The sequence below is a fragment of the Amborella trichopoda genome, chromosome 13 (assembly GCF_054954075.1).
Source record: "Amborella trichopoda isolate Santa Cruz 75 chromosome 13, AtrichopodaSantaCruz75HAP2 v2.0, whole genome shotgun sequence".
Taxonomy (NCBI): Eukaryota; Viridiplantae; Streptophyta; class Magnoliopsida; order Amborellales; family Amborellaceae; genus Amborella; species Amborella trichopoda.
In genome coordinates, this window is record NC_142348.1 from 14,768,586 (window position 1) to 14,840,674 (window position 72,089).

General features: G+C 38.1%; 1 protein-coding gene across 3 annotated transcripts; it reads left to right on the forward strand.

Moving 5' to 3' along the window:
* The first annotated feature begins 6,192 nt into the window (after positions 1 to 6,192).
* LOC18428087 (MAP3K epsilon protein kinase 1) lies at positions 6,193 to 59,778 on the forward strand. Of its 3 annotated transcripts, XM_011622838.3 has the most exons (25): positions 6,193 to 6,387; positions 6,533 to 6,678; positions 6,876 to 7,010; positions 18,965 to 18,985; positions 20,043 to 20,116; positions 20,248 to 20,338; positions 20,418 to 20,501; positions 23,937 to 24,038; positions 31,310 to 31,441; positions 31,767 to 31,838; positions 31,925 to 32,031; positions 36,554 to 36,659; positions 36,852 to 37,319; positions 40,956 to 41,288; positions 41,433 to 41,477; positions 42,556 to 42,735; positions 42,986 to 43,069; positions 43,182 to 43,273; positions 43,385 to 43,468; positions 43,569 to 44,473; positions 54,160 to 54,557; positions 54,661 to 54,795; positions 58,260 to 58,666; positions 58,773 to 58,887; positions 59,261 to 59,778. In XM_011622838.3, exons 2-25 carry the CDS (start codon positions 6,619 to 6,621, stop codon positions 59,435 to 59,437), a joined length of 4,407 nt encoding a protein of 1,468 aa, XP_011621140.1. In that variant the 5' UTR covers positions 6,193 to 6,387; positions 6,533 to 6,618; the 3' UTR covers positions 59,438 to 59,778. The 3 variants fall into 3 exon arrangements, with proteins under 3 accessions (XP_011621140.1, XP_088711604.1, XP_020519194.1); XM_088855478.1 differs by lacking the exon at positions 54,661 to 54,795; XM_020663535.2 differs by lacking the exons at positions 6,193 to 6,387; positions 6,533 to 6,678; positions 6,876 to 7,010; ... (2 more) ...; positions 20,248 to 20,338; positions 20,418 to 20,501 and having other exon boundaries at positions 23,938 to 24,038; positions 31,300 to 31,441.
* Positions 59,779 to 72,089: the final 12,311 nt, after the last annotated feature.

Below are 72,089 nucleotides of genomic sequence, written 5' to 3' on the forward strand. Positions count from 1 at the left end.
TATAAATAAAATTCAAATTCGAATACACAATGCAATTGTGATCATTAGATCGGCCCAGATTTAATCTGGGCTATTGGGCACTTATAGTAGTTGTTAAACAGTGAGCGGACCTTAGATTCTCTCTCGCTCACTATATATATATATATATATAAGTCACTATTGTACGCCCATATGCGAATGGCCCAGATTGAATCTGGGTCACTCTATGGGCGATCTGACGCTCATGGATGTCAGATAATGTTTGAATTTTAATTTTTTTCTACAAATCCAAATTGCTTGAAATTTTAAACGTGTTTTCTTCTAATCAAGGCGAACTTAATAAAAATAATTTGCTAAAACATATTGATCAAAATACCCCCTGAATCTTTTTGGGGGTATTTTGGTCAATTTATTTTATTTAAATTTTTTTTATATATTTTTAGTAGATTCGAATATTTTTGATGAATACACACTTTAAATTTCAACTGATTTGAATTTATAGAAAGAAAAATTAAAATTCAAACACTATCAGACATCTGTGATCGTCTGATCCCCAAATTTAATCTAGGCCATGGGCATTTATTATAGCAGTATACACAACAACTTTTCCTTATATATATATATATATATATATATAAATAATGACCTTGTGAGACCCTCTCACATCCATGTGTGTAGAACTCCCAAGGATCACCATCAAATTTGTCACATATCTCTAGAAAAGTCAAATCTCACACCCATGTGATAACTTTTCTAGATATCTGTGCCAAATTTGATGGTGATATTTTGGGGTCCTACACATATGGGTGTGGGAGGGTCTCATAGGATCATTATATAAGAAGTACAAATTGGTGGGAAATATGTAGTTTTCCCTAACAAACAAAAAAAAGGGGAAAGCTTGGGTATAAAGAGAGAACTTTGTAGGACAAAAGCTTTGTGAGAGAATGAGTTTATCTCTGGTTCTCTTGGGTAAAAATCGTCTGGTAACTCCATTTCCATTTATTTGTGAAAAACCATCTATTGTTTTCACCCATGGATGCAATTATATATGTGACAAACTACATAAAACCATGATGTCTTTTTTGTGTTACTTCCTTTTTCTTTTTTCTTGCCTCTTGTTGGTTTTATTTTTCTCACTGTTTACTTTGCTAAAAACCAACATGTCGGGTTTTTGAGGTTCCATACACAACAAGTGGTATCAAAATACATGATTTAGTACAAAGCTAGTGTTTGTGTGTTTAGTAAAAGAAAATCACATGGCAAAATATGCGAGTATTTCATTTGAGATTGACAAATATGATGGTAAATACAATATTTTTTAGCAAGAATAACCAAGGGGTTTGTTTGGCAAAAAGGGAATAATCTATAAAGCTTTCTTATGGATGTTGGAATGGTAAGCAAGTGATTTTGGTATCAAGGGGGAGACTATTTGATATGATGATATCCAAAACCATCCCCATAACATGAAATTAACATTGATATTGATGGATTTCCTAATTTAGTTGGGATATCCATTAAAGTCCAACAAGATATATGACCAGCGGCTATATTTTATGTTTGAGATTTATGTGACATGTATGAGATTCTTATTTATTATGTGATTCATAACCTTGTATGTAAGAAATGAGAGAGAATAGGTCACTATATGGGAAATGTGGCTTCCTCTAGAGAGAGGCATGGGACTCCTCTACATAAGAGATAAGGCCTCTACACAGAGAGACGTGAGATTCCTATGGTGAGAAATATTGTGATGGTGCGTCTTATAGAGAGAGGTTGGTTTCTTTTAAAAAAGCAGTTCTGATATATATTTTGGGTAGTTCTCCTTTTAGTGAGAGAGTATCGATTGCTTTTAAGGTAATTTTCTCAAATATTAGTTGTGGAATAAAGATAAGATATCAATGAGTGATGTTGACCAGGAGAGTGGTCTAAAAGGATTACTCGACTAGGTTTTGTCGAGAGTCAAAGAGGTAACTATGCATCCCAATTTTGTGTCACTATATAATGGGTTTCAATTTGCCATGCATGTTGATCTATTATTTAGATAAACCACTTAAATCTTTATGTTATCGTGGTGTGTGTGCTTTATGCTTTATTTCTCATATTATGGTTTCTATTATCTATTATTTATTTATAGCTGGTTAAGTATACAAATCCCTATGGGATCCAACTTCTAGGGTTCCTGTTTCTGTGTCTAAGAGCATTTTTAAATCTGAACATTTTTATTTGATAAATTTTCTTTTATTATTTGGTTTATTTTCACTATATTACTTACAAAATTAGAACTTTGGAGGGATACTCTAGAATTCAAAGGTTTTAAAATTAGTCAAACTAAGACATAGTATATTGAGTGCAAGTTTAGTAATAATAGGAATATAGACGAGGAAGTAGTTAAAATTGATGGCCAGGAAGTACAAAAAAGATCACACTTTCGATATCTCTAGAATAATGGAGAAGATAAAAAAAAGATATCACACACATAATTAGATCTAGTTGGACGAAGTGGAGATGTACAATTGGAATTTTATGTAATGAACGCATAGTAATGAAGTTGAAGGGAAAGCTCTATAGGATAGTGGTGAGACTATCTTTGCTCTATGGGGTGAAATGTTGGGGGACAAAGAACAATATAATCATAGAATGAGTATAGCGGATATGAGGATGTTGAGATGGATGAGTGGAAAGACAATAATGGATGAAATTTGAAATGAATATATTCAAAAGAATTTAAGCGTAGCCCCAATGGACATAAAATAAGAGAGAGTATACTTATGTGGGCTGGCTATATATGGCGTCGACCAAGTTATGAGGTGCGAGCTAATTCAAGTAGAAGGACTAAACAGAGCAAGGGGTAGACCCAAAAGAATGTGGTTGGAAGTAGTCCAAAAAGATATGGGGACTTGTGGCCTCACTGATGATATGACATTTTAATAGAATGGAATGGATAACCAGAATTCTTGTAGCTAACCCCATTTAATTGGAAAAATGATATAATGATGATGAAGATGATGATTACTTACAATTGTGTGTGGGTGAGAATATTGATAACCAAGTTTTTAGCATATGAAAGTGAAAAAATGAAATACTTGACATGCTTTCAAGATTGAAATACTAAAACTTTAGAAGCTCCATGTTTATTTTCATTGTCCTCTCGAATATCAAACAAGTTAATATTTTACAAATCCAAATACAAAATCTTTTAGCTACTAAACTTCAAAAATTTTAAACTTCCAATTGTGAAATACACCCTAAATATAAACATGTAGTGAGCTTATAGAAATACAGGCTAAAATTATAACATTGATATACATATATATATATATATATATATATATATATATATATATATATATATATATATATATATATATATATATATATATATATATATATATATATATATATATATATGATAGATGTTAAATATTAAAACATATCTTTACTATTAGGTTATTATATCCCAAAGTTACCTACCTTCTCAATAATACATTTGAAATTGTCTTAAATTTTATGTTTCTCCTTAAAACGATCATTATAAAATGTAGCATCTAGATTTCTCTATTTCGTAAACTTCACTGAGCGCATCGCTTGGCAAATTAATAGAACTTTGTTCGCAAGTGGATCATTTGTATGAAGGTTGATGTTTTGATTTCACAAATATAATGTCTGTGGTGGCAACAGATGTTGTTTTAGTACCTAAAATCTTTATAATAGTCTGGAAATTTATTTTTATTTATGATTATAAAATTTTAAAGCTTGAAAAATAGTCTAGATCAAGTAAATCTACAAACACTTGAAAATCTTGAAGAGGGCGATGTAGATAATGCATTACAATATGCACTATTCTCAAGACTAGAAGTCCAATTTTTTTTATATCCATGTATCTCAAGGTCGAGATGATCGGATTAGAAGATTTTTTAGCATCGAAACAACTTTTTCTAGCAAATTTTTGAGATGCATCTTAGTTTGACAATTTAGGGTCTTAACCTTATATAAACTTTTTTTCATACATTAACGTGTCTCTTTCAATTCCAAATTTTGTTTAAAAAAAGTATATCTATTTAATACTTAATTTAGTTCAATTCCAAATATTAAGGTGTTTTATTGTTTGAATTTTGCTATCATATTTATTCTTTTTGATTTTTTGATTTTTGATTTTGTCAAAAAAAAATTCAGAAAGAAGACACATGATAGAAAAATTCAAACAATAAAAACCTTAATATTTAGAAAATAATTATATATATAAAAAAGATAAAATATTCCTAATAAAAAATTATATATATTTTCTCATATATATTATATAAAAAGTTAGAGTTTTGTCAAAATTCATGAAAAATCAAATAACAATAAATAAATGGAATTTTCAAAATAAGTAATATTACGCTCACTTTTCATTTACTAATAATTAGATTCATCTAGTTTCTTAACTATAACATTTTGGTCATGCGAATGCATTTTATTATGTAAGAATAAATATAGGAAAAACAACTTACTCTAGGTAAAAAGGATCACAATCATTATTGACAATTGATTTTAAATTGACAGGCTGGGTTGGTGGTGTAAATAACTATTCCCAAAATTTTAAAAATAATATTTAAGAATTTAATAATAATCCCAAAGGCAAATGATATTATGATATTAGAGCGCATATACTATGCTCTTCTAGGAGCATATATCATCCATCAACTCCTTTGGCTAGAAAAACCACTTGGACAATTTTTTATTTTTTATTTAATTTAGAATCTCGGAACCACTTAAGAACCACAAGATTATTTTTAAATCAGAAAATTTGGATTTTAAGTTTTCTAACACTTAGGTCTCACCATACCAAATTTTCTAATGCTTAGGTCTCACCATAAAAACTTGAACGGTCTTGGTACAATAATGAGACATCATTATTTTCTTCAAGTGCATAGAGAACGTAGTTCAAAATTTTCTTTTGTTGACGTTAAATTGAAACCTCATGTTTTTGTTTATTTTTATATTTGAAAATTCACATTTTATTTTAAAAATATTTTTAATAAATTTGCCCCGCTAACTACAACGTGCAACATACCTTTGAGGCAATATTTATACCTTTGAGGCAATATTTAGTAAAAGTGTAGGCCTTAAATAATTTGTAGAGCTTCATACTCATGCAACTGGCTGATATGGTACAATTCTCCCACTTTTTATTTTATGAATACCCTGTAACTATCCAAAATCCAAGGGGACTTCAAGTATCTTTCTCTTTTCTCTCCTTCTCCCTCTCCTTGACATCCATTGCTTATATTTTTAGACCTTAACCAAATCTTAAACCTTGACTAAGTCTCTTCTCCCTTTCAACACTAGTGAAACACAATTTTTAAAACCTTGATCAAATCTTATATTGAATTTATTAATTTATTCACATTACAAATTATATAGTGTATTTTTTTTTGTTATAGTTGTAAATTGGATTTTTTAAGTTAGATGATATTATAAGATAAATTTCGAAGTTATTTGCATAGAATGATTATAAAATACAAGCTAATAATTCTAATTTTAATGTCTATTATTATAGTTAGTTAAATTATGATAATTTTTGACGAGTAAAGAGAATTAATAAATGTTTGCTGTTATGCTAATTTCAATGAAAGTGTTTTTAATATTTTAAAATTATTTTGATATAATACTATATTATAATTAATAATTATACAAGGATTTAAATAAGGACGCATTGTCTCAATATTCACATATTTTGCAAATAATGGAACTATATAATATAAACCCTTTTTTAAAAAAAACTAAACAAATCTTGTTTTTACAGATTTTTTGAGCCAAAACTTGTCGATTCGATCGATTATCGAATCCGACATACTAATCTCCTGAACGGACACAATTTTTGGGATGGCCAATCCAGACCACCGATCCGATTTTTAAGCCTTGAGCAACAATAGGTTTCGGATCCATTGGCCGGAAACGTACTGGTGCACCTATCAAGGTCACAAATATTTTAGGCCAACCAACAAAAATGAAAAAAGAAAATGATTTCAAAAGTTGTTTAGACTGGTCAAGTAAGAAGAGAATGGATATCAATGGTATTTCAGTAAATGACCAGGGCTTCCTTCGTCAACATCCGAACAAATCTTTTGGCGGGTCCGGTCAGCATAGCGCTTTGGAGTCCAGCTCATCTCCTTCGCTCTCTGGACCCAGCCAATTGCTTATTCCTGCGACAGTTGTCCTCCCCTATAGATTACCCCTCTCGTCGCTCCTCCAATCTTTTCAAGCGACCTGGAGTTCGATTTCCAGCCAGAGAAGGGTCTCCTATCCTTTTAACTGAAGGCCATAACCCTAATTCATGGCTCACTCTCTCTAGGCACAACAACCGCTAGTCTCTGATGACCTAGGGCGCACAAGTGTAATGCGTGGTTCAATGGAGGTTCATTTCTGGTATGCTTTGTAAATGCGGTTCTCCTTTGCTAGAATGAATTGCATTTCTTCACTTCCGTTTGCAGTTGTTGGATTTTCCTTGTGAATTATTGTTCTTATTTCCAATTTCCTGAATTTTGAATGGAATTTGATGCTTTGGTCCTAGGGCTTGGAGCACAGTTCAAGAATGAAGGATCTGATTTCTGGTTTGCGTGGTTTGGGTTTGGGCTTTGAGTTGGGGCTGACTCCACAATGTCGAGGCACGCAGCTTCGTCACACTTTCACAAGTCGAAGACGCTGAATGACAAATATGTGAGGAGTTTATTCCGTTTGTTTGGTTTTTGGGTTCACATTTTGAATGCTTGGTTTGGTAGTATTTTAAATGTAAAGTTTGCGATGTCGGGTTGTTTATGTTGCTATGTAGGAAATTTTTTGGTTTTTTTTAGTATATAAGAAAATAAGGATTAAAGTGATTTGAATTGGTTACGATTTGTTGTATATGGAGACAGATGCTTGGAGATGAGATAGGGAAGGGAGCTTATGGCCGCGTGTACAAGGGTCTTGACCTGGAAAATGGTGATTTTGTTGCCATTAAACAAGTTTCATTGGAGAATATAGCTCAGGAGGATCTTAACATTATCATGGTCAGTATCCTGTTGATCTTTTACATGGATAAAGATGTTTTTTGTTTAGGATGCCATTTCTTAAGATGCAATGACATTGTGTTCCTGTATGTTTTTTCCTAAGTATTTTATTTTCTTAGCCAGATAGTTTATGTTCTGATCAAGCCTTTTATATTCATATATGTACAAGAATGATGATGTTAGTCCTCCCGCATGTTCAAAAGTTTAACCATTCAGCCAATGCAAGCATCATGATGCTAGAAATTTGTTAATCAAACTGACAGAAACTTCTATTGGTTGAAACCGCCAAATAGTATTTGTTGAAGCTAAGAGTTACAAATTCAATACGGAATCCATTATTTTTAGCACATTGTTAAGGGGAAACTGAAAATTGCAAGGAGTCATTGGTTGTAATTGTAAAGCCACTTTGTTCGCCACTAGAAGTTGAAAGTGGACGGTGTGATCTCGCAGAATATGTATAGTTTAAAATTTTTCATTCTTTCTTTTGCAATACCGGTTAGATCACTTACATATGTCAAAAAATGCAACATTAGTTTACAAAAATAAAACCTAATACAACCTAGGATCTTCTCTTGCATACCATTTGCAATTTTATACAATCAAACAAAAATACCATGCATGAAGAAACGTAGAGCTTTAGAATTACCGTATAACTTGCCTCAGGTACCCAAGGACTTTGTACACCCCACACCGGATCTCCTCCATTGATGGCGCAATGGGATCAAGGTCTTTCTTGAATCTCAACAAATGGGAAGTAATACCAAACCCTTTACTCAATTTCATAGAGCATGAACACAAATATAGGTTTTTCCCTTCTACTCATCTATGTGGGGCGTGCCTCCCCCTTTCTCTATGTTCTAAAACCCTAAGAGTGTAGCTCCATTTTTCTTTTCTTTTCTATGAGAGAGAGAGAGAGAGAGAGAGAAGAGTTGAGGTAGAGAGAGAGAGAGGGTGGCATGCCACCTTGAGGGGGAGAGAGAGAGCTCAAGTCTTAGGGTTGTGTTTTGAAGACCCCCCCAAAAGATGCTTATATAGAACTGAGGCTAGGTTAGGGTTTCTTTAGGGTTTGGCATCCTTACGTGATTCCATCCAGACCATTGGTCAAAGGTGACTTGTGGGGTGAGAGATCTTAGCCATACAATCAATAGATCAGCCATCATGATCTAATAGAAGGTGCTAGAACCTTATCCCTCAGCTTCCTTAACCAAATCGTATCAAATATTATGCATAGAGAAATTATGTCAACTCTTTCCTTTATTTTCAAACAATCTTATTCATTTTTGAAATCAACTAGCCCGTTTTTACAAAACCTTCCTATTTGCTTTCCAAATCAATTTGGTTGGCTTATTACACAAGCCTCAACATTTAGAAGGTGATAGATGGTGGGATGTACCACTTATGGTAGTATAGTGGGCCCCACACCAATATTAAGATGGGCCTCAAATGGTGGGCCCTCATGTATTATGGGCCCCCATAATAATTAAAATATTTTAAGAATCATAAAATGAATTTTAGAAAACAATTAATATTTTTATTTTCTCTCTGAATAATTAAATACCTGAAAATGTAGTTTAAGCTTATTTAAAAATCAATTTCGATGAAATAAAATGTCCAGGGACTGGTAAAAATTTATTTTAATGTTCATTTAATACACAATTAATTATTTATAAATTAATTTGATGGGAATCAGATCTAACTTTTTTAAGAAAAATGCGAAAATACTAAGGCATTCCATCTCTATTGGTGACTATGTCCCACACTCACCTTCTCAAACTGACCCAGTAGTTTTCATGAACACCCACTGTCTATTATAGGGGTTCATGATTGGACTACCAAAGCCAGCCAATAGGTGATGAGAACACTATCCCAGTCTTTGGGCTACCGGTTCTCCTTAGGGACAAGCCTAGGTCACACAAACCTGTGTACACTCATCACAATTGATGCATGGGGGCTATCTTTAGCACATGTACATGTAACACCCTCAATGGTGTCTATTGTTTTAACCCCGAAATGTTAAGTCGCAGACACGAATGATTCTTATTTGTGAAAACAAGGATCCAAAAGCATTATATACAAATCATGACAGAAAGAGCTTAAGTACAAGTTTGAGTTACATAATGACTAAAATATCCCTTACCCTGCTTTTAAGCCTTGGATAATATCAATTCTTACTAATGAAATGAGGATTGAACCTCTTATGCGACTTGCATAAGGGCTAAAATTCATTTTAGCATAATATACATTAGTGAGAGATTATATATAAGGTCTTAACAGTCCTCTGAAATCAGAAATCCACATATATGGGTGCCATTTGTTACAAAGTGGTTCTGTCTATCTTGAATTCATGACTTTGTGAATAAACTGCAGCTTGTATTTTGAAGTTGCTGTAGGTGAGAGCTGGACTGGCATCAGTCTTTCTCAAAATTGTGGCAACCTACATTAATGTATCTGGTCTTGTCATGGGATACATGTTTGGTTGATTTTTTTGGGGCATCCATATTACCTTTGTGGCCAACTGTACATCTTGCTACTTAAATTCTTATATATACTGATAGAGGTTAAAGCCATATGATCTCAATGAACGTCCTTGACATTGCTTTATGTCGAGTCTTTGCACTGGACTGAGACACCCTGTCTCGTTTGTTGCTATGCCCAGAAACAAGTAAATCTTCTGTACAGATGTGGTACTCAGTAATGGTCATGTATTCAGATGCTAACCTTGTTAGAATTTGTATAGCCAACTAGTTGAAGATGTCTAAGCTAGCATAATAAATGAATCTCCTCATTTATTTATGCTGCAGAATTTTTATTTTGAGAAAGTATGACAAGTGCCCTCTATCCGTCATTTGGGACTGTTGTTGCAAAGAACCATTAATGTGCAATGTGGTTGGGGTGCTGTTAACATCAATAAAATCATCTAGAAATTTGGAGACTTGAGCACTACAACGTATCTCAAAGAGCAATGTTAGCTATGAGGAAGGTCCTTAAGTGTCAAGGAAGCTTTTCCTTTTATGCCCCTTTCGGTCTCTAGTGGCAAGATTTAATGGAGCAACACCTTGAATTCCCACCTTTGGTCCTCCCCTCCTCATTGACACAAGATTAACTTAAAAAACTCAACTTCCTTGAGGTCCTAGTTGCCTTGTTTCTTCTTCCTATAAATTCTAGAGGTATGTGATTCACCTCATTTTGATGGTATTTGATTTTATCACGATTTACTATATGTGCATGGTTTAACTGTCTGCCAAATTGTCTAGAGTTTAGGCGTGCATTGGTCTTCATGGCACTGCGGTGTGATTCTTTACTCAAGAGTTTCAACCTATGTGATGGACATCCTATCAAAGTTGCAAGTGTCTTCAATGTAGTGTCTCCAGTTCCAAGGAACTTTAATATAAAGTATTAGTCTTTCCTTTTCCTTTTTTTTTTTGGAAAATTTCGTATAAAACCTAATTCCTCATATTATTTCATAGTAGGCTCTCCTTCCGTTTTTCTTTCAAGTGGCATAAGGAAACCCTCAAGGATTCACCGTACCCCCTCATCTCTTATCTCCCTCTTTTATTGACTTTTGACTATAAAAATTGGTCCCAACAAATCTTTTAATACCATTTCAATCCAAAAACTTTTTAAACTCTCTTTTCCTCTTTTCACCCATTAAAAAAGTGTTTGGGTTGAAATGGTATAAAAAGATTTGTTGGGGCTAATTTTTATGATCAAAAGTCCATAAAAGAAGGAGATAAGAGATGAGGGGGTACGGTGAAATCTTTAGGGGTTTCCTTATGCCGCTTGAAAGGAAAACGGAAAGAGGGTCTACCATGAAATAATATGAGGAATTAGGGTTCTATATGAAATTTGCCCTTTTTATTTTTGGGTGTTTTCTTGTTAAAAGCAAGGGAGCACATTGGAAGAAAAACCAAGAATGCTAGTTGGTTTGAATGGTGCGGACATATTAATAAGTGGGATAGGGGGATGTGGGGAGGAGAATATAGATCACAGAGAGGACAAATCTGTTCTCATCAAGGGCTTCTCTTGTAGAGCCCGCAAGAGCCAGCAATTTGGTCATATAATTGGCCACTCTAAGAACATTTTGCAGCATCACTTGTCTGCCCATACTTAATTTGTAAATCTCCTCCATAACATTGGCCAAAATGCATGCTTGGACCCTTCACCTAGAACCTATTTACGTTCAATGGGTTTCATTCGGCCTTGAGAAGGAATTAAAGAAAACCTTCAACCCAGTGAGAAAACTTTGAGCTTCTGCCTCCATGGCATCCCCAAGACCAGCAGGCCTAAAATAGCAACTGGGAGACTCCAAGATGGTCCCCGATAACCCCCACCCCTGAGGGTCCAGGGTTGTATAGCAAGCTACCATCGAAGTCAACTGTTGATTTGTTTGAGTCTTGAATATTTCATTGCTTGTATTTGCTCTATTACATTTTCATATTAGAAATTTCTTGATTAGCAACCTATATTAGGTCATTCTCTCGATAAACTTATTTCCTTTGTTGGCCTGCTTGCAGCCTGTTCCTTACCTTTTTTCACTTGCAAATTGAAGCATGATATGTTCATATACTTGTCCTAGCCTTTAAAGGCACCAAGAGCTAATCTATGTGACATATGTGATAACTCAACTGTATCCCATCCACGGGAAAATTTGCATCTTATATCAAGATGAAGCCTATCCGACCCCAATTAATTGGGAAAAGACTATGATGATGATGATGATGATATCAACATGAAGCTTCCCTCTCTTCTTATGCTTAGAAACTTGCTCAGAGTGACTCAATGATACTTCACATTCTAACGTCTAACCAGTCGCCTGAAGTTCCTTGTATACTTATGTCTACCCAGTCCCTTGAAGTTCCTTTTATCTTTTTTAGGTCTTTGACTTATTGATGCGTGGACCTGAAAAAACATTCAGAAGTTGGTTGTGGTAGTTGCCAAGGTGGTCTTAACCAAACTTATCATTCTATGAGTGATATTAATTAGTCATCTCGAGAAGTGAACCTGCTGATAGCATCTCTACAACCATATCCATCTTTTATTTGCTGTGTAAATGAAGAAACAATTTATTGTGGTTGCCCAGGAATGAGGTCTTATAGTGAAATGGAATTCCCATGTTGCTTTGTCATTGGATCCATATTGTTGCTAGAGAGCTTTGTTTGATATGTAAGTCTTTCACCGACATTGCCTATAAGAGCTCAAGAAGCTTCATGCAAATGATTATCTATGTTTCTTAATGGGCTGCATCCTCTATCCTAGTCATGAACAATTTGACCTTAGAAGTGGGAATCTCCTTGTGCTGACTCTCCTTGTCCAGAATGGTGAAATGCTTTAATCAAAATTTTGTCAGTTTTATGTTCCCTCTCTTACTTTTGGTCATCTTTCTCCATGATTACAATTTTAATTTAGATGTCTGCCCTTTAAAATGGTTAATTTTGTGCCTCCACCATTAGTTCAGTGATCCATTTTGTGAAGAAGAGGTTTGATTCTCTCATTTCACATTGGGGTATTTGCGGTCCATCTATAAAACACTAAAAGACTTACCAAATTACTTACCGATGTCATTCTTTACCAAAACAGCCATTTCACGTTCATCTATGATAAATTGTATTGTCTAGCAGCATTTTGATTTGGTGCCGGACTTGTGGCTTTTCAAAGTCTTATGATTGGTTGACATGTTTTGGTCCTTCTTTTGCTGTTGAAGCATACCATCCACATGGATGCATGAACATATTTCTTGAACTTTTACATTTCATCCTGTATTTGTGAGAAGTGAAAATCTATTTGCTTGAGGTTGTAGTTGCTATCGATGTTCATAATTTTAAGTGCAGTCAAGGATGTAAAAGTTCGCTGCTTGGCCACCTAGGTGGCCACTTCGGCAGCCTGGCTGATAATCTGCCTAGTCGTAGCCTAGGTGGGGGATCTACATCTCTGCCTAAGCGCCCAAGGAACGTGGCCCCTTGACAACTCTTGGTATAGGGCAGAAATATGCCCTCAGCGGAGGGATTTGTTTTTGTCATTTTTCGACAACTCTCTAAAAACAAAAATTTTTAGATTTATCAAGAGATCGAAAAATTTTTCAACCGTTTTTAGTTCTCACGAAATCCAAAGACATTCTTCCCAATTCGTTTTGGAGCTTGGAGTGATTGCAAAAGAGGACTTTTAGCAAGCAAAAGTCACCTATTTGGGCCATTATCGGTTCCATTTTGAGAAGATTAGTGTATTACAAAATTGTAATTAGGGTTTGTATTTTTTGTTTAAAATGTATCATGATTTGTTATTCCTTCCTTTTTGGTTAATTTGTTGATATTTTAATAGTTTTTATTTGGATTAATGTCCTATATTCACTAATAACTGGTGGAAAAATGATGAACGATAAAAAACACACATAAAAGATGAGAAAAGGGTTCCAAAAATAAACAAATAAAAAACTGATTAAAGATCATTTTCTCTAAAAAGTGAGAAATAAAAAAATTTAAAATATAAAATTATAAAAAGTCTATAGAAGAGTAATTGTAAGTCAATTATTTTAAGTCGGTTATAATTGATTTAGTCAAAGCTGAAATCAATTATAGTTAATTATAAATCAATTATATGTACCCTTGAGTTTGGGGGGACTTTGACGGGTCCGAGTCAATTTGTCCCAATATGAAAACACTGGTTTGCAATCAAAACATGTAGGGCATCATGTTGCAATTAATTTAAAGGGGACACAAAATTTCATTATATATTACTCCAAGTAGAGAGAGAGAGAGAGAGAGAGAGAGAGAGAGAGAGAGAGAGAGAGAGAGAGAGTAGTCAAGAAGATGGAGGGAGGTGTCTGGAGGGATGGGTTACATAGCCTCCATGCTGCTTTCTATATTTTTTATTAACTTATGTACGAATTACAATAATCCCTTATTTCCTTTATTTATTATACTGATGTCCTTAAGTATATAAGAAAGGACAAGAATGCCTCATTGGCCAACGAACAAGGCACATAACTAAAAGAATTAATCTTCAATACTTCCCCTCAAGCTGGAGCATAAATATCATCCATGCAACTTGTAACAAATCATTTGAGTCTAGTTTCAACCTTGATTAATATATCAACCAATTAATCCTTTGACTTCACATATGAAGTAGATATCTGCTTACTTGCTACGTTCTCCCAAGTAAAATGACAATCCACTTCAATACGCTTTTTTCTCCCATGGAATACTGGGTTGCTAGCTATATGGATGGCTGCTTGACTGCCACAAAACATCTTCATTGGTTCAGTAACTGTGAATCCCATCTCCTGGATCAAGGTTTTCGGTCACAAAAACTCACTTATAGTATGTGCCATTGCTCTATATTCAGTTTCTATGTCAAACCTGGTTACCACATTCTGTTTCTTACTCTTCCGTTTCACCAAGTTTCCTCCAACAAAAGTACAATAGCCTGTATTAGACCTTCTATCTAATGGAGATCCTGCCTCATCGGCGTTAGAATAGCTCACAATGTTGAAATGGCCATTCTTTATAAATAAGCCCTCATCCTAGGACCCATTGAAGTTATCTCAAGATTCTCCTCACATCTCCCAGTGTGGTGTCTTGGGAAAATGCATGAACTGGCGCACGACACTCACTGAAAGGTTATGTCCGGCCAATCAATTGTCAGGTAGATAAGTCTACCTATGAGCCCTCTCTACCTGCCTGAATCTTCATACACCTCTCCTTGATCCACTGATAGTTTAGTACTTGGATCCATAGGTGCATCAATAAGCTTGGCACCCAGCCCCTGTTTCTATCAACAAATTTGTTACATATTTCCTTTAAGACAAACTAATACTGTACTTGGACCATGCTATTGCAATTCCAAGAAAATATCATAGTTGTCCCAGTCCTTTGTCTAAACACACTGTTGTCGCAGATATCTCTTCAACTTATTAATTCCTTCTTGATCACTTCTTGGGATGTATCATCAACATAAACCACCATGACAATTGTACCTGTGGTCTCTGAATAAATATTGAATAATCTACATAACTTCTTTGAAACCCATATTTATAACAATTTTGTTGAACTTATTAAAGCATGTATGTGGGGACATCTTACAGTCCATAAATGGCTTTCTTCGACTTGCATACCTTGACTGATTCCCCCTGAGCTACAAAGCCTAGTGTTTGCTCCATGTAGACCTCTTCTTGTAAATCACCATGAAGGAAGGTACTTTCAACATCAAATCGCCACAATGGCCACCCCATTTTGGCTGCTATAGATATGATCACTCAAACATAATGAAGTTTAGCATCAGGAACGAATCCCACAGAGTAGTCGATACCAAAAGTTTGTGTATACCCCTTTGCCACTAACCTGGCCTTTAACCACCCACAAAACCATCTGGTTGATATTTAATTGCATACGGCCATACACCAACGACGTCAAATAGGTATATTTCTTGACTTCTTGTTGGCAAAGATTTGTTCACTAATGGACTGATATTCAGTACTAAGGTCAGATAAGAATTTTGCAACTCGAAATTCTTCCCGTTGCTTCTTTCGTAGCTCTATATAATTTGATTAGGGCTGATACATGTTCAACGCTTCCCACATACCTCGAAGTGAATCACTAATCTCTTGTCACCTTGTTATAAACGGATGATATTCTCATAAGGTTGATAAAATCATTAAATGTTCTTATCAAAAGAGTATATCTCATGCAAAGCCTCCCAAACTGTTTTAGGAGTATCAAGAAACATCACATTCCATATTATTCCATAACCAGGTTATGAATTCTCCTTAAGCCATTCCTCATACCTACTATCTGATTTTTTGGGTCCATTTTCAGTTCACCAAGAAACACTTTTATCAACTGAGCCCATAGAAGGTAATTGGACCCATTTAATTTCACAGAAGCAACTGGCGTCCAATTATGTTATGGATGTTGAAAATTTCAGGCTAACTTGCACTAGTCATGACGGTAAGATGTGCATGTACAAGGAGAATATTCAACACTATAACAAGCTGGATACACTTGGAGGTCTTAAATTAATCTATTGAATCTTGTGAACCTTGAAGACAACACAAAACAAGTTACATGGAGAAGTAGTTCTCTTTTAGATGTAGACAGACATAAATCTCTCCACTAGAACTCTTACACGAACTTCCATAGGTTGTCAACTGCATCAGCCACAAACTTTTGACATATTTCAGTTTGATTCTTTATTTCCAAGGGAGGAAACAGTAAGCACAGATAATCATATTGGTTTGCGCACAAGGCAGAAAATTGAGATGTCCTTTGATAAAATCAACGTATACAGAATTAGGCTTCTTTTTTTTTTTTTTTTTGAGGGTTTTTTTTTTTAATTCTCTTTGTCTTTCTCGTTAAGGCAAAAGGAAAGAAAAGAGAAAAATTTAGATCTATGGATCTCTTTGTTTTGATACCATGTTAAAAGTATAACATCAAAGAGAGAGAGAGAGAGAGAGAGAGAGAGAGAGAGAGAGAGAGGTGTACAAGTGAGAGAAAAGTTAGAGAGAGAAAGTTGTTTAACTTATGTGACCATTTAAAGGCCCTATGAGAGCATGTACTGAAACTATGCATAGTGAAATGTGTGGTCCAGATTGGACTGTGAGACATTATTAATGCCGAGACGCATTCAAGCTTTGGCTGGCTATGGCTCAGGGTTATGTGTAAAACCTATAGCCCTGAGCATTTGTACAACACCGATAAGGGTTTTGATGTGGGGTTATCCCTTGATGAGGTCGAAGTTGTTCCCAAGGTGGTTGGCCAAGGGACTGGATGTGACCCTTGTGTGTGATGGTTGGCCAGAGAGGACAAAGGTCAAAATCCTCATCATTACCATCACACATCATGTACACTAGATAGCCATCTGGGAAGCAGCCATTTGGATGAGGCTGTGTGTTGTGTACGTGCCGAAGAGATGACACCCTGCAACACTGGACTGTGTTGGAAGGACCCCATGTAATATCGTGCTAGTATGAGGCTTGAACTTATCTCCAGGGGGGGACTTGTAATCCATAGACTTGGATCGTGACTCTTTTATTTATTGGCTAACTTTGATAGTCCAATCATGAATCTTTATGAAGGACTATGAGTCATGGGAACTATTGGGTCAGTTTGAGAAGGTGCAGTGAGATCCGGTTTTTTAGAAATGGAGTCCTCAGTATATTTGTTTATCCAGATCCAATTCCCATCAAATCTTCTTTAATATGCACAATTATGCTTTAATTATATTTTAGATAATTAAAAGGAAGTTTTAGACCTTTCTTGATATTTTATTTTATTGAAAAAGGATTTTTAAATAAGAAAAATTGTTTTTCTCGATATATTTAATTCACAGAGCAAAATAAAATATTTAATGGATTTATAAAAATATTTTTATTATTCTAAAATATAATTTAGGGTGTGGGGGCCCATTGGGACTTTGGCCCACCACAAATAAGCCCACTAGTTGGGGCATGGGGCCCACATGGCTATCCATGTGTGGGTCCCCCCACTCCCTCTTCTTTCCTTTTTTAACTTTTGTGTTAAAGCCACCTTCTTGATTGAAAAATAAAAGGAAAGTATTATGCAGAGAACTTGTGTGTTAAAGCCACACGCCCAAGCCTAGGTGCTTGTTTTTTGCGTATGTATTGATCTTAGTCAAAGCTCTATCCTATGTCATGCTTTCAAGAGGTTTTTCTTAGGCTTCCCGAGTTTTGAGATGAGGCTAGACCAAGTTTCGTGTGCCATTGGTGAGGAGACCTGGTGTGGGGTGTACGAAATCCTTAGAGGTAATCTGAAGTAAGGTATGCGGTATTGTCGTATTTCCTGTTTTCTTGAATTTATTCGAAGTGATGCAACTTTTTAAATTTATGTTTTGTATGAGTTTTTGTTTTGATAGCAAGCAAGTGAGAGGCCTTGGCATTCTTTGTGGTTTTATTGGTTTATATATTGTATTTGGACACTTGCAAGTGATCCTGGTGGTAAACTAAAGAAAGAGAGAAAATTTTTAATCGGTAGTTACTTGCTTAGGTCACAGTCCTACTTTCAAATGTAAGTTGGAGAGAGAGGCAAGAAAATGGAGAGAGGTGGCTGGAGGCAGTCCCGTTGGGGTTACATAGCCTCCACTCCTCTCTTTATATTATTTATAAACTTATGTACAATTTAAAGTAATGCCCTTATTTCACTTATTTATTACACTAATGTCCTTAAGTATATGACAAGGACAATAATGCCCTATGGGCCCACAAACAAGGCACATAACTAAAAGAACCTATCTTGAACATATATCATAACTAAATGATGTGGTATGCACTTTCTCCTACTAGGTAATCTGTTTGTGGTTTGAGTTGTTTGATGTATTGATGTATAACATACTTTGCATCTCCTCTTCTTCATAGCAAATCACATATTCTGCTAAATTACTTTGCTGGGTGGTTCCTTGATAAACAATGAACAAAATGAAATATTTATTCATTGGCACAAAATTGGCAGTGATTTTTTATGCCATTTTTATTATAGATAATTATAGGCTAGGATTTGCTATTTATTCTATGTATTAGTTTAGTTTCGGCAATTTCAAAGTTTCCAATTTGTATGAGAAATGTTATTTATGTATTTCCTCTTTTGCAGCTCCACATAGCTGAGTTGTTGGATAGCTGAATTAGTGGATAGTTCTACTAGTGGTTTGCTTTTGCTTGCTTTGAAGTTTATTCATTGGGTTGCATGTTGAGAAGACATCACAAGTTACGTTTTGATATTAGCCTGGTCATACTTGATTTTGTAGTGTTGTGATTGTTACCTATACACATGCATAGACGCGCAGGCATACACACGTGTTTGTGAGTGTGGGTGTTAAAACTGCTTATTGTCTTAGCTTTGCCATAATTCTCTTGACATCTGACGGTTGAATGACTAAAATGTGAACCTCACTACATTTTTTTTTCTTGTTGCATTACCTTTGCTTCGACAAATGGAACTTTTATGCTGCAGCAAGAAATTGATCTCCTGAAGGTACTTTGCTTCTTGTTACCTTTTGTACAAGTTGGGTTTTTTTTTTAGTTTTGCAATTTTTTTTTTCTTTCTATTTTATTTATAAATCTCATTTTCAATGTAATCAAGTTATGGTAAGATGTTGAAGGAAAACACTTATGAGACCGAGGCAATAAGCTTCATTGGCTTCAACTTTCATTTCCCCACTTACACCCATGCCAACTACCTCATTAGCGACCCTTGCAACATGTAGTTGACCGACTAAAGACACAGACTATGATATTCTCCAAGAAAATTTCTTATGCTTCCCACAGAATTGCCTTTTAGTCTTTTCAACAATTGGATGGCTTTTTCAAATCATCCACTATGATGCATGTAATTGTATTTCTATTTTGTCAAAAAATAATAGAACTATTATCAAAATAATGAGATATTCCCTCCTCATCTCCAACTCCGGTTTTTAACCCATTTGGAGTCAGTATCTCTCTCAAGCAGAGCACTTACTATCTTTCTCCTCTCTAACTCCCCAGGTTTGGTTTTCCTTTTTGAATTGTTGTCAAAATTGATAATTAAAACATCTTCTTTTGTGGCATTTTTCTTCATTTATGGTTGCGTCTTAGTGAAAATTGTAGGCTTACAAGCCATCAATTACTGTCTTTTTTATTATCCCAAGTATCGGTATCTGATGTACTACTAGTCCCTTCTAAATTGTTCCATCCAGGATACCTAAAAGGGATTCTATTACTTCTTCCCGTCCAAATTTTCTACATTATCACTGATACATATTCTTTGCAAAGCTTTTGAGCCCCTTTTGTTCCAAACGAGGTGGAACAATGTCCACGCAAACCTGTAATCAGATAGGAGCGACTGAAATTTAAATACATCTAAGTTATGAAAACTCTTCTCCTTAGTCTATTTTTTCATTTTTTCATTGGAAAATTATTTTATTTTTATTAATTGTTCTTGTACTCTAAAACCTTGAAAAAAATTGCTTGATACATGGTTGTTAGCAGGTATGATGTTTTTGTGTTGGTAAAATAGTAATTCTTTCCTATCTATTTTCATTTTTTATTGACAGAATTTGAACCACAAAAACATTGTGAAATATCTTGGATCTTTCAAGACAAAGACTCACTTGTATATCATTCTTGAGTAAGTGATCTATAAATCTAAGTATGATTTTGTTTTGAGCATGTTCTTCAGTGCAATGCTAACATGGCTTTGTAGCTTGAAAGTAGTATTTCATGTTTCCTGTTGCGATGTTATGTGTCATATTATTGCAGGTATGTTGAGAATGGCTCACTTGCGAGCATCATCAAGCCAAACAAATTTGGCCCTTTCCCTGAATCTCTCGTGGCTGTTTATATTGCCCAGGTTGGTTTCTTTGTTAGCATCTGAGTCTTTGCTGTTTTCACTTTTGATCATTTTGGTTACATTGTATCACTATAATTAGGTCTTGGAGGGTTTGGTGTATCTACATGAACAAGGTGTAATTCATCGAGACATCAAGGGTGCAAATATCTTGTCGACAAAAGAGGTTAGCTTTGTTTTTTGCATTGTCTTACAGATTGGCTTCACCTTTAATTTTGTCTTCTTTAGTTTTATTCTTATTACAATGTATTCTGCAATTTACTCTCTCTGATATCCTTTGCAGTTATTTTTGCACATTGTCTTCCTAGATAATGTTGTCCTCTGCAATTAGGTATGCATTTTTGGGAAATTTATCAACATACACCTACCTTATGAACTATTTAACACTTTATTCATTTTCAACTATTCCAACTCATGATTATGTGTATTTCGATGGGCTTTTTGAAATTAAATTAAAAGAAATGTGTAAAATGCTTTTTCTCTCAAAAAAACAAAAAGTGTAAAATGCTAAAGAATTCATCTCATAGGATCATTTGATAAATTTCAATAGATTTACTAATTACCTCATACTATTATTGACTGGCGTTGTTTGCAAATCTAGTGTCTTCATAGGTTTATAAGGTGCATGCTCCATGCCCTTATTTTTATGCCCATGTAATAGCTGTTGTTTTCATTATCATTCTAATCAGGCGAGAACAACTTCTTTTGTCTGGTTTGGTTGAATGTGATGCCAGGTTAATTACAGAGTGTCATATTGGAAATGACCACTAATTGGCTTCAGGTTGATCAGCTATTATCTGATTCGAAATTGACTGGTTCACACTGGCATACTGGAAATTTTCAGGCTTTGGTGCAGGCTATTTATTGCTTTCATAATGAATCACAGGAGGAAAGATTCTAATTTTGCATCTCATGGGTTAAAGTGCTAAGTTATATTGATGTGTCTAAGTGCCATAGCACAATCAAATGCAGCGAGGCCGGGAGAGTAAGGTGTACATGTATGGGTTAGAAGTAACATTTTTCATTGGAAAGAAGCTATTGTGAAAGACAACTGAGTTATATATCCCGAAAGTAGGTCTAGTTTTGGATGTGTGCTGAGAATTCATGCTTGTAGCATTATGCACTTCTTTTTGCACCAACCCTTTTAGGTTCTCCCCATAATTCATGTTCTACTTGAAAGTTCCATAAATTGGTAACCATCACTGTTCAAAAACTCATGTGGTGACTTATCTTGGCAACCTGGTCAGCGCCAGTGATCCATATACAACTTGGCTAACTCTCACTATCTTCTCTTAACTTTTAAAGAGGCTTGGCTAGGTCTTGCTCTGAGTTGTATGAGACTCGGCCTTGTTGACTAAGGTCCAGGGTGAACCCTGATGAAACCAGTCACGAGACTACAAAGGTCCAGAAGAAAGTAAAAGGGGAGCGGTAGTGGGGCTGACACATGATCCTCCAGATGACATCATTTACTTGTATGCGATTGAAATTTTGGATTTCTTTTGGGGTTGACTTCTCTGCAATTTTTAGTGTCTTTAGGGTTTGCTCGATGTTTTTTGGGTTTCAATGTTTTACAGATCTTTAGATTTTGGGGACTTTGCGAGTGTTTTCTTCCCCTGAGTCTATATTACCATACGTATTACGTGAAGATGGTTGAATGGTCAAATCAATTTTGGAGAGAGAAAACTCTAGGTTCAATGTGCCTTTTTGGTAGGAATGGACTCAAGGCATAGGTGTTCAGGGGCTGGGTGCCACAACTTGACATCTTGAGTTTTATTCCTGCAATAGGTAGGGGATCCTTTTCCCGCTGATCGTTCCAAAAAAAAAAAATGTACCTTGGTGGTTGAGTCTTGGTCTCTATTTTAGTTTATGATGGGTGGCACAAAGAAATGAATCTATTGTAATTGTTAAAGAAAATTCAAGAGCCACAGCTTTTTTTTTTGCTATTATGACTTGTGTTTTCTGCATTCTTTTCTTCCTGGACTTTATCTATATAGTGAATGATCTACATCCCTAATATCGTCTTTCTTTGGGAACTTTCAAATAGTGATTCGGGTATGCCATCAAGGAAGTGCTCTTGGTCTTGCAATGGCATTTACATCCCTGATATCAGTTTTTCTTTGGGATCTTTCAAATGGTGATTCGGGTATGCCACCAAGGAAGTGCTCTTGGTCTTGCAATGGCTGGAGAGATGATAAATTGCAAGAACTCGAGGGACATGTAGAGCAACTTAAACTTAGCTTGCAAAGACGAGAGAGATCTGAATCTGATAGGGTAGAACATCGGAGGATCGATCATGAGACACATTAGTGACTCCCTCCTACTCTGTTATCCATGTGAAGGGCTGATAAATTCAGGAATCGAATATGATACATTTCAAATCCTTGAAGAAAATCGTGACTTTGGAATTATGTTTGATTAGACCTGAGTTTCAAGGATGCCTTTATCAGGAGGATTGGGAAGAGCCACCATTTGAGTTTCTATACATGTATATCATGAGGCCCAATGTCCAATTTCATCTGCAAAACCGATAGAGGAAAAGTTCGTTGATTGGGAAAAAATCTAGATGAAGAAGAGATGAATACCTGATGTAGATGTAATTTTTTTTGCATTCAAAGAAGAATTCATATGCAGAAGTTTTTGAACTTCTAAAGTTCAATGGCAAGCATGAAGACCTTTCAAAAAGAATTTTCAATTGGATTGAAACTATTGTTCATGCAGGAACAGGACTTAGTTCAACCATATAAGGATACACATGATACTATGTCATGGAGATCCAATGAAGGAGAACAAAAGTGAATAGTTGGACTGCACCACTAACTACCAATGGTGGAGTCAGAAGTCCAAGAGGTATGCAAAGCATGGGTGGTGAACACCATTCTTAAGAACTAGGTTAATCGAACTCCAGGATGGAACCAGTCGCAAGATTATAGATGGCCAAAAGAAGGAAAAAAGGAAAGAAACCAGGGGGACTGACGCATGGTCTTTTGGAAAAACAACACTTTCCTGGATGTGATGGGAATTGCTGGTTTTTTTGGTCTCAAGTTTTAGGTGTCTTTAGGGTTTAATCAATGTTTTTTGGATTTTGATGTCTTGCGAATCTTCCGATTTTAGGGATTTTGCATTTCCTTTTTCCTATGAATCCAGATCACCATGTGTGAAAGTGAGAAAAGTCAAATGGTCAGTCAGTCCTGGTGCTGGGAAGAGTTAAGGTTGGATGTACTTCGGTGGTTGAGTCTCGGTGTCTCTTTAAGTGTATGAGTGACAAAGGGATGAATTGATTGTAATTATTTTCGTCAAACAAAAATTTCTAAAGTTATTTTGTTGCTGCTATATCTCATGTGTCTCCATTGTTGACGTGCTGGACTTTCTATCTCATTCACATATTCGAAACATGTCTTAGTTGAGTCTGAGTTTGAAAACATTGGTAAACATGGTATGGGTTTTTCCTGGAACTTGTGGTATTTACTAGCTTTTCTTTGAGAGAAGTTTATCTGCTTCTAATCCAAATTTATTAATTGTTCGTCAATAGAGATCCTAAGGACTTTGCCGTCCGGTTCCTAAGTTTTGAATTAGCTAACTCACTGAAAACTTATGTGCATAGGGTCTTGTCAAGCTCGCTGATTTTGGAGTTGCAACTAAGCTTACAGAAGCTGATGTTAACACTCATTCTGTTGTTGGGACACCATATTGGATGGCGCCTGAGGTACTATCTTTGTGCTTTGTTATTATAATTGTTGTGATAGTTTAAGAAAACCAGTCATATTAATTATTTTGTACTGTTTACTTGGAGTTGGCTGTCACTTTTGGCAATCATAGGATTCTGATTTGTTATAATATATTTATTTATTTCACTTTTTTTGGGTAATTATTATTTATTTCACTTGCTATTAATTTATTAATAAACTGGAAACTTCTAAGTTCGGAATTGCACATATTAAGTGGCTCAAATGGAAGATCACTGGTTAAACTGTAAGGCCTGGTTAAACTGTAAGGCTGTATGTCGCTCATATTTAACATCACATATTAAGGGCCACATATTAAGTGGCTGAAATGGAATTTCCCTGCTTACTGTAAGAGTCTCAAATAGAAGAGCCCGGGTTCAATTCCATCATTTGCATTTACTAGTGCAATATGCATTACCCATTTGAGGGGCATATGTTCTCTCTTCAGTGTGGCAATGCACAAAAATGAGACAGTTTCCTCTTGTCCACCTGATTTTAGTCAGATAGGAAGTAGATATTATCTTTTGGGTGTAGCCCATATAAACATTGGTGAACTGTGCTTATCTGATCATTCATCATGGGATTCTAAATAGGGACAGTGTTCGTTTAGTAAAATGCTACTGAGAGATTGTTGTTCAGATCAAACACTCCGTGTGTGAATATGGAATGTGATATCCTTTTGAATGTATGCACAGGACTGCTGGTCTACAACAGCAATTGATCATAATTCAAATCAAATCATTCTTAGTGGAATCTATTCTTTGGTGCCTGTTGTATCTCTTCAAGCTGATTGTTCCTTCTTAATATCCATGCTGCTGTAGAGCCTACATAAGTGCCGTACTTCTCTTGAATGGCTACTTGTCTCTTTCTGTGTGTGTGAATGCACGCGATGAGATTTCAGACTTGTGAGAACATCAAACCTTAGCAACCAGCCTATTCTATATTCACCAACTTTGCTAATGTTACCGTTCTGACACTATTCAAACAGGTAGACTTTAGTGCTAATTGTTGTACACCTGCAGACAAAGATATTGGACTGTCTGGGCTTCTTATTTTTTTTGGTTAGTTATGTAACTGGTTATTACATTGAAATGATTTTATGCCTTAAACCATCAAACAATGCCATGATAATTGGTGTCACTGTTATGATTAGTGTATGGCGTCTTGTCTTTGGGAGCAATTGGAGCTGTGAAAATGATTCCTGTTGTGCTTGGATCCTTGTAGGTAGTTGACCTCTGTGATTTCTATGATATAAGCCACTTTGGCATTCCATACAAACCATATACTCCTCATAAATTTCTGTATTTGTTGGCTCAGATGGGAACCCTCCTCTGTTCATCTGTGTTGAGTTTTGCCAATTTTTTAACTATCATCCTTTTTGTTTTGGCCTTTTATGTAGGATTTTAGGATTGGGTATTGGGGAACACCCATTTCCAATATGAAGACCTTAGTTGGAACATACAGGGACTGGGTGAACCCCTCAAAAAGGAGCGCAGTTAGTAGTCATACCTCGGATACCTTTCCATACACCCGTACTCTACAAAAATGGAGTCCGGCAACCTCCAACAAGCCTGCTCTGGGGTAGAAGACCTGTGGTTCAAGAGCCATTTGGGTCCTCTGGGACCCTACAGTGTTAACCCAAGTTGCTATCCTTATTAGTTCCTTTTCTGTCTCCATTTCTTTTCACACAATAGTGACAACCACCCTTGGGTATCTTAAAAGCCAGTTCTGGGAAGAACTAGGCCATATCCAAACCCTGTTCTCCCTACCCGGGTGCATTGGTGGTGGCTTCAACATCACTCGGTAGTTGTTTGAAAGAACCAGGTGGGGCAGGGCATGGGCAGCATGGTCGATTTTTTACAATTAATCTTCACGCACAGTCTCATTTACCTTCCGCTCAATGGGGCATCTTTCACTTGGTCTAACAGTCAAACCATCACTAACCCTGTCCAAGTTGGACAGATTTTGGTCAATCCAACCTGGGAAAATCACTTCCACGAGTTCCATTCCAGGTCCTTACTGGACCAGTCTCTGACTGCATCCTTATTCTCCTTGATTTCCTGCCAAGCTGGAGGACAGGAGCCTCCACTCCCTCATCCCCCTATGTTAGTCCTCATTCATGGTCCAAGGATGGGTGGGATTTAGAATTTTCAAGTATATTCCAGCTCCTGAAACAAAAGTTGATAGCTTTGGGACCAAGACCATTTCAGGTTCCTACCTACCAAAAAACTGCCCCTCCTATCTGAAATTGTAGAGCTAGACTCACTTGAGGAACAAACGGACCTCTACCCGACAAATTTATTAGATCTTTGATTACAAAATATCTTGGAACCAGGGACCCATAATAAGATGGCTTAAAGGAGTAAAAAACACAACTTTCTTCCTTAAAACTACTGACTGCAGAAGAACCAACACCATTTGCCTTATTAGACATTAGGGTCGAATCTTTTAAGACAATGAAGACATCTACCGCGTCATACCTCTTTCTTCTAAACTATCACCGAGGACAGTGCCTTCTTGTTAGAGAGGCCCTTTACCAAACAGGAATTCGTCAAAGCCATCACCGATCTTGGCCATGACAAGGCTCGTGATCTATATTGCTTGTTATTTGCTTTCATGAGTTCTGGGAATCCATCGGCCCTAGTATCTTTGAATGGTTTGCTGAATCCATGCTAAGGGTGTGATGAACAAGGGCATGAACCCTACATTCATTGCCTAATTCCATATTTGGAAGGGGTTTAGGAAATGAACGATTTCAGGCCAATCAGTCTAATCAACAACTCCAAGGTCTTAGCTAAGGCCCTCGCCTCTTGACTGCGCCACACCTAGAGGCAATCAATCTCCCCTTCCTACGGAGCTTTTGTAGAATGCAAACAGATTCTGGACTGTGCACTCTTCACTAAGGAGTGCATTGACAAAAGGTTCCAATCAGTGTTCCAAAAAATGCCAGGCGGCGCTTAGGTGGTCGAGGGGGTCCTGGCCGCCCAATGCCTAGGTGGCTGCCCAGGTTCGCCTCTAGGTTGAAGAAGAGGGGCAGGGGGCAAGGGAACATGAGTATGCATTATAAAATATTAAAAATCCCATAATCCAAAAAGTCTCAAACCATTTAAATTTGTAATAGATAGACTAATAGCACAACCCAAAATAAAATATAATAGTAATCCTTAAATTTGTAATTTAGTCAATCCATACTCCATACATATTCCATGATCCATAGTTCTTATCATTTGATAATCCATAGTTCCATACAATGATACAACCATACATGCATACACATCCGAGTAGATAAGTAGAAACTAGAAAATAAGAAAACCAAATATACAGTCTTAGACTTAACACTAAAAAATCAAGTGTCTTTAGTCATCATCAGAAAAAGTTGGGTAAGCCTCATCATATGCATCGGAGTTGAGTCCATCAACATCAGACTGATCTGCTTTATCAACATAACGCTCGTCCTCCTCTATTTCTTCTGAATTTGCCTCTTCCTCCCCTTCTTCTACCCCCTTTTACTTTGTGTAGATGAGGCCTAAGAGTCTTGGTTGCTCTACTTGGTGTCGCTTCACCCTTTTCTTGCTTTTTATGTTTCACTGAACACAAATATTGCTTAATCTCGTCCCTGGTAGTCTCAAGAATATTTACACGGGGCAACATCCCCTTTAATACCGGCAAGGTGTTTCTTGAACATGTAAATGGGCCATTAGTATCCTTTTCACAATAATTGCACTTTTTATAATATTTGTCATTCGAATTCGGTTTATGACCATACTTCCAACCCGGATCACCTCTTCTAGAAGAACATGGAGAAGATATTGCCATATAATTGGGTTCATTTTCTTCCTTTTCTGGTTTTACTAAATTCAAATATTGTCTAATCTCATCTCTAATAGCTTCATGAACTTTTTTACAAGAATCAACATTCTCTTTAAAACTGACTACATATTCTTTGAATTGATTAATACCCCCATTGGTATCTTTTTCACAAAAATTACACCATATACAATTTTTATCATTTCGTTTTGGGTTATAACCATACTTCCAACTCGGATCACCACTTCTAGAACAACTAAAAATAAACTTATCCAAATTACAAGGCTTTTGTTTGTATTTGTGTTTTACCGAACTTATATATGGCTTAATCTCCTCTCTGATAGCTTAAAGAACATTTTTACGAGGTGCAACTTCCCCCTAATACCGGCAAGGTGTTTTTTGAACCGACTTATACCCTCATTAGTATCTTTTCCGCAAAAATTACATCTAATATGATTTTTGTCATTTGGCTTTGGGTTATAACCATACTTCCAACCTAGATCGCCATTTCTAGAAGAACCCAAAGAAGATGTTGAAATAACAAATAAAATCTCAAATATGAAAATTTTAACTATCTTTTTCGCTCGATCTTCAATGTTTGAGATGTTTCCCGATCTCAAATACTTCCCAAAAACCGGCTAATATGCTTAAAAACCCATCAAAATCAAATCTAAACAGAAAAGACGATGTTTGGATCAATTTTTCAAAACTCTGAAATACACAATCGATCTCCTAGAAATGTAAAAATTGATAATTTTTAAATTTTTTTCACTCTAAAGGTAAAACAAAAGGATTTAGGTCACACAATAACTTAACCCCCCCCCCCCCCCCCCCCCCCCCCCCCCCCTCTTTTCCCCTTATTTAGGGAGGCTTTTTGAAACATTGGTTCCAATTGAAAAATCTAGAGTTGGATCTTGAAAAGGCCTATGACCATGTAGATTGGAGAGTCCTTGTTGACATGCTATCGTTTGAAGGGTTTCGGTTCCAACTAGAGATCTTGGATCTCAATCCTCATCAATGCCTTCCCAAAGGTTTTGGTCCTGCCTAGTGAGGCAAGGTGACCGGCTATCCCCCTTCCATTTTACCATTGTAGCGAATATCTTTAATAGGTCTATTGAAAAGCTTTGCCATCATGATATGCTAAATGGTTTCTCCTTCTTAGACCATGGCCCCACCATTTGCCACCTTCTCTACATGGATGCCCTAGTTATTTGTGATGCAACCCCACGGCAGGTTGATAATATTTGGCTGTTCATACGATGCTTCAAGCTGGCCACATCACTTGGAACCTGACAGCATGCAAGCCCTTGCTCGAAGAATGGGGTTTGGTATTGATACGCTCCCGGGCAATACCTCGGGCTGGCCTCGGCAATCCAGAAAGGCAAAATGGGATGGCATTTTGGAAAACTTTGGAAGGAAACTGGCATCTTGGAGATGCCGCTTCCTCTCCATTGGTGGCCTTATTACACTGATCAGTCCATGGTAGCCAACATCCTGGTCTTCCAAATATCTCTATTCCACATGTAGATGAGAATCTCTCACAAATTGATGAGAGGCTCTTTATGGAATGGAACTATTGGCTACAATAGTTACCATCTTGTAAAATGAGAAAAATTATGAATGCCAAAGTATGCAGGGGGACTTGGGTGATGTGGAATGGATGCCTTGGGACTCCTCAGAGGCTCGTCATCAGCAGGAGTATTCAGAGCCTGGAAGGCCATTTGGCAGATAAACAGTCACTTCTCCAGCTATATGCGCTTCTTACCCAAATCAGGGAACCATATGTTTTTGGAAAGACTTGTGGCTGGGGGAATCAGACACCTGGACTATCCTTTTTGACCCTCTTCAATGCGGCTGTGTTGGGAAGCTATTATTGCAAATTACATTGCGTCAGAGGGTGGTCATTTGGTTTGGACTCCCCTACTACACCAGGATTTTAACGATTGTGACACTGCCGAGCTTTTATCCCTAATCCACAGCCCACTACATCTCCTTGTCTGGCCCAGAGAAATTCATGTGGTCTCCAACTCCAAAAGCACCTTAACAGTGTCTTAACAGGTCTAATCCCCTGCGCTTCCCTCCCCAGCTAGTGCGCACAAGTCCTGCTCTTCCCTCCCCAGCTAGTGCGCACAAGTCCAAGCCTTTAACTGGCTTGCAACATAAATAAACTATAAGGGAGAGGGGTCCAGCTAGGAAATAGGTGTATGATGTGCAATGGCCTCTACGATCTGGGGATTCTTCTTCGGACTGTTCAATCATCGCTGCGCCACCCCATTCACCATGGAACACCTGTTCAAACATCGTCACTCCCTACTCCTGCCCACGGCAGGGTTCATACTGTGGTGTTTAACCACGTAGGGCATCATTTGGTCCATTTGGATTGAGCAAAACCGCTAAACCTTTGAAAGCTCATTGGACTGCACCTCTACGCTCGGGGAGCTGATCGGATCTACTTTATAGTTTTCTGGGCCTCCTCACCCAAAAAACTCAGCTAATACTATACCTCGGACTTACTTAAGAACTTGCGTCACAGCATCTCATCCTCTTTGAATGCTATCCCAAGATCCTCCTTGTGGCTGCTCCTGAGTCAAGGTGTTATCAAACTTAACTTTGATGGCAGTTCTTTAGGGAACCCTAGACTTACTGGTTTAGGGGGTGTTTGGATCACATACAGGCGAGACCTTGATAAACTTCTCGGGCCCAGCAGGCATTGCTGATTCCTCCCTTGTCGAATCAATGGCCTACTGTGCGTGCAACTGTTCAATCGAGAGCGGGACTCTTCCATCCTTATTGAAGGTAACTCCCTCAATGCCATCTCTTGGGCTAACAAAACTACCCCCTGCCTTTGGAGAAGGCTTGATGACTTCTCCAAGCAGTTCTTCACCTATGCCGTGGCCTCTTGAATATTTTTTGACATAGATGGCATGAAGCAAAACCCCCGGGAACCCACTTGCTTAAGAAGGGTCACCCTTCCCACATAATATGGACCCAGCAACCCCATCCAGCATAAATCACCAATTTTGTATAGAACCCCTACACATTCTTATGCTGAAATTTTGTAACTAATAACCCATACATGGTTTTCCCACCACATACATCAATTGGACAAGTTCAAATGACAAATGCAAATTGCAAAGAATCATTTATCAAAAAATTGTTGGCTTCTTTTCTGGTCATCTATGGCTCAAATTGGCAAAAGTTAACTTCATAGTAATTGGATATATCCTGATGTAAAATATGTTTTGCAATAAAATTTAGTTATTTGTTAAGTTCTAGTAGTTTGTTGTATCTATTACTTCCATATATATGTTGGCTCTTTTCTGCTTTGGGCAACTCTTGCTGAATTCTAAATTTATGGCCTGCCTTTATGGACATGATCTTTTAGGCTTATAGAGATCTGCAACATATGAAAAGTTCTTCTGAATGGGAGGATAGTTTTGTGTAGGTGATTGAAATGTCTGGGGTCAGTGCTGCATCAGATATCTGGAGTGTTGGCTGCACGGTGATTGAGCTTCTCACTTGTGTTCCCCCATATTATGATCTCCAGCCTATGCCGGCCCTTTTCAGGATCGTTTCGGTAAGGCCATTGAACATTTCTATCTGTAGGCAAGTTGTGGAGGCTGAGGTCACATCATGAACGCCATTTAATTTTCCACTAGAATACATCATCAATTTTTTTTTTTTTTCTCCCCACTAAAATATAGTTTCTTCTTTCAAAATGGGCATTTTGCATTCAAGAATATCTTCGTGATTTTCCTTTTCAATCACGACCTTTACTTTTTTAAGAAATCCTGAAACGGATTCCTGTTTATACCAAAATAGAAAAGACATAATGTGTTCTTCTGAACATCTGATATGTTGTTTATACTTCTGCTAAGCATGTAGTTATGTTTCTTGATTAGGATGAGCAACCTCCTATACCAGATCGTCTCTCTCCAGGCATTACTGATTTCCTTCATCAATGCTTTCGGAAGGTAAGACTGCCAAAATGTTGTTTATATGACATTTGTCGAACATGATGCACATTCTTGACATCATGTTGCTTATAAGTGCTTCACAGGATGCAATGCAGAGACCTGATGCAAAGAAATTACTGATGCATCCTTGGATACGGAATTCAAGGCGTGCATTGCATTCATCGCTTCAGAGGACTGGTGCAAGAATAAGGTACTCATTAATTACTTTGTCATTCTCTTCATTTTTTTTGATAATAGTTGACTTTTACTTATACCTATACCATCTATAAGTAATCACAAAAACATCACAGAGGAAGGCAATCCACAGGTCGGGTGCTCTGGCTCATACAAAAGTTGGGGAGTCTGTGTACAAAAGTGTTGAGTAGGAAAGAAATGAGAGGTACAAAATTTGGCAGTGCCCCTTGTCTTGAGGTACAAACGAAGGCATCAAGGATAGAAAGGGTAATGACAGTGGGAGCGGAAGATTAGATAGTGTAAGATAGAAGATGAACGAGGGTCGAGAGAGTTGAAGCCAGCTGCACGTGGCAGACTCCCCATAAGCTTGCCTGCTTCTTGTTAGGTTTGATTGTGTGGCAGTCCCTCTAGAAGCGTCCTCGCTTGTGAGCACATTGTTGGTAAGAGTTGGCCTCCTTCCAGGTATGTTGGAAACTAACTAGAGGAGGCCTGTAGAATGAAATATGTGGTAAAAAATGGGTTCCAGTCTCCAAGGGCAGGGGAAAGCTTTGGACGCCTGAAGGATGACTTCTTTTGAGTCTCCTTTGACAATCATGGAGGAACCTATGAGGGGTTGAGAATCTTGAGTCCTTTTAACTTTTTTGTTGTCGTCTTAGTTGTGGAGAAAATATAGGACGGCTACTTTTTGATCAGCTGGTTATTGTACTAATGAGTGAATTTTTTGAGACATGATTTTGATCATGTTTTCTTCCCTAGGTACAATATTTTGTATCTTTAAGAAGTAAAGCTTTATGATCTTTCCTGGCCTTCGGGATTCTATCTTGCACTATATCCACCACACTTGTAGGGAAAAACTCTAAGATGATTTTTCCTCAAAATACAAGCATTGTTGGTAAGGATCAAGGTTTTAAAAAATGGATTGGTGACCGGACACTAAAACCCTGTTGGATTGGTGGATTGACAATCTAGATAAGAGAATCGGCCGGTTTTAGCCTAAAAAAATTTCAAAAAATTACTATAATTTCTTAAAAATCTAGTTTTTTAGACATCTAAAAAAAAAAAAAAGTAATTGCATTATGGCTTTCTATTATTGTGTCAAAAATATGGAAATACTGAGAACCAGCTTCATGTATGAGTGTTTATTGTCTACTAGTGATTTAAAAAACAGATCAATGACTCGGATCGGGCACCCCAAAAAGTGATATGGATTGGCAAATCGGGGATCCGAATCGTCATTCTACTGTACAGAAAAAACAATGAACTGACGAAAAACACGTGAAAAAACAATGAATTGGCTAAAAACCGGTCAGGATCGGTGAATCGGTGAGAATTGCTGTTTTGCTATGCAGAACTGACGTTTCCCTTCTAGACAATCGTTTACTATATATACGTAGAATTAGAAAGGGGTGACCGATTCTTGGGTTACATTGGGCAAATCCGTGCCGACCTGGCATTTTTTAAATCGTTGTTGTCTATGAAATTCATTTTATAATCAAAAGAAAATTTAAAATGCAACTCATGGCGATAAAATGGGTCTCTCTAACTCAATTTTATTTTTTTATTTTTGTATTAACTTAGGAGTTTTGATTTTTGAAAGAAGCATACTATTCATTCTTTTTATTTAAAAAAAAAAATTTATTTATCTACTGTCTTTTTTTTAACTATTGGTTTCTTTGCTCTTATAATCTTAGTTTCATGCATTTGATGTTGTTTGTGATGAGATGAGAAAGATATTGATGTTTTGTGGTGGCTGTATACCTCAATTCGGGAAAGTTTAGGTATGGCACCAAGAGGCGATAAGATGAGAGAGAGTAGGCTTAGGTGGGTTGGCCATGTGTGGCGTCGACTCCGTATAACACCTGTTAGGAGGTGCGAGTTAGTTCAAGTGGAAGGATTGAAAAGGGCAAAGGGTAAGCCCAAAAGGACGTGGATGGGAGTAGTTTGAAAAGATATGGGGACTTATGGTCTCTGAGGGTATGGCCTTAAATAGAGCAGAATGACGGACCAGGATTCGTGTAGGCGACCCCAATTAATCGGGAAAAGGCGATGATGATGGTGGCTATATGCCACTTGAATTTTGAAATAATGATATGGTGGCAAAAGATCTAGTTATAATTGTTTGGTTTTAAAGGGAAAACAAAAAATTAGGTGATTGTCCCTTTATGTTTTATACAATTACAATTGTTGTTTTGTTGTTTAAACTCTCAAGCCTTGGGAAAATTTACCCGATTATATCTCTCTTAACTGTTGGTAGAGAGAGAGAGCTAATTATCTATGAGACCAATTACCTATGGAGACCCGCTTTCTCTCTCGACTATTGTTTTTGTGGAGAGAGAGAGAGAGAGAGAGAGAGAGAGAGAGAGATCCATAATCTGATTATCACATTAAAAAGGTCTACTAATACAAATTGTTCATATGAGAGAGAGAGAGAGAGAGAGAGAGAGAGAGAGATAGTTTTTAAGATCTTCAAGAGTTTGTAAATCTGCTCGATCTGTACCATTTTAGAATTTAAATTTCACAACTAGGATTGAAAATAAATTTTCAGGCCATCATAAAGTTTTCGATACCGTAACTACATCTATAGGCAAAATGTAGAGATGCACCTGATTTCTACAGTATAAGAAGGGCACTTATAAAAAACCTCACCTATATACTATGAGTTACAACAAGTAAAAGCGCCTTTGTTTTTGGAACTATAAGTAAAAGAAGTAATTCTAAATAATATTATACTAGTCATCGGTTTTATGCCTTGGAATATTTTGTTTGGATGTTATGCCTATCTTTTTTTCCCAATGATTCGTGCTAACTTCTGCATTTGTATTTCTTCTATCAATAGAAACTTTTGGATGACTTGACCTTACCCTTTTTGAAATTTCCATAACATTTCATGAACATAGTAGAAATCGTTGGAGATAAATGTTTTTTTAGGAACTCGAAGTCTAAATGAGGGGAACGAGTTCACGAATAACGAGGTGGGGTGAGGCTATAAAAATGGTGTTGAGGGTATTGAGGCATCAGATGTAAAAGTCTAAAAGATATGAGTTTACGACATGGCTCCCCAAGGAAGTGGGATCATGATAAGAAATGTTGGTTTTATCTTTGCATGGTGGACTGGGATGCTGCTCCCAATTAGAAACTTTGATATATAAATTTTCAATAAATATACCGTGCAATTGTCCGGTTTAGGATTGAGTTGTTGGTTTTCCTGACAGAACCGTCCGGTTCTATCAAAGAACTGGTGGGAACTGACTGGCTCCTATAGGGAACCGGCCGGTTCCCGATATTTTTCGGGATCTGGATTGGTTGATCGATTCCCGATTTGGATCGGCCAATTCTGACTTGGATCACTAAATTTGTAAGCCTTGGTAGGGACAATCTACAGAATGATTGCAGAATCAGTATTACTACCCCTCATCATAATCATGGGGTATTGCCAATATGTGAAGAGAACTCATCCTCATGTCTCTAGAGTAGCAAGATGGTTTAATTAGTCTTGATGCTTCTCACATGAATGATGCATATGGATCGTCAGTATATGAAGTTGGGATTTACCTATTATCCTTCAAGATAATATATGTGACACTTTATCTTTGAGAAATAGCTTCCAAATGAATCCTCCACTGTAGCCAAAAAAGAAATAAAGAATAGAGAACCCTACGACTGTGCAGGTAACATTGTTTTCATTTTGGGCATGATTGGTTTACTTGAGTTATATAATATGGAGTTACATTATGGGATATTGCCGATATGTGATGAGAATGCCTCGTCATGTCTCTAGAGTATACTTCTATTGTGGCAAAGATGGTTTAATTAGCCATGATGCTTCTCACATGAATGATGCATATGAATTGTCAATATATGAAGTTGGGATTTACCAATTGTCCTTCAAGATAATGTATGTGACACTTATCTTTGAGAAATAGCCTCCAAATGACCCCTCCACTATACTTAGGCAAAAAAAGAAAGAAAGAAAAGAGAACCCCACTACTGTGCAGGTAACATTGTTTTCATTTTGGGCATGATTGGTTTACCTGAGTTATATAATTTGGAGCTCTGGGTACATCCTTATGTTCTACAGAAACTCGAGATGTTAGAATCAGCTTTGTACGCAAATTTTCAAACTGTACTTTCTTATAATAAGTAATGCAATGGCTGGTTAAGAATTTCCTTGAACATGCATTTGTTGCTTGAAGCTTGTAATGGCTAAATGTTCCCTTTAAATTTCCACTTTTGGCTTGATATTCTATATTTATACATTTATTTCCCTTCTATGTATTTTCTTTACTCTACTGTTTTATTTGGGATATCTCTAATGCACTACATTGGAATATGCATTACTTTGTATGGCTTCTCTCTCTTCACTTGGCTAGCTTCAGTGTTGGATACAAGTAAACATCTTTATGAAATTCTCGTAGATATTTTTTTTTTATGGATTTTCTTACCATTGACTTTATGATCACAACTTTTCATGTTTCCTTCTAATGTATAATCTTGAAACTTAATAACATCATTTTCTAATGATTCTAGTTTATTGTTAGGAGCATACCGCAGGATGTTTCGACAGTTGTAAGGACAATTGAAGATGGCGACAAGGGTGACGAAGATTCAGGAGAACGGAAATTAAAGAAAGAAGATATAGACACTGTATGAACTCTAATTTACCCTTTTTACTTTTAATTTAAGCAACATGAGGTGCAATTCAATGTTTGGCAGTTATGATGTTAGGCCTCATTTCATTTGTATATTTTGAAAACATGAGAAGTAGTAACCCTTCGGCGCCCGTTGAACTTTTAATCCCTGTGAAGCCTCACCCTATATGGTCTTTCCATAATTCAGGAAGGTCATCCAAATGGAATGTCTCAGATTGAAGTTGTTCAATTTGGGGGTTCATTTCAGCATCAAAACGAAAAAGCTGAGGGTTCTTACAGTCTTCATGAGGCAGATTCTAAGTTGAGCGCTGGTGATGCAAAAGATGACCTACTTCCTGACCAAGACTCATCAGCCACTTTCCTTGAAAACACTTCTACAAAATCCAGTTCTGGCAGGATGTCATCTAAAGGTGAAGAAGCTCTTATATATGCTGCAGATTCCACAGAGCCAAGCTTAAGAAGCCCCGTAAATCTGAATGAAGGGTTGCTGAATGATATGGTTTCTCCAGAGTCGAAAAGAAAAAATGTTGCTACTCTTCATGAGTTGCCTGAGAATGGAAGAGCTATTGGACCTGTAGGTAATGGAAGTGCTATACATGGCGATAACAATATTTTTGGCTTTGAACAGAGGGTTCAAGAACCTCGTTTTCAAAAGGTAATGTATTTATCTTTTTTACCAATGCTTTCTTTTTAGTTGTTGAATGCTGAAATCCACCAGTTGTGTTGGATGTTCATGATCTTTTCTCATTTCGTTCATGTAGTAAACCTTGCATTGGAACAAATCGAATTTTAACTATTTCTTTTCTTGTTTGTTTATATAATTTCTGAGATGTACCACTCTTTGATTTGTTTAGCATCAATTTTTCTTAATAAGTGAATTATATAGTGTTCTGCTATTGGAGAAAGTCTTGAGGTATTTTATTTCTAATATAAAGTTCATTCTTGTTCGTGGGATCCTTTGTTTTGCCCATGTCCTCTAATCTGCTTCTCAATATTCAGATTGTGTCTTGCTTGCTTTTCGGCTTAGTTAAAGTATATTCATAGTCCTCAACTTTGCATGATTTAATGACCATAGGGGAGTTGGCTTGACTCTGCCTTTCTGTCATTTGTGAGGCATATTGTGAGCTTGATATGCCATGTGGCTTGGTTTGACATATGTTTTTGACTTTTTGTTGATTTGACTTTAACATGGTTTACTCATCGGCATAGTTGATTTGCCCAGTGACTTGGCTGACTTGCCTTAATATGCATTTATAAATTAAAATATCTTTATAGCACAAACATTCAAAACTACACAATCATGCCATTGTGACTTTTGACTCTCCCAAGTCCAACATTCTGAGCAACTTGGGAACAAGGCTGCTCATGTCGGTGCTAATTTACAATTTGTGCACATCTGTCGAGTTGAGTGAATTATGCTATGGATTATATGTTAATCCTATATAATGATCTTCCTCAACTGGTATTCTCTTTTTATGGGCGTTGCTCCTTTCTTGTTTTCTTGTAATGTTTGGAAACTTATTTGGTTCATCATTTCTATTTAGAAAACTTGACTTTTGCTTTGCTCAAAAGAGCAAGTGAAAGAACCCTGTTTCCTTGAAAAACCCCTGTAAGACATGAGTCCCTTACAGGGATCTATAAAACGATAGCTTTACTTAATGTAAAACGACTATTGAAAGATGGGTGTTTGCTATCACAAACCTATCTCAAACTTTTGATTTGATGTGTCAAAGCTGTTGTGTCCTAGATTTCCCCATGAAAAAGCTAATGATAACTTGTGTGGCCTATGAGAAGCAATATGTTACAGGCTTGTGTAGCATGACATAAATGTCAAATTACTCCCTAATGACGAACACGGAACTGTATTTGAAAATGCTTTGTTAGTGAATCATAGCACTCACAAACTTATGCTATGTTGGATGGGGTCTGAACCATGATGTTAATGCTGCAGCCTTCATACCTTATCCACTAAGCCAAGAGGCAGAACCCCATCTTTCATTCCTTTTCTAATACAGATTTTGCTTTATTTTTCCATTGCTGTAATTACCTATGGTTCTGTCGAGGTCCAAAAGTTGATCTTTGTTAAACGACGTGGGTGTTGACTTTCTTTCTATTTGTTCATCTTTTTGTAGCAATTCAAAATCATCTATAAAATACGAGAAATGCGGTCACATGACTATATGTTTTCTCGTGAAAATGAATTGTTAGAGGCTCACAAATAACTAAAAGTAAATATCATATATTATTACAAAATAACATTCATGATCATCGTCGTCCAAACCTTATCCCAATTATTTAGGGTTGGCTACATGAATCTTGTTCCTCCATTCTTCTCATATGTTTAGGATTCTAACGCAATCCAACTCCTTTACTGGGGCTTGGGATGGACTAAGGGAAAGTTTAAGGTCAACTCCCTTATTAGACCATACTACAAAACACCATTAGCAAACATAGCCTTAACAAAAACTAATGTTAAAACACTATAAAAATCTAGAAATGACATTGCACTAAATAACATGCTATGATTCAAGATAAAAAAGATAAAAAGAGGCTTATTGTTTTTCTTGTCAAAAAAGAGGATTATATTTACTAGCTTCTTATGGCATTTTGGCAACATCAGCCTCAAGTTACTAAGAACAAAAATCATTTTCTGATAACTTTTTGTATATAACTGGTTTATCATCTGTTTATGGAGAAGGGAGAATGTGTTCCAAATTGCTCCCGACTAGAAGGGCGACCATATCTAACTCCCACCTTCATCATCATCATCATCCAAGCCTTATTCCAATGATTTGGAGTTGTCTACATGAATCATGTTCCTCCATTCTTCTCTATCAAGGGCCATACCCTCAGTAAGACCAAAAGTCATTGTAGCTTTTCTCACTACTTCTATCCATGTCCTTTTGGCCTCCCCTTACCCTTTTAGAGCCTTCTACTTGAACTAAATCGCACCTCCTAACCGGCATTGAATTTGGTCTACGTTGTACATAGCCAACCTACCTAAGTTTACTTTCCCTCATCGTATCGCCCATTGAAGCCACACCGAAGTACCATCATTTATATTCATTCCAAATTCATTCATTTCTTGTCTTGCTACTCATCCATCTTACCATCTTCATCTTAGTTATGCTCATCCTATGGATATGTTGTTTCTTGACCGCCCAACATTCTGTCCCATAAATCATAGATGGTCTTACAGCCGTCTTATAGAACTTCCCCTTCAATCTCAGTGGTATGTGGCGATCACATTAAACTCGGATGTAAAGTTCCATTTCGCCTATCTAAATCCAACCTTCATTTTGTAAAATTCATTCTTGATATGTAAATTTGAGAGTGCTGGTTGGAACTTGTAATAGTATTTACATTCTCTGTTCTTATTGAAATCTCTTTCCTTCTGTTTTCATCCCCACAACTTTATTATATATACATGCATGATATTAACTATTATGCATGGGTATGATTTTGCTGTTTCCTTCATTTATGAGATTTTTTTGTGAAAATGTTGCTAGTTATCCTAGTTTTTTCCCTATTGAAGTGGTTATTTGCCTTGTTGAGTTGAATATAAGCACCAATGTTCTTAATGGTATTGGTTTTGTTTGATTTTCTTAATGCTATTTTTTTCTTTTCTGTCACATTTTCTTCTGGCTTTGGAGCATCAAATGTTTAAGGGTGAGGTTTCTATAAGATGTCAACCTTGAACAATCAAAGTTAGGCACACCTAAAAACTACCCCAAAAAAATGTCCTCGTGACAGAAACCATTAAGATGACCTGGGAATCTATTCTCACCCCTAATTATGAAATTTAAAGCTCCATAAATGGTGCAAATCAAGTAGATCTAGAAACAATTAATTTTTTTGAAAATGGACGATCTAGATAGTATGTTACAAGATGCGCTATTTTCATGACTTGAAATCTTTTTCTTTTTTATATCCATACATCTCTAGGCTGAGATGTTGTATTTGAGTGTTTTCCAGCATTGGAACAACTTTCTCTGATGGATTTTTGAGGCGCACCTTATTTCAATAGTATAAGGTGTCAACCTTATATAAACTTTTTCCAATGTTAAATGGTAGTTCAATGCCTTCTAAATGACCATCTCTAATTAAGTAGGAATGAGGTCATTTATGTATCACTTTGAACCACTGGGTCCAACAGATGACTTAGGATGAAACTTACTTATTTAAACTCTCTTTTTCTTTTGTGTTCATGTATATTGATATTGTAATTTAAACTTTCATGCAAATTTTACTGTTTGGTGAATTAACTTGTACTGACCCACTTGCTTAACAGGCTTCTAAATCATCAGTCTTATCTGGAGTGAATGAACTTGGTAGGTTCAGTGATACACCGGCGGATTCTTCCTTGGATGATTTATTTCAGGAGCCTATGGACAGGATTCCAGAGGACCATGCAGCAGAAGCCTCAACTTCTGCACCATCTTCACATTTAGGTCAAAATAATCTACAGTTTTATGATGCTAGTAAAAATGATCTGGCCGCTAAGCTTAAGGCCAAAATGGCTCAGAAGAGAAAAGACAATGAAATTGGGCAGAGAAATGGAGGGGACTTGTTGACACTTATGATGGGCGTTTTCAGAGAGGATGAAATTGGCATTGATGGGTTGGTAGGTTTTGATGCTTTCTGCAGGCCCTGATAATGTTTGATATGCAAGTTAAAGTTCTCTGCATCTAACAGATATTGGACCTCTATATGTTGCACTGTTCTACGTAATAAAGATGGCCATTTTATTGTCTTTCTGATCGTGCAGGGCTTTGAAGACAGAATTCCTGGAGAAAACCTTTTCCCCATACAGGTATTATTTATTTCTTTAACCAGGAGACTACTTTCTTTTGTATAAGATTATTGTACTTCCATTACTTTCTCATACTAGACTTTATGATTATGCTGCTTAAAGTCTAATGATTGGTTCTTCTTATGTGATTTGGACACTTAATTTATTACATGGATATTACTGGTGTTCAAAAAACTCTGCAAGGTGAACTTTAGATTTGGTTGCTGGAGACAACAGATCATAAGTTGCGATATTATTATATTTGATACCACACTGAGCTAGTTCATATTCTCCAAACTCTTAAAACTTATTTGATTACAGCGTGTTTTTGCTGGCGGATATGCATCATTACGTTAACTGGGGAACATTAGATGTGATGACAACCACAGGACAAGATGAGCCAAGAATTGCTTGCGATGCTTTTGCTCTTATGTGTATTGGATGAATATGTTTTTTTGAATTAATCATTATTTTTTATCACAAGGACTACCTTTCTTCTTTGTATGTGAAGATGGTTCTTGTGCTAAGCACTTAAGGTTTTAAGTTCAGAATATTTTAATGTTCATATGGTTATTGAAAGTAACTGTCTCCTCAGTATGGACATAATGGTGACTATATTGTACTGATCCTTTTGGCATGCTGGGATATAAATCGCATGATGATTTAGTTTTCAGGTGTAACTAGTTTTAGTTCTACCTTCATCATAGTGTCTATATTCCTAGCTGCCTACCATGTTTAAAAATGCTTGGGCTTATGTTTAGATGGGTCCCTCTTATTTTTTTTTTGTCTGTATTATCTTGGGATAAGGAAGTAAAGAAGTCTTACAGGTCATTGTATGAAAAATATCTCCTTCAGGTCCATGAATACTGCATTAGAGGAGCTACTATTTCTTGGCGATGAGGGTTCTTTGTTTAATCATTTATTGTGGGTTTACTTCGTAGAAGATGTAACTTATTGATCATATATAGTTCCTCTGTTTTGCATTTTCCTTCTCTTTTTTTTTAGGGATAATTTTTTGTGTAGGGCATCTTTCATTGATTTCACTGTATCTACAAGATATCTGTGTTAATATAAGCTGATACTCTCTTCTGTTTTATAGGCCATTGAATTCAGCAAATTAGTCGGTTCGCTAAAACCAGAGGAACCTGAAGATGTGATTGTCTCTGCTTGCCAAAAGCTTCTTGTGTTGTTTCACGAACATCCAGAGCAGAAGATAGTTTTTATCAGCCAACATGGCTTACTTCCCTTAATGGAGCTGCTTGATCTTCCCAAAAATCGTGTATGCATATTCTATCTGTTGAGAGTTGAGCCAATATTATTCTTCCCCAACCTTCCCCTCCCAAAACAAAAAAACCACCCCCTCCTCTCTTTCTCTATTCCATATTGGGGTTCTCAATATGAGCTTGGGGATAACGTGTTTGTAGGTTATACTAATTTAAGCAAAATTCAATTCTGATTTATTTGAGATGCGTTGCAAATAATTCATATAAAAAAATCTTTGTTGATATTAAAAATTTCATATTCTGCAGGTTATATGTTCTGCCCTGCAAATTGTAAATCAGATTATTAAGGACAACACTGATTTCCAAGAAAATGCTTGTCTAGTTGGCCTTGTAAGTAATACCCTGACCTTATAAGCACTTTGAGATAAAGGTTTTTTCACATAATAGGGTTATGATTGCATGTCTATGGCAACTCTTTAGTAATGGGGTCTCATGGTGCCAGATCCCTGTAGTTATGAACTTTGCAGTGCCTGAACGTCCTCGTGAAGTTCGTATGCAAGCAGCTTATTTCTTGCAGCAGCTTTGTCAGACCAGGTTTGGATTGTATAATAATGTGTTGCATTTCCAATCTGGAATATTTGACATGTTAAGCTCTTATCGCACAAATATTCTTTTGACTTCTGTTTATGTCTCTCTAATTTCCAGTTCATTGACACTGCAAATGTTTATAGCATGTCGTGGAATACCTGTTTTGGTGGGATTTCTAGAAGCTGACTATGCAAAATACAGGTGTGGACTTAGTTGCATTATCCTAGGGATTTTTGATGATTGGCCATGGTATTGTTAGTTACTGTATTCCTAAGGCTGCATGTGTTTCTTGACATACCAGGGAAATGGTACATCTTGCTATTGATGCCATGTGGCAGGTTTTCAAGCTTCAATGTTCAACGCCAAGAAATGATTTTTGTCGAATATCTGCTAAAAATGGCATACTTATTCGACTCGTAAACACCCTACATAGCTTGAATGAGGCCACTCGACTGGCTTCTACCCCTGGAGGAAATGGTTCTCTTGCAACTGATGGTCCAGCTCCTCGACCACGTTCTGGTCCCCTGGATGCTAGCTGTCCTGTTTCTCTGTATCCTGAACTGCCAGCTCCACGTGATCTACTTGAACCACCTAAGTCTAGAATTCCACTATCAATTGCAGCTGCAGAGCCATCAAGAGCCTCGACATCACAACCCCATCGATCAGATGCAAACCAACCTGAATCTAGGCTCATCTCCGGAGATATGGAGAAGCCTCGGTCGGCATATAGTTTATCTGAATCTGGGCTGCTATCTAAGACATCAGATCCCTCATTTCTTGAGAGTGTTGGATCTTCAACTACCAAAGAACCCATACCTCTCTTGTCCAAGGAGAGAGAAGCATTTGAATTGAGGAAGTCAGAAGCGTCCCGAAGTGCAGAAAATGCCTTACTCAGGCAGCAGCGTGGCCCTAATACTACCAATAGGGTTTCCTTGGATATGCCCCACAAGCAGTTGGATCCTCTTCGTACATCAAATGGAACTGTTGGGACTTCTAGTGCATTACCATCTCAGAATGAGCAAGTTCAACCTCTCTTAAGTTTGTTAGAGAAGGAACCTCCCTCTAGGCATGTCTCTGGTCAACTTGAGTATATACGTCACCTTTCGGGGGGTCTGGACAGACCTGAAAATATTTTGCCACTTTTGCATGCTTCGACAGAAAGGAAAACCAATGGCGAGCTAGAGTTCCTGATGGCAGCATTTGCAGGTGAGAACTTTTACATTACTCTCTCCATTCATGCAGGTCTATTCCAGAAACTTTCAATTATTTAAATAAGAAAAAAGAGCTTTTAATTGTGACCTTCCAATTGCTGCTGCATAGATCTGTGTTTGATTGGTGAATCTGAATTTTTTCGAGCCATTCTGAATTCTTTTTTGGGTATTATCAATGTTGTAAACTGTCCTTTCTTTTGTTCTTGATCACTTGATTATATAAAAATTTGCCCAAGTTGGTGTCTGTTTTCAAGCATCTGTTGCTATGGTCCTTAATCTCACTCATGCATCATGCCATTTCTACTGATGTTGAATGATTGTCCTGTATGGTTGTATTAAGGAGAAGTTGCAGGAAATGTTCCTTAACGTGGATTCTTTTCATGCATTTACTGTAATTTTGGTTATCAGCTTTCATTGCCCTATTACAATTCATTTTCATGTATTGATCACTTCTTTAGTTTTATAAAATTTCTTTGTCATCCACATGACATTTCCTTCCCTGTTTTTCTTGCCTTTAATTTTGGAAATTCTGGAAATGATCATACTGAAGGACATAGCTCAATTGAACACAATCAGTCTTTTTTTAGAGCAATTTTGAAAAATTGCAGGGAGAGCATTGGTGTATCCATATATTCTGCACTCGCCAACTGTACTATGGAATTCCTCCCCTCTCCCTCCTCTCCCTCCTCTCCCTCTACTAGAACTATGTCCATCTGATCAAGTCCTCCCCCAATCCCCTGCCTCCTCCGCCATCTGCTTCCCACACCCCTCACATTGCAGCGCACTCCTACCTGGCACTAACATCATCTTCTCTTCACAAACGCCCTGACTCATACAATGTTATCTCCTTGGCTGGACAACATATCTTTTCTCAAAAGCACAAATTGCTTTCCTCTCTAATATGTCATTTCAAACCCAAAAGAGATGATATCAGGGGCATTGAGAAATGGGGCCAAAGCCTCTGGAAGGAGTCTGACCTAGGCTGCCGAAGACTTTCAAATGGCCACGTCCTCTTCACCTTCCCCTCCGAGGCCTCCACCCAAAGAGCCCTCCACCTCGACTTGCCGACCTTCAAAGGAGCCACTTTGTCCTTGGCCTTATGGTCCAATCTCTTGGGAGCCTTCAAAAAGCATATGATATGGCTGAGGGTTTCAAACATCCCTCTTAATGCCCCACCTTCCTGCTTATTGGCTACCTCTATGGACATTTTATCTCAACGCATTGGTTCTTGCGAATTTCTCCCCATGGATTCCATTCAACTGTTGATTGAGGTCTTGGACTCTCAATCCATTCCTTCCAAAACTTTGGCTCCACATCGAAGGGGACTACTGTGTCTACATTTCTTGGGCGGTAGCCTCTCTTCCTTCTGACCGCCATGTCCAACTGCTGTGTTGCCTAGAGAATCCTGCACTGAGCTATGGGTGGACCACAGTTTCAAGGCATCGTCGAAAAAACACCACCCTTAACCGAAGATCTCGTAATCTAAAGACCCACATTGAACCTCATCAAGAGAGATCTCCCCATCACCATGCGGCTGCAACCAGGGCAACACTCATCACCCCCTCCCACTCGGCTAACGTCAGTGCCCGTGCTCCTCGGTCCTCCCCCTCTCTCCTTCCCGATGACCTCCTGCCACTTGACAGTCACCTTGACAACGCCCTTCCCTCTTCCTCCCCTTTGGTCTGCCACCCTTGTCTTCCCCCTTTCCACTCTCAACACGTGTCCCCCATTCTTTCCCGTCCGCTCATTATGTTGAAGTTTGAACCCTGAACCCCTTCCTTCCTTGCCAAGCTTTTCTCTCATCTACGGGACTCCCATCTCTCTCCCTCCCCCGATTCACGTGCCCTCTGTACATGCCTTCCCCCCCACCTGTCAACCTCACTAGCTCTATTGCCACATGGCTTGCAGCCCAGGCTGTTACCCTCATCTAACGACCCTCCTTTGTTCTCCTCTCTACCCAAGGCCTTGACCCGTTGCCTTCTCCAGGCTCCCCCTTTCAATCTAACCCCTTTTGGAACTCCAACACCCCCCTTGCAAGGCTCAGCGTTACCCTCCTTCCTCTGCTGGATGCCCCCTTCCTCAAACCAAGTGACACCTGGGCTCCTCTCCCTTCGTCCTCATTGACACTTCTTCAGCACCCGCCAGCATCTCCGGCCTCTAAACTTCCCCCACACACTTCTCCACCTCGTCTCCTTCATCTGCCTCCCCCCCACCTATCGTTGCTGCCTCACTTTTGCTGCCCTCTCTCCCCCCTCTCCCTCTCTCTCCAATGGCTCCTCTCCCTTCTCGCCTCCCATCTCTCCCCTTCTCCTCAACCTCAACCTTTGTGGAACCTCTTGTCGATCCCCCCTCTGTCCTCCCTTCCCTTGGTACCTAACGTTGCCACCCCTTCTCCCTCCTCTCTATACCCTTCCATTGCTTGCCCCCTCCGTCACCCCTCCACCCCTCCACCCCTTGGGTTCCCCCTTTGCTATACCTCATTTCCCCCTATCCCCCACTACCCTAGGCTCCCTTTCCCTTTCGTCCCTTAGTTTGCTCTCAAGTCCTTATCCACCCCCACCATAACCTCTCGTCTTGGTCATTTTTCGCCCAACTATCACCCTCCTTAACCCTCGTTTCTACAATCCCTCCCCTTTCGCTGCCATCTCGGTACCCTATTACCTTCTCTCCTCAGCACCCACACCGCCCCCCTACTTTTAGGGGCCTCTCCTCTATCCCTACCTTCATCTCCTTTCCCTCCCTGTATCATAGTCGAACCTTCCCCACCCAATGGAGACGCCACCTTTGCCCCTACCCCACTCCTCCCCAACACACTAGCTCCACCTAAGGCTCCTGTCCTTCGGTAGATTCCAACTTCGTTAGCGAGATGGAGAGAGCACATGGTAACATCTAGGAGATCCTAAATCTCATGGGCTTCGAATTCGACGGCTCGTTGGAGGACATCGAAGCTTTCCCCAAATCTGATGCTCAATCAAGATTCAAAGCAAGCATTAAGGGTGAAAGATAGCTCTCAAATCTTCACTTCGATGTTAACTACGACTCTGGGGCTCCATCCTCCCCCTCTTCATCAGTGGCCTCCTCGGGGCTTAGAACCCCTAGACGCTCTTCAAGACACGTCCCTGTCTACTAATCCTCCCCATGAAGCTCTTAATGTGGAATATTTGGTGACTTGGAGTCCCTCTCAAATGCAACTCAGTACCAGCCTTTGGCTCAAAGCACTCCCCTTCTATCCTCACTCTCCTAGAAACTAAACACCTTCCCCGACTCTTGGACAAGTTCAATAGGTTTGAGGTCGAAGACCATGCCAATGGGTGGCTCTGGAGGCTGCCGGTGCCTTGGGTGGCATATGGGTCATTTGAGACCCAACCACCCATGCCCTTGTGACATCTCACATTGTCTCTTTTACTATGACCATCACCCTCACTAGAATTTCTGATGGGCTTCCTTGGAAATTCATAGCTGTCTATGGCCCCAACTCTGGCTCTTCCAGAGGACTTCGCTGGAATGAGCTCGACACTGTTGCTTCCACCCTTCCCGTTGGTGCAGGGGGGGGGGTTGGGTTGTTGGAGGGGGGGAGACGTTAATGTCATAAGGTGGTCATTCGAAAGGAACTCAAGCTTTAGAATTACCCAACCCATGCTCGATTTTTGAGATTTCATCTCTAGGCATTAACTCATCGACATTTCCCTCCACAGAGCAGTCTTCACTTGTTCCAATCACTCTTCCTTTCCATCCCTCTCCAAATTGGACCTATGCCTGATCTGTCCCGATTGGGACACTTCCTTCCCTGGTATCCATTCCTTAGCCTTCCCCAACCCAGACCTTGCAGATCCCGTAATCCAAAGACTCATGTTGAATGTCACCGAGAGAGCTCTCCCCATCAACCTGCGGCTGTGGCCACAACAAGCCTCCTCACCCCCTCCCACTCAATTGACGTCAGTGCTCCTGCCCCTTGGTCCTCCCCCCGTCTCCTTCCTGATGACCTCCTGCCACCTGACAGTCACCCAGACTACGCCCTTCCCTCTTCCTCCCCTTCAGTTTGCTAGCCGTTGTCCTCCCCCTTCCCACTCTCAACACATATCCCCCATTCTTTCGCATCTGCTCATTACCATGAGCCCCGAATCCCTTTCTTCCTCGCCATGCTTTTCTCTCATCGATGAGACTCCAACCTCTCTCCCTCCCCCAGTTCACGTGTCTTGTGTACCTGCCCTGACCCTCAACTGTCAACCTCCTTAGCTCTATTGCCACATGGCTCGCAACCCAAGGCGATACTCTCATCCGACGACCCTCCTTTGTTCTCCTCTCTTCCTGAGGCCCGTGACCCGCGCTGCCTTCTCCAGGCTCCCCCTTTCAATCTTACTCCTTTTAGAATTCCAACCTCCACAAACATTCCAATTGGTGTGCATCCAGCAGGAATTGAACCTACAAATTTGCCATTTAACCATTCAGCGATGGATGCTTAATTTGACAAGGATCATGACGAATAAGCACATTCCAATTGAAATGAATTTTTTAGGAGGAATCAATGAACTCAGCCCAGTTGGAGCCCCTCGTCACCCCCCTTGCAAGGCTCAGCAGTACCCTCTGCCAGACATCCCCTTCCTCAAGCCAAGCGACACTCGGCTCGTCTCCTTTCATCCTTGTCGACCCTTCTTCAACACCGGCCAGCATCTCCGGCCTCTAACCCTTCCCCCACACCCCCTTCACCTCGTCTCCATCGTGCACCTCCACCACACTTATCGTTGGCTCCCTCTCCCCGCTCCCCCTTTGTCTAGCTCCCCTCCCTTCTTGCCTCCCATCTCTCCTTTATTCCTCAACCTTTGTGGAACCTCTTGTCGATCCACCCTATGTCCTCCCTTCCCCTGGTGCCTAACCTTGCCACCCATTATCCCTCTTTTGTCCCTTAGTTTCCCATATCTCACCTTTCTCAGGTGCTTACCCACCCCCACCACAACCTCTAGTCTTAGTCATTTCCCCCCCTCCTATCGCCTTCCCCAGCCCATGAAGCTCGTAATGTGGAATATTTGGCGACTTGGAGACCCTCTCAAATGCAACTCTGTTCGAGCCTTTTGCTCAAAGCATTCCCCTTCTATCCCACTCTTCTAGAAACAAAACAACCCCCCCCCCCACTCTTGGACTAGTTTGATAGATATGAGGTCGAAGACCATGCCAATGAGTGGCTCTAGAGGCTGCTCGTGACTCGGGTGGCATATGGGTCATTTGAGACCCACCCACCCATGCCCTTGTGACATCTCACATTGCCTCTTTTACTGTTACCATCGCCCTCACTAGAATATATGATGTTCTTCCTTGGAAATTCACAGCTCTCTATGGCCCCAACTTTGGCTCTTCTAGAGGCCTTCTCTGGAATGAGCTCGAAATGAGCTCGACACTGTCGCCTTGCATCCCCCCTGTTGATGGTGTAATAGGGGGGGGTGGGGTTTGAGACACATCCACCCATGCCCTTGTGACCTTTCACATGGCCTCTTTTACTGGGCCCTCACTAGAATTTCTGATGGGCTTCCTTAAAAATTCGCAGTCGTCTATGGCCCCAACTTTGGCTCTTTCAGAGGCCTTCTCTGGGATGAGTTGGACACTGTCGCCTCCCATCCCCTCTGTTGGTGTAATTTTGTGGGGGGCGGGGGGGGGGGGGGGGGGGGGGGGTGGGCTTGGCATTTTAACGCCATAAGATGGTCATTCGAAAGAAACTCAAGCTTTAGAATTACCTGATCCATGCTTGATTTTTCAGATTTCATCTCTAGACAAACTCATTGAAATTTCTGTCCACGGAGCAGTCTTGTCCTGGTCCAGTCACTCTTCCTCTCCATCCTTATCTAAATTGGACCGATAACTGATCAGTCCCGATTGGGACCCTTCCTTCCCTGGTACGCATTCCTCAACCCTCCTCAAACCTACCTTAGATGACAAGCCCAATCTCTTCAACACCCGTTTGGCTTGGGGAGGGCCTAGACCATTTTGTTTCGAATTGGCTTGGCTCAAGGAGCCTGGCCAGCCCTCTCTAATTTCCTCGTGGTGGTCCTCACTCTCCAACCCAGTGCATGGGTGGGTTGGCTATTGCTTCTAGAGGAACTCCCAATTCTTAGGGGTCTCCTTAAATCTTAAGAGTAGCCAACTTCTTTGGAATGTCCACGTCCTTAAAGAATCCCTCCTTCAACTTTTGGGACCAGATCTAAGAATCTCGTTGCCTCACTTCCAATGAAATCCAGCTCAGGACTTAGCTCAAAATGGATTACCAAAACACCCTAAAGGAAGAGATTTCTTGAGCCTAATGTTCGAGGCTCAAATGGCTCAAATGTGTAAATCTCAACATGGCCTTTTTCCACAAAATGACCGACTGTAGAAGAAGAGTTAATACCATAACTAGTTAGTCGTCGAGGGGGTAATCTTGGATGAACCCCCTCTAGTGGAGAGAGCTGTTATCGACTTCTTTACACAATTCTTCAGGTTGCCAACCAAACATACCCCCAAGATGGCCGACCTCTCTTCCAGACCATTCCCCCAGATCGAGCCCTCTGGCTTGAGCACCCCTATAGTGAAAACGAGATCCTCAAAGCCATCTCCGACCTAGGCCAAGATCGAGTCCCAGGCCCTTGGCGGCTTCCCTATAGCCCTCTTCAAAAACTTTTGGGAACCCCGTCGCCTTGACATACTTCGGGCGGCTTCCCCCTAGCCCTCTTAAAAAACATTTGGTAAATCCTTCGCCTTGGCATACTTGCCTTCTTTGAGGAGTTTTATGAGAGGGGGGTTAACAACAAAGGTATGAACATGACCTTCATCGCCCTCATCCCCTAAGTGGAAGGAGTCGAAGAACTCAAGAACTTTAGACCCATAAGCCTAATTGACAGTTTTTACAAGATACTAGCGAAGGTCTTGGCCTCCAGATTCAATGAGGTGCTACGATGGGTGTTACCCCCCCTCCCCCATCAAGGGGCTTTCTTGTAAGATTGCCAAATTTTAGATGGAGCCCTTATTACACACGAGTGTATAAACTTAAGAATCTGATCCAAGATTCTGGGACTGCTAATTAAATTGGACTGGGAAAAAGCATACGACCATATTTATTGGGTTTCAGTAATCTTTGGGCAATTGGATCAGGGGTTTGCATCTCTAACACCGACTTTTTCATTCTCATCAATGGAACCCTCAAGGACTTCTTCCCCTCCTCTAGGGGCCTCCGGCAAGGGGATCCCCTGTCCTCATTCTTTTTGCCATTGTGGCGGAGGTCTTAAGCAGGTCACTGGCCAGAATGTAATGTCATGGCCTGTTGGAGGGATTCAATATCACCAATGGTGGCCCTGTCATCTCTCACCTCAATACGCCGATGATACCCTACTCTTTTGTGGGGCCTCCGAGTAGCTGGTAGACTCACTGCTCTTCCTCAAATGTTTCAATTTCGCCACGGGTTTTAAGGTCAACATGGCCAAATTGAAAATGATTGGCATCGGCATGGAGTCGCAGGCTACCTAAGATTTTGCCGATAGGTGGGGCTGTGCACTAGACACCCCTCCTTCCACCTAACTTGGCCTTCCCCACGACAAGCCCAAACATAGGCAATGGGGGCACATCATTGATAAATTTGACCGCAAGTTGGCTACCTAGAAAGGAAGATTCCTTCCCCCCCAGGTAGAGTAGCCCTCATCAAGGCCATCCTTTCCAACTTCCCCATTTTCCAAATGTCCCTCTTCCACCTGCTCGCTGCAGTTGCCTCACGCTTGGTGCAACTCATGCACAACTTTCTTTGGTCCGGAGACCGTGAATCCAGGAAGTATCACCTCATCTCCTGGACCACAATTTGTTAGCCTAAATCTCAAGGCAGCTTGGGCATTCGCTTCCTCAAACTTAAAAACTTGACCGTATTGGGCAAATGGTGGTGGTGTCTGTCCACCCAGGGCAGCCATCTGTGGCAAGATGTTCTTCACCACAAATATTGCCTCCACCATCCTCCCCAGTTTCCCCACAATACTGCCTACATCTCATGCTCAGGTGCCTGGAGATCATTTGTGAATTGCCTACACCCTTTCAAAACCAACATTCGCTTCCATGCAAGGGTGGGCAACGGAATTAACTTCTGGTCCGATCTATGGATCGGCCACACTTCCCTGAGAGACCTTTTTCCCAACCTTTTCCCCTAGCAAGAGACAATAATGTCTTGGTTGCGGATTCATTCCAAATGGTAGGCACTTCTCGTTCCTGGAACAAATTTAGTAAGCACCTCCATGACTGAGATATCGAAGCCGTCCTTCAAGCTTCAGTTCTTCACTCTGTCTATCTCTCTTTCCCCATGGCTAGGATAGGATTGGTTCCTCACTGCGGACGGTTCCGTCTCAGTTTTCTCCTTTTAACACATGCTTCGTTCCGGCCCAACCTCCACGCCCTCTCATTTCATCGTCACCAAAACTTGGCTATCCTTCATTTGCCCCAAAATCCAAGTATTCAATTGGATTGCCCAATTGGATTACCCATTCAGAGAGGGTCTTTAACAGTAGATCGGCTACAAAAAAAGGGCCTCATCACTCCTAATCGCTGTGTGATGTGCATGGCCAACGAGGAAACAAATCCACACCTATTTATGCGCTGCAGCCTAGCCAGCAATCTTTGGAAGGACCTACTTCTACTGTTCAACTGGTCTTGAGTCACCCCAAGGTCTGTACCCCAATTGGTTGGATACACGAAGTTTCTACTATGGGCCAAATCAGGCATTCTATTTAGGAAGGCCTCAATTTCGGCTACCTTATCGGGCATTTGGATTGAGCGCAACAACTGCATTTTTTGAGGCTGTTACTCTCCACTCCACTCCTTGAGGGACAACATCAAATCCATAGTCATCTTTTGGGCCTCGAACCATAGCTGGTTCAAGCACCTCTCAGCCTCGAACGTCCATCTCAACTGGCAGTCACTTCTTTCTCTCAGGCCCGATACCATCCCTCGTTCATCTCTTTGGCAACCTCTGGAATTGGGCAAAACCAAACTTAAGTTCGACAATTGCTCTCTTGGCAACCCAGGTCTGGTCAATATTGGGGTCATCTTTAGAAACCACCACGGCCTCTTCATCTTCTCCTTCGCCAGACCTATCGGCTGAGCTGATTCCACTATGGCGGAAGATCTTACCCTTTTGCAAGGTCTCAAACACTTCAACACTCACTGGAGCACTGAATCGGTCGTGGAAGATGACTCTAGTAATGTCATCCTCTGGGCCTTGGGGCAGGCCACACCCCCCTGGAGACTCGTTCACATGTTTGACGAGATTTTTGATATTTGTAGACATATCCCGTTTCATGGACTCATACATGGCGGAAGGTGAACCACATGGTGGATGCTCATGCTAAGGGGGCAACAGCTGTGGCAGGAGTTTAGAGACCTTAGCCTTTGTCCTTTTTTGGATGTACAATAGTTTTCGACTCTCATCACCCTCTCAGTGGTTTTTGAATAGAGCTCCCCAGTTGTGGGTAGCCTACTTTTTGATAGCTTGTACATCTTTATTCTATAAATAGTAAACACATTAAAAAAAAAAGACATTGTTTTCTTCTGCTCTTTTAAATACCTGAATCTTGCTAAAATTTTGTCAAGTTTACCGCAAGTATTGCTTGTGTTTTTTATTTTTTTGCAATTTTCATTTGGCATGACTGAAGATGCTTTTGCTGTCTGTATTCATTTTTGCAGAGGTCTCTGCACAAGGTAGAGAAAATGGAAATCTTGAATCCATTTCGAGGTTGTCACCAAAAGCATATAACAGGGTTAACCCCCAGGCTTTGGCATCAGTTGTTAATGAAGGAGTTGCTTCGTCTTCTGGACTTGCATCACAAACGGCTTCAGGTATACTGTCTGGATCTGGCGTGCTCAATGCTCGAGCTGGTAGTGCTACGTCATCAGGGCTGCTTGCACAAATGGCATCTACCTTGAATGCAGATGTTGCAAGGGAGTATCTAGAAAAGGTGGCTGATCTATTACTTGAGTTTTCTCAAGCAGACACGGCAGTGAAGTCTTACATGTGTAGCCAAAGCTTGCTGAATCGTCTCTTTCAGATGCTCAAAAAGATAGAGCTTCCCATTCTTTTAAAGGTGTGTTACCACCAAAGAATGTTATTAGGTATATCAATTATTAAACATATGGCACAATTTGATATTACTGGGGTTTTTCTACTGCCATGTTTGCCCTTCGCAGATCCTAAAGTGTATCAGTAATTTGTCTACTGATCCGAACTGCTTGGAGAACCTTCAGCGGGCAGATGCAATCAAGCATCTGATTCCAAACCTTGAGCTCCATGAAGGGCCTCTTGTTGCTCAAATACATACTGAAGTATGTAGATTCTTGTTTTTTTTGTGTCGTCATTTCTTAAATGCTTATGGAACTAAGAAAATCGGCAGTAAAATTTACATGATGATAAGAATGATGCGGCTGCAAATATGCTATCAGCAATTGTGAAGCTTGAAAGTGATATTTATTAATAGCTTGCTTCTTTGTGCCTTCTTTTTCCTAACCAATGTGAATGTTGTAGATGATAGTAAAGTTACTTTTCTACTTGTAAATCATGTGGTTTAGACTTGGGCATGAAGGAGATGGTCATGAAGAAAATTCTACAATTTAAAGAAAAACAGCTCACTTGTTTATCATATTTTTGACCCCAATAACTGTTGTGAATAGTATTATTGTTGTCACTGTCATCAAATGCTTTCTATGATTTGATAATAACGTTTTGCATTTCTAACTTGGAGAAGCTAAATAAACTTAGCTCCTCTGTTGGCAATGCAAAATTTGTTGCTTAAAGAATACTTCTCTTAGGAAATTAAGTGGCTATTTTATTATTTATGGCATTAATATTTTATTTTTCCTAAGTTAGATCTTTCCTGTTGGTTGTTTGTGTTTTGTTTGTGATCAATCTTGGGGGACTATGAAATTTAGAGGACTAGGATATCCTGGAAATTTTCTAGAATCCATGTAATTCTAAGCGAAGTGGCTGTATGTTTTAGATGTTTGTCACACTTAAGTATTCACATAGACCAGTGTTTTAAAATGCGGGATGTGGCCGTGATGCGGTGGGGGGCCGATGTGGCTTGATGCGGCCTGGATGCGGGCGAATGGCGATGATGCGGTCAATAAATGTAAAAAAATTCTAAATTTTTTTAAAAAATAAGTTAATGCATATAAAAAAATATATGAAGGTGATATATGTGATAGTAGGTATTTTAGTTTAATGATTAACTTCAAAACTATTAGTTGTCGGAGATTTTGTATCCAGTTATACACCCATATAAGTATTTCCACAGAGCAAGCATATCACACAATTTCTATCTTTGGGATTTTTTAGTTTAGCAGATTTCCAAGCCGGATCCTTATTACTAGAAGATTGGGAAGAAGTCATTACTGCAAAAATATGTATAATAGTAATATTGTACAAGAAGGAAACAAAATTTACTGACTCTGTGAAGTACTGCTCGATTTCTTTACAACTTCTGAAACCCTCGATTTTTTATCACAAATTCACCCTAACATCTCCAAATCAACAATCAAAGGCATCCAATGAACATCCAAGTATTAAACAACGGCCAAATCGAAGATTTCGATGAAAAAAAAAATTCCGCCTAAATTTTAGTTTTACCTTGATTTGATGCAAAAAAGCCACAAAAGTGGCTGAAAATCTTCGTTCAGGGCCCCTAATACCCTCCCAAACAGTTTCCCTAACATTTGGATGATCAAAAAGATCATTTTGCCCCTTCCCAAGGGGCAAAACAGAAAAAAAATTCGGTGGACACTGTAGCAGTGGGATGCGGTGCGATGCGGCCTATGCGGGATGCGGCTACGATGCGGAACATATGAGGCCGCATCTGTCAAAAGCGCATATGCGCCTGTTTCTAATGCGGATGTGAGTGCATCCCACATGATGCGGGCGTATATGCGGCGATGCGGCGGCATTTTAAAACACTGGCATAGACCGACTAGGGCATAGTGCCTTTCATGATTTCTGGCCCCTTTTGTTGAGGGGAGCATTTCTACTTGCTGATGTGATGCCAAGGGCATGATTCATCCTTTCGAGTTTCAGGGAGTTCATGAAGTTGCAGGTGTTTATGTACTTGTTCCAGGCACGGCAGTATAGTCGTCTGGTTAAGATCGTTGTACAGATGATGCACTTGTTATTCGCTGGTGATTTTGTCACTAGTGAAGCTTCTTTTCCTGGTTTTGTTTGGGGCACAGATTAGACTAGATGATTACTTTACTATTCTCATATTCAGCTGATCTATATTCACCTAATTGTCTACCCAGCTGACTGAAGTTCGTGTGGAAATTGGAGTCTATTAAAATGATGCCATTTTCAGAAGTCTGGAATTCCTTTAGTTGTGTAAAAATACATGACTTCTGACCATGTAGAGAAATGACCACGGAATCTCTCAAAGATTTAGACTTGCATGATGAAAAACACCTCATCAAAAAACATCCTGTTGCTGTGGCAAACTCATTAGCGTCCACACCCTTGTTATCCCTGCCCCCACCCTAACCCAAACCCACCCTCAATAAAAAAAAATAAAAAAGCACAAAAAAACACCCCACCCATCCCCACTAGCATATCAAAGATTTAGACTTTGACCTTCCCAATCAAACGATTGGCTGGATCATAAAGAATGATTCCTGATGATTGGAATTCTCCCTGTGTTTTGATTGGGACCTTTGCAGCTATCAAACATTGGGAGAGCATAGATCCGAAACAATGGTTGCCCTAGATAGGAATCCTTTCAACAATCTCATACAGGTGTAGATTGAGGATCACTTGTCCAAGCTTGGCAATAGGTACACTAAAGCCTGTTTATATGGGCATGATGTATTCCCATCAGAACACTTCTAGATCCATCCATGCATCTTCGAGAAACTCATTTGTGGCCTTATCCCTTGATGTGCTCCACAAACTAGATTTTTGATTTTACAGAAACAGTAAAGTGGGTTTTAGAAGAAAACTTGGTTTTCAAAATTGCATACTTCACCAAAAAAAAAAGGGTATGCTTTATATAAGTCAACCTTAAAAATCAAAGTACGGTGCACCCCAAACCTGGCTAAAAATGCAGCTCTGGTTCCGAAAACGCTTATGATGGCTTGAAAATCAATTTCTACCCCTAATTATAAAATTTAAAGCTCCAAAAGTGTTGAGGATCAAGCATGTCTGTAGACTTTTGAAAATCTTGAAAATGGACGGTCCAGATAGTGTGATACAAGATGCACAATTTTTAGGATTTGAAATCGTTTTTATTTCATATCTATACATCTCGAGGTCCAAATGATAAATTGGAGGGTTTTCTAGCCTCTGCTGGAATTCTGAGATGTGCGTTACTTTTGTAGAATAAGGTTGACACACAAAAAGGAAGTGCATACTTATTTGGATCTAGTTATGGTGAGTCAGCTGACTTACCTATTTTTGTGCATCTCCTTATGCATCAAATATCCATAGCTAAGATGGACATAAAAAACTGATGCCTCCACTAAAAGCCAAAATGGATGGTGGACAAAAATCTTAAAAAAAACACCATTTTTATTTTCAGATTCATGATTAATTTTATGGCTGAGATTACAAAAATTTTGGATTCTAAGGTAAATAGATGATTTGTTCGACTCACCAACTATTTTCCTACTTTTTTTAGATAATTCTGTACTTTATCATTTGTTTTTCTTTTCTTGTATTCTTTCTTTTAAAGCATCTGATGAATTAAGTACTTGCGAACTAAAAGAAGAATGAAGCTCGGTCATTTTAATCTATATTTGTGCTGTCTGCATGAAAGGTTCTTAATGCACTGTACAATCTCTGCAAAATCAACAAGAGGAGACAAGAGCAAGCAGCTGAAAATGGCATTATTCCACACTTGATGCGTTTCATTATCTCAAACTCACCATTGAAGCAATATGCCTTGCCTCTTCTATGTGACATGGCTCATGCTTCTCGAAACTCAAGAGAGCAACTAAGGGCTCATGGTGGCTTGGATGTATACTTGAGTTTATTGGATGATGAAATGTGGTCTGTGACTGCCCTAGATTCTCTTGCTGTTTGCCTTGCACACGATAATGATCACAAGAAGGTGGAGCAAGCATTGCTTAAGAAGGAAGCAGTTCAGAAATTGGTCAAGTTTTTCCAATGTTGTCCAGAACCATCTTTTGTGCACATATTGGAACCCTTCTTGAAAGTCATTACGTAAGTCTCTGAGATTTACTTGTCTCCAGAAATTAATATCTAAATCACATACCTTTTTTTCCCCCTTTGACCTGTGATTTATGTTGGTTCAATCTTTATTTTGCAGGAAATCTTCCAGAATCAATACAACATTGGCTGTTAATGGGTTGACACCTCTGCTTATTGCAAGACTTGACCATCAGGATGCTATTGCTCGTCTGAATCTTCTCAAGCTCATCAAGGTGAGTTGGAAGAGCATCTTATACCTGTCGCTGTCAATCTGTGCAGTTGACTGTTGACACATTCTTATAGATTAGTAGTCAAAAGATTATTTCCAGCAGCTCAAGACAGGCACAATATTAACTGATAGGAACTCTGATTCGTTTTGCCCCCTTTACTCACTATTGATGTATACACATGCACATACACAAGATACACATGTACCATGGATCTCTGAATCTTCGAGTGAGCTTAATTATGTAAGATAATAAAAATACCCTCTTTCATGTCAAAGAGTGAGTGATTTCTTTTGTATCAGTAGATGCCTGGCCCTTCAAGTTTTTTTTCCCCCTTATTTCCTTTTTCTGCTATCCTAAATGAGTTGCGTATCTCCAGGCTGTGTACGAGCACCACCCTCGCCCGAAGCAACTCATAGTGGAGAATGATCTGCCTCAGAAACTTCAGAATCTGATTGAAGAACGCAGAGATGGAGAACGCTCTGGGGGTCAAGTCTTGGTCAAACAGATGGCTACAGCTCTTCTCAAAGCTCTCCACATAAATACTGTGCTATAGATAAAGGTCTCTCTCTCTCTCTCTCTCTCTCTCTCTCTCTCTATCTATCGCTCTTCCCACTTGTAAAATCTATTTCTCAAGAAAACTGTAATTATTTCCTTTTTGTTCATTTGCTTCTTGTTTTCTGGTTTAAGGAGAAGACTAACATGTCCTTGAGGTTTTTTTCTTCTGACATGGACATGCTGTGTAGGGGCTGGCTTTTTTTTTGCCTGGCCCTTACGGTAGTCCTATATGCTTTCTCCATTGTGGTTGTTTTGATATTGATTTTCATATATTGGCTGTTGTTTGTGGATTCTGGTTCACTTGAGTTTGGAAATGAGATGGATGCTTGCCTCTAGAAATTTGTGCTTATTTCCTGATGAGCGAACTGGAGCTTTTTTATTGGATCTTTGAGCTACTTCAGGCTTTCTTACTGTAATTCTTGGTTTACTTGGATGCTATTGGAGTTGCTGCAATACATTAAACGGGGAAACACAGATTGGATCAGTTGCGACTTGGTTTGCAGAACAGTTTAAAATCTCGGCAAAAGCCATCAAATTGACCGTTTTTTTGTTTTACAATTTATTTCACATAGGAATTTAGAAAATTAAGAGAGCAATTGAAATTATGAAAATGTAATCTATGAAAACTTTGACAAAATAATAAGAAATGAATATCAGCCTCGTCTCAAAGGTGGGCCTGCAGATAAGAAATGAATCTGCAGTTTTGTTCTTTTTGAACTCATGCTCCTCCTACAATGGAAGCCGTTAGGCAAGTCTTGTCATTGCGAAATTTGAAGAGATGCTCGGTGGGGCAGAAAAAAGAAATATTCCATTCAGGGCCATTTGTGGGAAATTGTTTTATATGGAAAATGAATTTCCTGTGAAATAGTTTCCTGGGGGGGATTTTGTATTCCTGTTTTTGATTTTTTCTATTGGTTTGTTTGATAACGTATTCGGGAGATTGTCATTGGAATTTGGAAAGTAACTTTCAGAATCATTCAGTATAAATTTTATTGATTACATGTTAATACCTGCACATGAAGTTGATTTCTTGCAAATCATCCATTCGTAGGAATAACATAGCAGACGGCTCAGATCATAAGTTCTAGATGTATATTCTCCGTCCCTCTTAGATCACGACTGGATATTGAATTTTGTCTCAGCAATTTAATCTTACCTATACCTTGAGTAGCATTTTAGCCAATGTTCCAAAAAAATGCGGGGCAGCGCCTAGGTGGGTGGGGAGCCCTAGCCGCCCAACACCTAGATGGCCATCCTGGTTTCAAGATCCGGTGTGGAGGTGTTTTAAAAATTGTTTGAGACCCAATTTATGTATAAATAATATATATCGAGGTATTTTTAATACACTTTTTGCATTCAATCAAACCAAACTTCAAGGGCAAATCAAAATATTTGAGCTTGGGACAATTAGTTAATAACACATTAAAAAAAGTAGGAAAACATAATTCAACATTCAAATTCACATGGCACATAGTGTGATACACTCCTGGTCACCATTATTATGAGTGGTTACCATGTCAGTCCATAGTCCATACTCTATACACATAAGAGGAATAGTCCATACTCAAAAGAAAAGGAAAGAAATGTAGACCTGAAGACTCTTAAGTATCTTTGGTCATCATCAAAGAAAGGGTCAACAATATATATGCATTGGAGTCGTGTCCATCATTGGAATTATCTCCCTCAAGCTAATGCTCATCCTTCATTTCATAACATATACCATATCAATTTCTCATACCCTTTGACCTCATCATCATTAATTAACCTCTCTATGGTATTCTGTCTTTTATATTACGGGGCTTCTTTTGGCACGCTTTGCAAATCTTTCCTTAAGAAATCTATTGAACTTTACATAAACTAAGCCTTTGATTGAAGCCTATTTCTTTTTGTTATATGAACGTATATGAAAAATTGAAAACATATGCAATAAAATGAAAAGAATCAATATTTGCAATTTATGTAATAATCACTAATCATTAATTACTAATGCTAATTAATAAATTATAAACAAAAATTTAATTGTTTAAAATTTAAACTTAAGTAGCATAGTAAGTTAGTAGTAACATACCATCGCAAAAGTACTCTGTTCATAGCCAAACGGTGTAGTGGTTAGGCTCAAGTTCCAGATGACCATCTTTTATAAGTTTGGAGCACTACACCCATTCCTAGCTCCACCAATCGGCTGCAAATTCAATGTGCTAAATATTAAACTATAGTTAACTAAGAGATTATGAATTTCAAACTTAAGATTAAATATGAAATATAAAAATCAAACAACAAACGACAAACAACAAACATGAAACTTGAACTTGAAAACTTGGTTAAGTATATTACTACTTGGATCGACTTTACTCCTTTGCCTTATCACCAGTGCACTTGTATTTTATTAGTTCATCAATGTATATTATGTCTTAGATTTCATGATTAGGGACTAGCTTTTCCAGACAATAATCAAATCCATTCATAATTGCATCATTTGTGTGTATATCCCTATCCTTATAAATAAAAGCTAAGTTAAAAAAATAACCAACTTCATGCAATGGTAAGTGTAGCTACTTATCTTAGTTCCCATCAATAATATTCTAAACTACCTCATAATGGCTTTTATCATTATCCAATTCATGAGCTATCTCTCTCTTTCAGCTTTCCAATGCCTCACAAATGAAGCTCATGGAGGGGCTGTCACTGTCAATCATGAGTAAGACTTTGACCAGAGGAAAAAAAATACGTGCCCTTCACCCCTCGCCATAAAAAATTATATAGGATATCTCATGCTTTCTTTCCTTTTTAGTCCCTAGCCCAGTTGTATCATTTCCAAGTGAACATTTGCCTCAATTAGACTCTCTCTTTGAATGTATATTATCTAGAGATAGGAACCAAGTAGCAAATCTTGTGATTCCCAACCTCACTATCTCCTTTTTCTTTGTAAACCTATGCATCATATTCAAGGTGAGGGTGTGGATATGGATAGAGGCTGTATTTGACTTAGCCTTCTCAAATGTGCCTACAATCTCGTTCATACTGCCAATAGCCTCAAGCATGATGTCTATGCAGTGTGCTGTGCACGGTGTCCAAAAGAGAAGATGATAGCTCATGTGCAGCAAATTAGAGGCAGCAACATTAGGAGCATCATTATCTGTGATAACCTGAATAACATGCAGCTCCCCAACCGACTTGATACCCTTTTCAAACACTTCAAATATGTACATGGCATTGTACCTATTATTGGAGGCATCAATAGATCTCAGAGGAGTAGTCCCTAAGCGAGAATTACCCAATAAATTCATTTGACTCCTTCTCTTCCTGTCACTCTAAGTGTCAATCATATTAGATACCCCATCTACTGAGCCCATGCATCGTTATGTGATCCAAAATCTCCTTTGTGATCAGCACTTCTTTTTTCAAAAGAGGCTCTATAAAAGAGGCTCTAAAAACTCATATTAGGATGGAGGCTTCAACTCATCCAAATTCCCAAATTGATTCTACTAAGGTTTACAAAATGACTAGGCGAGCGGCATTGATAGGTATGCCCACTTGATAAATCCACTAAGCAATATATGGAATAGTTCTCTCTCTTTCTCCTCCTTCTTGATAATATTCTCAGTTATTGGTTTTCTCAACTGCAACCTTAAGGTCAGGTTGGGTAAAAAAAGTATTCACAAACCCCTAACCTCCCATAACCAATTACAACTCCATTTCCTTTTTTAGACTACAACATTTTGCTCCTTTTTGCATGATTTTATAACATTAAGAGAATCTCTTTATGCAATTAATCGCCCTACGAACTGTTTTGTTTATTATTATTATTATTATTATAATTATTATTATTTTTTAATTTCAAGTTCTTGCAAGAGAGATTTAAGTTTTGTTTAGCTATTGCTATACCATAGGGCCGAGCATAATAGAAGACACCATTAGCACCCAAATATCTAAGAATACCTCCTACTCCCATAAAAACCTAGTTTATAGCATCCCATCTACTTGTCGGCTGAAGTTTAGGAATATTAAGACTGATCAGGATCCCCAAATTTTAAAAAATATCTCGTTGTGAGACCTTTTGACCTTATTTTCTATTTGAGAACCAACACCACAATGAGTGTAAAATCTTTCCCTTAATTTTGTCCTCATCCGATATTATTCCGTCAGATATTCTTCCATTCTTTTACTTCCACAGCTCTAACCAAAGATCTTCTAGACTTTTTTCCTAGTCTTCAACAATCCCACCGTATTGAAATGATCTATGATATCCTTATTACTTCTTGGTAACATCAAAGAGCAACTGATCTTTCAAAAATCCCGTTCTGAAATATTAAATTCTAGAACAAATGGTCTCTCATTTCCTCATCTTCCTTGCACATCAACAAATATTAGCCGAAATTTTGCCTTTCTTTTTCAAGTTGACCGTAGTTAGAACCATTGCAATCGATAAGAATGCCTGAACTTTATGTGAAATTGGCCATTTCCACCCCTTATTTAGCATCAATTGACTCCACCTGATATGCTGATTTAACAGTAAATATACCATCACAATCTGTCTCACAAAAATTCTCAGAGGTATACATCTTCTAAGCCCTTCAATAAACATGTAAGTTGTGTAATCACATTGTCATGCATCTTGCTATACAAACATTCTAGATTCCAAAACCAATTAGATGTCCCATGTACACCTACTGTACTTATCTGTGTCGAAGGATGTGAGACTCTAACAAAGAGATTAGGATAGCATACACTCAACAGTTTATCGCCCAACTACTTACGAAGCCAAAAGGAAACTTTATCCGTTGCTAACTGTCCACCGAATATTCTTGTCAGCCTTTCTTGATATGGGCCTGATGAATTCAAACTCTACCTCTTCTCAGAAGTAGGGAATGTTGATCCAAACCATATTTTTCCTCCTAAACTTGTCTCTATAGATGGTCTTTTCGTGATCTCCAATACTATTTTAATAGTAAATCTTTACTTACAACTTTAAATTTTCCGATACCCTAACCCCCATCTCTCTTTAAAGTACAAAATCTCTCCCAACTTATGTGATGATTCTTTTTTCATTGACAGAGTCCTAAAGAAAGTTTATCATCAATATTTAATAAGCTAATGTTCAATAATGACATATGGTAGATAGGTAAATTTGCTGATGAAGATTTGACCAAAGTTGTCCTTCCTTTTAAAGACGAACACTTATATTTCTACAAATCAAGCTTAAATTGAAATATCTGATAACAGGGTTTGTTGCAACTCCGTATAATTCAAAGTCTATTATAAGGAAGCTGAGATATTTAATGAGGAAGTATTATACCTTGTAGCTAACAAATGTTGCCAAGGGTTACACCACATGTCCATTGCAAACCACACCAACCATTGTAGTTTTCTCAAAGTGGACCTTGAGCCAAGAGCCATATCGTAGCCGCCCAAAAAACTACTGACATTGACAATCTATTCCATCTTTACATGATAAAAAAAAAAAAATTATCATCTGTATATTATAAATGCGAAATTTCATGGGCCATTATTGGAACACTACAACCATACAAATGGTAACTATTCCGAGCATTATGCTAATGCCCTCAGCCACTAGAGTGAACAAGAATGGTAACAAAGGATCCCCTTGTAGAATGCCTCTTAGAGCCCTAGAAAAATCTATCGGGTGTCTATTAATTAAAACACAAAAATGCACACTAGAAGGGCAGCTATGAGCCCATTTTCTCCATTTATCCTCAAAGCCCATACAAAATATGATTCCTTGTAACACATGGCAATCAACTGTATCACATGCCTTTTTGTATCCAACTTAACAACTACCCCAGCTTCTCCACTAAAATTTCTAGAGTGAAAGTATTCCTGAGCTATTAGAGTACTTGATTATTATTTCGAATAAATGCGGATAGTGGGCTGGCAGAACTTCTGTAACTATTTCAATAAGCATCTTAACAATTATTTTGTGAAGACTTGTAAGTAAGCTGATAGGTCTAATGTCGCTTAGTTATGAGATAACTCACTTATTTGGGATAAGAGCACTATTGGTTGAATTTAACCCCTTAAATAGCACACTATTTTCCATTAATTCGTTAACCGTTAGCAACAATTTGTCTTTAACCAAACTCCAAAATCTTGGGAAAAAATCAAAGGAAAACCATCAAGGCTTGGCACCTTGTCCCTTGAGAGACCCTCTTTAATTCAATAACATCAACCTCCAATAGTCTGGGTATATGGTTAGGCAGTTTGTTTAAAGGAACTCCACTAATCCTCACACCAAATTGATATTCACAAGAGAAGGACTTTTGAAAGTGACTAATTACCCGTTCTCCCATCTATAAGTATCTCCTTCGTCAACAACTTAAAAATAAATTAGAAATATCATTATGTATTCACCTAACACTTGCAATTGAAATATCATTATGTATTTAGATTTCCCTCTTTAAGCCACTTCACCCACAATCTTTGCCGATAGTATATTTCCTCAAACTTCAACTATGTGTGTAAAGTTTTCACTACCTAAATTTTTTTGTCTCTAAATTCTTTTGTGAAAAAACCAATATCTTGCATCTGTCGCTCAAGTAGCTAAATTCTCAACAACATACTATACATTTTGGCGTTAATCTGATATCTATTGGCCTTTTTCAACCAAATTAGCTTGTGTTTGATATCATTAACTTTTTATGTAATTGAAAACCATAGTACCCAAAGTTAATGGTATTATCCCATTTTCGTTTTATCATCTCTGTGATTTCTTGTTCTTCTAACCATCCAATTTTGATCCTAAAAAGCCTAGGACTGCATATTTCATTACTAGAATTCAAGAAAATGGATATATGGTTAGATGATAACATGGGCAGAGCACAAATAGAGGCCAAAGGAAAACACTACACAACGTCAATAAGCGAAAATGAACAGTGATTTTGCTTACCCCTATCACCGTTAAAAGTTCATCGCACGGTCACGATTGTCCAATAGTATTTTATTTTTCATTTTTGTCTACAAATTGGAATGACCTGAAATTTGGAGCGTGTATTCATCAAAAATAAGAGAATCTTCGAAAAATATATAAAAAATATTTTACATGAAATAAATTAATCAAAATACCCCCGAAATGTTTTGGTGGTATTTTGGTCAATATTTTTTTGCACATATTTTGGTTTATATTTTTATTAGATGCACCTCTATAAGATGTACATATCCTCCAAATTTCAGGTCATTCTAATTTTTTTAAAAAAATGAAAATAAAATACTACCGGACAATCGTTGCCGCACGATGAAATTTGGACGGTGATGAAGATAGGCGAAATCACTATTCATTTTCACCTATGAGCCTATCGTCCCAGATTGAATCTGAGTCGATCTGACTATCACGGATGTACGGTAGTGTTTGAATTTTAGTTTTTTTTATACAAATCCAAATCACTTGAAATTTTAAGTTGTTAATAAAAAATAGGTGAATTTTTAAAAAACATCAAAAAAATATTTTACATGAAAACAATTGATCAAAATACTCCCAAAATGTTTGGAGGGTATTTTGGTTATTTTTTTTTCACGGAGAATTTTTTTTATATTTTTATTAGGTGTGCCATGATGAGAAGAACATATATCTAAAATTTCAAGTGTTTTAGATCTGTAAAAAAATAAATTAAATTTAAGCATTATTAAACATCTGTGATTGTCAGGTCGGCCTAGATTCAATCTGGACTGTTGGGTTCATATGTTCATATGTACTAGTGGGCTAATCTCATCTTTTCCCATATATATATATATATATATATATATATATATAACGTTAATTCTATAATTAATATAAATCCTTATTCCATTACGAAATATATCGTATATAATTTGGCTTTCTAAGAACAAGATTTTACATCCTACAAAATAGGAATCCAATAAACAATGAAACTCATCAATTTCAATATCAATTCCAACAATATAGAATTTTTTTGGAATGATAACATAAAGCTTCCATTGATCATAGAAAAATATAATATATACAGCAAAACAAAATGTCACTAAAAAGAAGTGACCATCAAAGAAGGGGAGTGGGCTCTTCCTTTGGCAAGAGTATCAACAACTTCATTAGCCTCACGGTTGTAGTGTTGAATAGCACCATCAGTACTTAATAAAATATCCCTAATGTCATGAAAGATATTCCTTAACCTCGAAGGGATATTGGCTTCACCGTTGCTCCAGATAATTATATTTGTCGAATCTCGTTTAATAATCTTACCCCTTTCCAAACTAGAAATCAATTTAAGTTATTCCAATAAACCTTGAGCTATAGTCTCATTTGTTATTGTCATATCGCAAAGACCCGAGTAGGAGAAGATGGTGTGGACCAAATTATTTCTAATGAGTCCACTATAACCAACTGTATTTAGATTATCAAAGGAGCTTCTATCAAAAATAAGTTCGTAGGAATTTGAATAGCATAGAATTTCCTTAGGAGGTAATTTTAGATATCACTATATCCAACAATTAAGGTGACGGGTGACATATTACATTATTTTTAAGGAAAATATCTTCGGAGACACTCTTTTTATGTTTTATTTCTCTATAGAGCCAAGGTTTCAAAACATATCTGAGGGCATAGAGATTCCATGTATTATATTTTCTAACCCAACTTTACCCCATTTGACCTATATTTTTAGACCAAACAAAATTTTAATATATATATATATATATATATATATATATTCTTTTTTTTCTATTTCTTTCTAGATGCCCCTTTTTTTCTGCTCTTCCTGTGTTTCACCCCAAACATCTCTTTCTTCTTTTTTTTGTAATATTGAAAAATATCTTTTGAATTTCTTTTTTTAAATATTGAAAAATATCTTTTGAATTTCTTTTTTTAAATATTGAAAAAAAAAAGACATAGGTTTGGAGGGAAAAACAGGAAGAGAAAGAAGATGGATTTAGAAAGAAATAGAAAAAATGATATCTTTTGAAAATTTGATTGAGCTAAAAAGATAGGGTCAAAGGGGGATAAAGTTGGTATGCATGGGATCTCAATGCTGCCGGATATATTTTGAAATCTTGAGTTTGTAGGGAGATATTTTCCCTTATTTTTATATCATGGAATTATGAAAGACATAAACTTCACCATCTCAGAACAGTAGTACTTTAAGGATATGTTAGACTTTAAGGATATGTTAGACGAAACTAAATTTTGATATTTAAATTTTTTAAAATTTGAATAAAGGTATTGTTGATATTTCATATATATGCGTAAAGTATTATCCTGATATATGTTATGTTGTGCATGTTTGACAATCTATTTGTATTTCTAAAATTACATATAGGCAGACAATAGAACAGACGGAAGATCTTGACACAAAAGAGGCACATATATATTGCTCAATTATTTTTACAGTCCTCTCCATCTAGTTAGAGCACCAACCCATTGAATAACACTCTCATATGATGAATCAACCAGAACACAAAGAAAAATTAGGTTCTCAAGAAATAAGCAAACCATATCCAAAAGAGTGATAGAAAAAACTCTCTCTCTCTCTAGAAAATGCCCCTTTTGCCATTGCTAAGTTTAGAGATAAAAAAAAAAAAAACCCAAAAAAGTACCCACACAAAAATCCTTTTGCAATTGCAAAACCGATGGTATCAGAACCTAGGGTTTGTTCTTCATTGTGTCTGTGAAGAAATGGGTTTTTTGTTATTATGGTTATTTGTTGTATTTTCCTTGAAAATGGAAAGGGCAATGGAATTTGAAATCAAAGTAATTGGCCAATATGGAAAGTGATGATAGAAGATTATCTTGTTGGAAATGAATTAGATCGGCCACTTCGAGGTAAGCAGGTCATGCCTGTTGGAATGGAAGATTGGGAATGAGATGTTCTTGATCGAAAATGTTTGGCAGCTATTAGACCATGTATTTCACCATCAACGTTATTTGATGTTTGTCAATGTAAAACATCTGCAGATCTTTGGCAATCTTTTGATCAATCTTTTGAGCAACCCTCTGGTGCAAATAAAATGTATGCGATGAGAAAATTATTTCTTTTGAAAATGAAAGAAGGTGTTACAATTAGGTAGCATGTGAGTGAATTTAATTCAATTTCTGCACAATTGAGGTCTTTGAAAGTGAATTTAGATGAATAAATGTTATGTTTGCTTTTGTTGAGTTCTTTGCCTGCTAGTTAGGATACCTTGGTTACTACTGTGACTAATACAATGGGTAACAAGTTTAATTTAAAAGTTGTTGTAGCTTCATTGTTAAATGAAGAGACTAGAAAGACATCCACACAAATACTTGCCGGATCAAATCAAGCATTGAAAGTAGGAGATAGAGGAAGAACACAATTTAGAGACCAACCTTATGGATTTAATAGGGGTAAATATCAGAGCAGAGGCATGTCCAAGTCACAGGGTAAGAAGCTTACTTGTTGGTATTGCAAGAAACCTAGATACACAAGCAAAAATTGTTATGTTTTGAACAATAAGCAAAAGGCCAAGGGCAAGGATAGCCATGCCGAAGCTATTACAATTTCCGATGGTGAAGATATGGTCACTTTTAGTGTTGCATGCACAACATTGTTTATTATAGATACTTGGGTTTAGACTCTGGTGCTTCATTTCATGTTTGCCTAGAAAGGTCATATTTTTCATCCTACACAGATGTAGATGGTGGCTTGGTTTATCTTGGTGATGATTGAGCTTTCAAAATATTGGGCATTGGAAATGTTATTATAAAGAAATTAGATGGAAAGAAGCACACATTGAAAAATGTGAGGCAAGTTCCTGAGTTGAAGAAAAAGCTCATTTCAACTAGGCAGTTAGATGACTCTGGTTTCATAGTGACTTTTGGAAATGGGTCATGGAAAATTTCAAGAGGTTGTATGACAATGTTGAAAGGGCAAAAAGATGAGAGTCTATACACTCTTCATGGCATATCTGTCATGACCCCACCCCCGACCACCGTACCTTACACAGCGACGACGACCGAGTGCAGGTTCGTGATCCAATGTAACGTTTGTCGCTCAAGAAAGAGTGGACTCAACGCTTTTATTTTCGGTAATCGAGCAAACAATGGAAAAAGAACTAAAACAATAACACAACTAGCAGGTGAACATTGACAATCCCAACTACCAAAAATCCATTATATATAAATTTCTTCCAAAATGTTACATTCAGTTCAGGGCATCTAGGCCCAATATTACATATATCAACAAAGAACAAAAACCTAGAGTCAAACATCCCAGACAAAAACAAGATCTAAGCACGTTATTCACGAAATCTAACTTCAACCTCCCATCTCAAAACACGAGCTTCAAGCCTTGAACTTGCCACTATCAATCTACAAGGATAGGAGAAATAATGAAATGAGCTATAAAGCCCAATAAGTAAATGTAGTATTATGCATTTATAGTGATTCTATTTGTATGTGATAACATTTCAATCCATTAATATAAAATCGTAGTTTAGCACATATGAATATTATATCAAGACAACCAGTATGAACATTTCATTTACACGGCAGTTATTACTAAATTTGTGCGATCATAGGCATTCAATCAATGATATCATTAACATTCAATCAGTGCAATCCTAAACATTCCTTATTAAAAAATTCGATCATTACACACTCACTCCCTAAATCACCTACTCCCGTAGTAGAGGCTCTATCTATCAGGCTAAGCCAATCCATTGCTTAAGGCCTCAACCATCATACAGGAAGGATGGTAATGACAAGTAGGGTAATCTACTTTGTAATACCCTCAACACACTCACACAGTCCCCAGAGCGCATTAGGGGTTCGATAGGCCCTTACCTTGCAAGGCATCAATCATTTTATTTCATTTCATGAATTTAGGGTGTGACCTTCTATCCTTTTCCTTAATCCATTCCTATTATTATGCAGGTTTAGGGATATGCCGGCATCACTTCTCTTACTACCGATGAGTGTCCCATCGCATAACAGGGATATCATAACAATATTCACTACCAGTGAGTGTCCCACCGCGTAATGGTCAATATCAATATAAGCAGTGGCCATCCATCATGTTCAAGCATTCAATTCATTCACATCAGTCAATGTCTCATACAAATGAATCATATTTCATCATATCATTTAGCAAAAGTCATTTATTTTATAAGCTTTCATAGGGCATTTACACATAAGTCTTCTCAGTAGCAATTGACATTCATTATGAATTCACTTCATCACTATTGTGCTTGTGGCCCCTTTTATCTCACATAGCACAGTCATAAGACATCATTCACATATCTTTATGGCATTCACATGAAATTCATCAAATGGTATTCACGTTTTACACATATCAAGGAAGCTTTGTGTCACATGGATATAAAACTGGTGTAGTGACATGTAACAGTGACATACCCCTCTTGAGAGGGCATACCTCCCAATATAGGGGGAGTTTCATAATACTTCAAACATGAAACTTTAACCTTACCCGCAAATCATTACAAAGACAGTAATTTGAAAGAATTTGGGTTTCATTTGATGGGCCTATAGCTCAGTACAAAGTGAGCATTAGTTGCTGGAAATCTTCCTTGCAACAGTGCGCAATGATATGTTCGTGCATTTTGGGGCATAATTCAAAATCCGTGGAGAATTTTAAAAACCTCAAAACATGTAACATTGAGTACATTCACAAACCTTTCTAATGTGGCTATTTGAAGGTTTTTTGACA

What these genes read in the sequence shown, in the direction of transcription:
- LOC18428087 (XM_011622838.3), top strand. Translation starts at nt 6,619, where the DNA reads ATGTCGAGGCACGCAGCTTCGTCACACTTTCACAAGTCGAAGACGCTG. An exon ending in AAGAAATTGATCTCCTGAAG is followed by an intron (nt 18,986 to 20,042) that starts GTACTTTGCTTC and finishes TTTTATTGACAG; the next exon opens with AATTTGAACCACAAAAACAT. An exon ending in CCTGATGGCAGCATTTGCAG is followed by an intron (nt 44,474 to 54,159) that starts GTGAGAACTTTT and finishes TCATTTTTGCAG; the next exon opens with AGGTCTCTGCACAAGGTAGA.